General features: G+C 41.6%; 2 protein-coding genes, 1 non-coding gene and 1 pseudogene across 9 annotated transcripts; 2 read left to right on the top strand and 2 right to left on the bottom strand.

Moving 5' to 3' along the window:
• Positions 1-7,588: 7,588 nt before the first annotated feature.
• Positions 7,589-11,899, bottom strand: LOC121685888. 3 transcript variants are annotated; one of them, XM_042066744.1, is made up of 11 exons: positions 11,645-11,899; positions 10,716-10,810; positions 10,493-10,589; positions 10,273-10,407; positions 9,998-10,143; positions 9,746-9,882; positions 9,569-9,662; positions 9,142-9,477; positions 8,715-8,877; positions 8,496-8,623; positions 7,589-8,152 (listed from the first exon to the last, which is right to left on the bottom strand). In XM_042066744.1, the coding sequence occupies exons 1-11, from the start codon at positions 11,712-11,714 to the stop codon at positions 7,829-7,831; spliced, it is 1,725 nt and encodes a 574-aa protein (XP_041922678.1). In that variant the 5' UTR covers positions 11,715-11,899; the 3' UTR covers positions 7,589-7,828. The 3 variants fall into 3 exon arrangements, with proteins under 3 accessions (XP_041922678.1, XP_041922680.1, XP_041922685.1); XM_042066746.1 differs by having other exon boundaries at positions 9,998-10,137; XM_042066751.1 differs by having other exon boundaries at positions 10,493-10,601; positions 10,716-11,899.
• Positions 11,900-14,351: 2,452 nt separating this feature from the next.
• trnaf-gaa lies at positions 14,352-14,424 on the top strand. The gene has a single exon. It is a non-coding gene; the product is annotated as a tRNA-Phe (tRNA).
• A 7,879-nt stretch (positions 14,425-22,303) lies between these two features.
• LOC121685865 (immune-associated nucleotide-binding protein 12-like) lies at positions 22,304-47,943 on the top strand. Of its 5 annotated transcripts, none has more exons than XM_042066709.1 (7): positions 22,304-22,410; positions 26,696-26,844; positions 28,206-28,298; positions 30,126-30,321; positions 30,457-30,502; positions 30,675-30,938; positions 45,848-47,943. In XM_042066709.1, exons 2-7 carry the CDS (start codon positions 26,753-26,755, stop codon positions 46,945-46,947), a joined length of 1,791 nt encoding a protein of 596 aa, XP_041922643.1. In that variant the 5' UTR covers positions 22,304-22,410; positions 26,696-26,752; the 3' UTR covers positions 46,948-47,943. The 5 variants fall into 5 exon arrangements, with proteins under 5 accessions (XP_041922643.1, XP_041922652.1, XP_041922634.1 ...); XM_042066718.1 differs by lacking the exon at positions 22,304-22,410 and adding an exon at positions 23,212-23,337; XM_042066700.1 differs by lacking the exon at positions 22,304-22,410 and adding an exon at positions 24,069-24,653.
• A 3,327-nt stretch (positions 47,944-51,270) lies between these two features.
• Positions 51,271-59,035, bottom strand: LOC121697661 (annotated as a pseudogene).
• Between the last annotated feature and the right edge of the window lie 13,054 nt (positions 59,036-72,089).

The raw sequence follows: 72,089 nt of genomic DNA, 5'->3' as shown, positions 1-72,089 counted from the left end.
TTAAAAACCTGTATGGTGTAAAGACGGGAGCTGCCAAAAAATCTGTGTTCAAATACAAAATAGGAGAGCTTGTTAGAGTATCTAAGGTCAGAGGTGCATTCACAAAGGGGTATGAGGAAAACTACACACGTGAGTTTTTCACCATAGCAGAGTGTGTACATCGAAACCCTCCTGTTTACAGGTTGAAAGACTATGATGGAGACATGTTAGAAGGTACCTTTTATGAAGAGGAGTTGCAGAAAATCCTCATAAACAGGGATAAGGCCTTCAAAGTGGAAAAGATTTTGGAAAGCAAAAGAGTAGGTAGGACGCGTATGGTATTGGTAAAATGGTTAGGTTGGCCATCAAAATTTAACTCGTGGGTCCCCGCAAAAGATGTGGTTGATGCTTAAAAAATGTCTTAAATCACAACACAACATACATATCCTTATTCACACCGGCGACATCATGGAGGACGAAGGGTTTTATGTGACTTTACCAAGCAATGCGTGCCGCGATATTTATCCTGACAATAGAATATCCAGCTACAGAACTAAACTGGCAAAAACACTAACACTAAGGGGGACTTGGGAGGTCGCTTTAATTGAGTTCATGTACCCCAAAACATGGGTTCCATTTCACAAAAAACATTCAAAATTCACAATTACCGATACAGCTACTAACATCCTTATTGTTGGTGAACTTCGTGAAGCTTTCTACAATAGCTTTCTACAATCCCATTATCGGCCCATTAATATGGGCCATTAATATCGGCCCATATTAATGGGCCGATAATGGGATATCGGCCCATTGCTGATATCATAGCAGAAATCAATAGTGTCGGGTCTCATATACAGTTTACCTATGATGAACTACTTCACAAAGTCCGTGTGACATCATCCGAAAGTGATGTTTCGCTAACATTCCGAGGGAAGCTAGCCAGGATTCTAGGTTTTGAAGATATGATTCCATTCGCGGTACCCCCCGGGAGCGTCGGTAGATACGCCCCCCACATTGCTGATTTGTATGGCGGGGAATATACATTGTTTGTCTATACAGACATTATAGACCACCAAGTTGTAGGTGACTATTATGTACCACTCCTGCGATGTGTAGAAATAACGGGGGAGACCAAAAATATAGTCACAATCGGCTACGACAAACCACACTACGCACGTGTGTCTAAATCACACATTGACGACATTACCATAGAGGTGAAAAGTGATCAAAACCACAACGTGTCATTCAAGTACGGCAAAGTGATTACAAAACTCCATTTCAGACCGGTAAAACAACTTCCAAGAATTTAAAAATGAAAGAATTTAATCCCTACGCGGACCCACATCGTTATGTTACATATTATCAAAACCAGGCGGGTGGCCATATTGACGGGTTCGCTGGGGGCCCTGTCATGTATGGTGGATTCGGCTTGGGATCGCTCCTAAAAGGTCTGTACAGAATGGCTATGCCTCTATTGCGTAGGGGTATTGGAATCGCTAAACCGCATTTAAAAGCGGCAGCTAAAAATATCGTCAGTGATGTGGTGAGCAACGTCATGCAAGCCCACAACAGTCAAGAGGGGTCGGGGGTGTTAGTAATGCAACGTAGACACATGAAACGACCGCCAGGTGTGAGAAGAGGAAGATACACAAAGAAAAACAATGTAAAGGCTAAGAAAAGATCAGTGTCGAAAAGGAAGGCTCAGAGTAAACACCGGGGGAGTAGACCTGCTAAAAAGAGGCGTAAATCCATATTCTAACCATGGCTCTGATACACGGCATGTCGGCGGAGTGTGTCAAATCTGAGTTGGATCTTTTTACAGTGCCTATGACTCAAACGGCTATAGAGAAAAACACCTATGTTGAGATACCTCCCATATCAGCTCTGTCAGACACAGGACCCCTGGAGTTTTTTGTCGCGGGAAATGGTCAAGACTATATTGATTTGAATAATTCGCTATTGTATACAAGGTTAAAAATCACCTTACCCAACGGGGCGGACCTACCAGCGGGGGCGCCTGTGGGTTTGATAAACTACCCTGGCGGCTCAATCTTCTCTCAGGTCGACATAACACTGGGGGATCGGCTCATATCGCAGAGCTCAAACACCTATCCATACCGCTGTATTATAGATTGTCTATTGAATTATGACCGTGAGGCCCTGGAGACCATTTTCTCTGCGGGGCTGTTTTACAAAGATACAGCAGGCCATATGGATGTCGGGGATCCTGGAGGGGCCAACGAAGGTCTCACAAAGAGAGCTGCATTTTCTGAATCGAGTAATGTTGTAGAATTGTTAGCTCCAATCCACAGCGACATATTTTTTCAAGAAAAATTGATGTTAAACGGGATTGATATCAAAATAAGACTAACTAGAGCGAAGGATGAATTCTGTTTAATGCGCAGTGATGCTGTAGCATACAAAATCAACATTCTTTCAGCAAGTCTTTTTGTGAAGAAAGTTTCTGTATCTCCGGCTGTGAGACTGGGTCATGCGCAAGCATTGCAGTCCACCACTGCTAAATACCCTATTGATAGAGTATGTCTAAAAAATTTCTCAATACCCGCTGGTACGCGGGTGGCTAATCAGGAAAACCTATTTCTGGGGGCGTTACCAAAATCCATCATATTAGCAATGGTCGATAATGATGCCCATACTGGTTCATACACAAAAAATCCTTATGCGTTTAAACATTATGATCTGGAATTCCTAGCCGTTTATGTAGATGGACAACAATACCCGTCTAAGCCGCTACAGCCGAAATTTAATGAAGCGTCTGCCGTACGGGAGTTTTACCAATTGGTGTTATCCACAGGAAGACATCTGAAAAACAAAGCACTGGTCATAAATCGTCAGGATTACTTGTCCGGTTACAGTATTTTTGCTTTTAATTTAACGCCTGACGAGGAGTGTGGCCAGCATCTGTCATTAATAAAGTCAGGCAATATCCGTTTGGAAGTTCGGTTCAGACAACCGTTGCCGAATACAATAAATTTGATTGTGTATGCGGTATTTGACAGTATAATTGAGGTGTCTAATCGAAGACAGATTTTGATGGACTACTACTGAAAGATCATGAATACTGTTGAATTATCGACTATTATGGATAATATATCCAAAAATACACATTTTCTAGGGGTATTGGCTTGTGATCAACTACCTAAAACACCCGTGTATCATTTACCAGCCTCTGTGATAATTAATACACATAATTCAGACCAACCTGGTGAACACTGGTTAGCTACGTACATAACTGAAGAAGGTGATGTGTGTTTCTTCGACAGCTTCGGGAACCGTCCAGACAGTGATATATTTCCTCCAAGCATATACGCATTTCTGAAAAACATGGGTAAACGTCTGCTATATTCAAACCAGCAGGTGCAAGACTTTACGTCTATCACATGTGGTCAACATTGTGTTTTCTTTCTGTATCATATGTTGAGAGGGTTAGGCTATGAAGATGTGATGCTTAAATATTCTGAAAATTTAAATAGAAATGATAATATGGTGTCATTAATTGTGAAAAAATTACAAGGTTGTAAATGCATGTGTAATATATTCACATGTGTGCAGCATGCACAGATCAATGATAAGTATCTAAAAAAGTGTTGAAAAGGCTTCATAATAAATAAACATGTCAAATGACATTTCAGAGTTGGGTGTTTTTATTGAAAAACAAAAGGATAGAAATACACACATTATAAGTCATACATGTATCAAAAGTCATACAACCTTATAAAACATTATAAACATAAGAAAAACAAAGCAGAAAAATTACAATTTACAAAATATTACAACATCTGTGAACATTAGACATAAGCAATGCATAGTAATCATTACAAGATTTTCTAAAATTCAAGCCATGCTGTTGCATCTAATTGAGGTGTTGAAAAACCAGGGGATTCTGATACCGCTCTAACTGGTGTATGAGTAGGTGTACTATTTCTTTTCAGTGCTGTGATTGAATCTTTAACTAGTCTATTTGGTATTGTAGAAAGAGGGATGTTTAGCATAGCAATAGCCCTCAGAAATTCATGCCATCCTTGAGGTCGCCTGCGATGGCTCACAGCTTGTGGCCCGGTGATACTTTTTACCAGATCAAACACATGCGTACCTGGAATGGTTGTGCCGTTAAAAACAAAAGACCCAGAATCGTCCCACGATGCTATGCCTTGAGAGTTGTACATCTTTGCTAATATATACTCGGCATTCCTTTTGCTTCTCAGGGGTACATTTTTTAAAACCTCAGAGGCTACCTGATTGTTCTCAAAAGTGGGGGGCGCAGCCTGTACTGCTAAACTCTGTGACACATCATCGGATGATGACTGCAGTGGTAAACTCAGTGTCAGTGTGTTCGTCTCAAGGTCCCCCTGTTTAACCAGGGCCAAATATCTCTGTAATAATGACGTATAATGCAGGGCCTTCTCATGAGGGGTCAGGTGTGTTTTACTCAAAACATTTTTCATAGCTACTTCCAACTCGTTTTCAACAGACTGGCGCAGTGGGGTAGTTACGACATCATTTTTTAAACGGTCCAATTGTCTTTGTGGTATCAGATACATTTTCTCAGCGTACTCCATTACTTCTAACTCTGTCTTGATGTAAACAGACTGGTTATGAACGGCAGAGCAACACTCAAGAGGGGCAGGAGAAATCCACCTTTCTGGTTAATAGTGCGTCTCTTTGTGCGTAGGCCAATTTTCTTGTCAGCCAGTAACTTTATCAAAATCTTATTTTTACGTAGTTTTTTATATTGTATAGCTGTTAAGGGTATAGTACCACGAAGAATATTCACACTACAAAATTTACAGTGTTAAAACAACTCTGTAAGAGTCAATTTTAACACTAGATCAGTGTTTATTTTGTCCCAATCTTGTCAGAGTTAATTTAACACTCTATCGAGTGTAAATAATCCAACTCAGATACAGTGTTGGAACACCTCTGTATAGAGTTAAAATGAACACTTAGAGGTGTTAACTTTCTGTTACACTAGAGTGTAGAGTTAAATTTCAAATCTGTTTCAGTGTTTATTTCACACTAATTTGTGTTGGAACACCTCTATATATAGTTAACAATTAACACCAGGAGGTGTTAACTTCCTGTTACACTAGAGTGCAGAGTTCAATTTCAAATCGGCTTATGGGTTAATTTTACACTAATTAGTGTTATTATTTGCTACTGAATAGTTTGGTACAATACTGATTAATACAACAACATTTTCTGAAAATAATTGTTATTTAGTTATATAAGTTATTTAGCTAAAAAACACCATACACTGAACTCTTGCAGAGATTTTATTGCAAAATCGAATACCAGTACAAAACATTACATTAGCACAGGTGGCAATGGGGGACCAAGTAAATGTTTTCATCAGAATTGTAAGACAATTGCTTGTCAAAAGCTTTGTGGTAAAATAAGTCATCAATGCTTACAATATGAAACGGTCCAGGTCTCTCTTCTATACAAAATGCACTGAAATGGTCATGAAACCCCAAAGTCACAACTTCACAAAGAACAAGATAAGCACAGTTATCTTTCAAAATGATATTGACAATTTTTTTGAACACAGGCATATCAGACTGAACGCCACAGCACACAAATAAACTCAAATGATACTCACTTCCAAAATATTTTACCCAGCTAGTTGTATGGGCATCAAATTGTGAGCTGATATTAAGACACTGACATATAACTTCATATCCCTCCAAATTAGAAACCACTTCAATATGTATTGAAATTAGAAACCACTTCAATATGTATTGGTTCATGCTCAAATCTTTCAAAATTAAATGTTTCCCAGTAAAAGGCCATCTGTGACTGATGTGCCTTCACCATAGTTTTGGTTACATTTTTGAAGTTCTTAACGGAGCGTTTGAAAAAATTATGCTTAGCCTCGAACCTCATACACCAAACATGAAGGAGGGGGCCTATTTTTCTAATACAACGGGGATAGTGAACTAAAAAATGGTGCTTGGGTATGAGTCGTTTGCTTGGGAATACAGTCTTGAAAAGGCTATGGTGCTCTGAAATTAAATGCTTTAGAAAACAAGCCATGCCTTCAGTTACACGAGGGGAGAACACAATATATACAATTTGTAACAGAAGTAAAAATAAGTGCCATACAGAACTTGTACTTTCAAAGAGATCTCCAAATATGAGAGGTGTGTTGCGCAATAAACACCATGCTTGACATGCATTTAGACCAAGATCTTTGCTATCATCCATTTTCAAAGCAGTTGGTCGATTTTTTCTTTCCAGGTATCCATAATTGAAAGCATGAATCCGTTCACACAAATCAGTTAGCGTAATTGTTTTGGTATCAACCAAATGCTGATAAACAAGTTTTAGTTCATACTGGGCCACACCCTCTAGGACATCATGCATGATGTCCACAGCAAAGTTCTCACAAGAATGGTAATAGGTAAGTCTATTAAACAAACAATCTCTCTTCAGACCAAAACTTGACAATAACTGTGGATTTTCCCTTAAACTGCTGCAGTGTTGAGAGTGAAGTTCTTTAGAACGAAACACAATGCCAGGTTGATCTTCAGAAAAGATCCTCTGAAAAGCTTCCTTCTCGGCTAAACAAAAACGACAGCAGTATGTGGCACTGAATGATTCAACGTAGCCCAGTATACTATGAAGTGCAAGGTTGTCTCCAGTGATCTGCACAACACTCCCTCTTAATGGGCTATCAGATACTGGGGTAGGTACACCATCTGTTTCCAGACGTTTCAAATCATCGACTAAAGGTTTCAGAATAGCATCAAAACCATACTTTTTAATGTCATCCGTGTGAAAAAGCAAAAGTAGTTGAATGTTCATTAATACAGAGTTAAATTTAGGAGGAAGATTTCTCAAAATAAAATACATGCAACCAAGTTTGTGGATCCCTTTTTTGGACCCCAAGGGATTAGCTGTTTCGAAATCGTCATAGTATAGCTGAAGCTGTAAAGCACTCTTCTCAAAAGCAAATAATCGGTTACTTTTCACATGTTCACCATCACAAATATCTTCATAAAAGCAATCTTTGTTTTCTTTGATCTGCTGAAAGGCCTTTAGTATTTCTTGGTTACTGAACATAGACTGAATCGTTTTTAGGACTGGGACATATATACACTTATCAGTAACAGGAACCTGACTGTACATCCCAGTTTTTTTGCCACGTCTAACATCAAATCTAACACCTAGGACATATTCTACTGGTTGCACAATTTTCCACTTGTCTGTATAGTATCTTTGTCTTTTAGCTTCTGTATTGAATTTTGTCAATGGATTTTCAATTGAACGGAAACATCTCTCAACTGTCTCACAAAGCTCTGATGGAATATTACTAAGAATGGTCTCCTTTGTTTTTGTTTGTATGTCTTCAACCAATTCCTCAACTGCCTCAACTACTGCCTGAACAGTGCTATGAGCTACCATTTTAGCTTGAAACTGTGCAACTAAAGACCCACACATATCATTCAAGTTAATCTCACCCCCAGAAGAGCCCTGCTTTATCAAACTTCCACTTTCATCCTCATTACATACAGCTAGATCATTGTCAAAGGTGTGCAGAACTCCATCATGACGATCACATCCACTGTCCGACTCAGTTTCACTCTCGTTTCTCCCACCATCTATTTGACAGGAACTGAAAGAAACTTTATTTCCATGAATCTGAACTAAATGCTTTTTAAAGCCAGAGTAAGTTCCGAACACTGATGTGCATCCACCCTCTGCACAATTAAGACGCAAATATTTTCCTGGATATAGGCCATGATGAAACTTTAAATGGCGGCAAATTGAATATGTATTTGAATGTACGTTTTTGCAAACAAAACAAGTAAACATAACTTATGTACTATTACTTCTTCAAATTTAGAAACCTGGCCCTAAGTTCCCTCACTCTTGGCTTTTCTCTGACCATACCAACATCGATGTTGTACACAGCTGTTTGTATGAAAGTGTAAAAACCATCAAGGGCCTCACTATATGACGTTCCAAAAACAAAGTGTGTTTTGAACAGCTCGTCAAATGCTGCTACTGATGTCTGTGCTCTGCATGGAATTGCCTTGCTATCCACGATGATGTAGAACTTCTGTATCTTGTTCTTCTGTTCGCCAATGCAGAGCAGAAAGGGCTGAGACGGTTCGAGATTGGTCAAGAAGATTTGAATGCTTGCACCAACCTGCAAAACCAACACAAAAAAAGGAACTCACTATGCATTAAGATATTCCAACTCAATATTTGCAGTCAATTATCTGTAGTTTTTCTCAATTGTGTTTTTTTTCCTCTCAATCCTTTTCTCCACACTATATTTACTTATTACAGACAAATGTCTCCCTACGCTAGGGTTTGTGTTCAAATTAACAAATTAGGTTCAAATACAAGTTTTGTACAGATTGTGACACAAAAAGATTCAAGAGTTTATTTATGGCAATAAATTACCGTTTTACAAGTTCTGCAACCCTTAGTTGTTCTGAACAGGCAGCCTATTTGCTTAGGAAGAACTGTTAACATTAAGAACTTACCTGCAGATACCTCACCAAGTAGTCCTCTGCTTGGAGGGCACTGATTTTCGCAGACTTCTTGTGGCCCTTAGATGTTGGAGGAATGAGATGCAGCAGCAAGCACAGTGAAGCAATGTCACGGTCCCATCCTAAGCAGTTTAGTGTTGACAAAGTAAGCAGTGTTACAAGTATGAAACAGGAAGTAAAGACTGATAACATTTTCAAATGAGCTCAACCTACCACCATCATTTCCTTGTGCAGAGCTAAGGAGCTCCTCAACATGTAGAGTTGGTACTAGCCCCTTAGCATCTTCAGTGATGTGTGGTCTGAAAAACGTTGGCCATCTGGCTAAGAACTTCCCTGATGCCTCCTCTCCAAAAAGCATCAGAAAGTCCTGCTCAATCTAATATTAAAACAATAGAATGTTAATACATGGTACTCGGCCCTTCTACCCATAGAGTATTTAATACCCACACTTTTACGGAACTAAGCATTAACGTGATGTACTTGATGACATTCTCCCATTTCTTAAGTAATGTACAATATTACCATGAAAGCACAAACATTTATAACATTACAGTGCAAATTGGGCATAGCTGAGCACATCTTAACATTAACCTTAATTTTTAATAGCATGATCATATTTCACAATTAAATGTAAACTCACAAGGCCAGGTATGTCAAGAAATCTTGGGAAGGTGTCCAGAACATCTACTGACTTGTCAGGATCACGGACAAGTTTCTGTCTGTGTTCAAAAGTGGCCTTCATTTTCTCCATAACCAGTGCTTCATCGGAAGAATGATTCATCATAGATATTGCCTCTTCGCAATCTCGATCAGTCAACTGTTGTATGGTAGAAACCGAGTCTCTTGCAGCCTTTGGACCACCATTGCATTGTTCCACTGCTACCCGAGACCTTGAGCCATCAGATAGGCTTCGTTGTACAGTCTTAAGACGCCATGCAATGTACCCAGAGCCTGATGCTGCATCATAAAAGTGTTCCTTTTGGGAATAAAAATATATAAATTAGTCACTTTCAGATTGCTAAATTGACATTTAACAACTGCAATTTAGTTCACAATACCAAACTTACATATCCATGCTTCGACAATGGGTCCTCAAGATATGGGAACAAGGCCACAATGCCTTGGGCATACTTCACTCGAACAGCTTGGGAAGGGATCCGTCTGAAATAATAGTATAAAGTGTTAAAAGTAGGTATTGGGACATCATAAAGGCATTTTGACCATCAAAAACTCTTGAAACATACCCATGCACCTCCACCATGTCAGCAACCAAGATATTCACAAGCTGTCTCCTGGTTCCATCTGACAGTGACTTTGTTTTAGTGTACTCTTGAAAAATCTTCTCCCCCCCTGGCTTTCTTTGAAGAACTTCATTGACCATCTGCACATATAACACATAAACACATACCACAATACACATACAACCAATTACACTCAAACATCAACAATGAACACTCAAGGAAAACAGTAATTTTACATTTATCAAAACTGCTTACATTTTTGACTGCTTCTCTATGACTCTGGTCATCCCTTCTAATTTTCTTGTTTGGAGTCTCACACGGACTGTCATCCAATATAACAGTGGAGGCATCTGAGGGGTATGATGCTTCAGAAGACACTGACATATCCTCTAAATCTAAATCTTGTAAAACAAGAGTTTTATTTAACTTGAATCACCACAATAAGCATATAATGTCAAGAACAATGCATATTTAAAACTTTCATGCAATAGAAAAATATGACATTCCTGCATTACATTACAATTACTTACCATCATTCACATACACCTTGAACAAATCCTCCCCCTTCTCCAACAGTTCAGAAAAGATGTCCGGGTCCACTTCTGTTCCAGAAGAATCTTTGTAAATGACCTCAGCGTCAGGAGGCAGTCCAAATTTTTCTACGACTGCACAGAGCGGCATGTTATCATTAGTACTTCTCAAAGGGTTGCAAAATCAACATGTATTGGTCAGTAATAAAGCATGTTTAACCTGCTTGGTGGAACTGCTGGTAGTCACAGGTCCCATCACTGTTAGTAACCTTGACATATTTCTGCTTTTCTCTGTACTTTACTTTCACAAGCATTCTCTAGAAAAGAAGCTAATTTTAAATGTAACAACAAAGGTATAGTCAAGTTTAGGCTACTAAGATTATAATTAATAATACTACTACTACTACTAATAAGAATAATAATAAATACTTTGTCAATCTTACCCAAGCTAGGAATGACACAAGAAAATCCACAACACTGACAGAGTTGTTATTAGGGTAATTATGACCAAGATAACTGTCAAGATAATTATCCAGTACTGCAAACATAAGAAAATACAGGAGAAATTGACCAGAGCATTCCAAGGAACAATTTAGATCTCAAATTTAGATCACTGCACATTTTATTAAAAAAAACAGAGCTGATGCTGTCTTGCAAAATAGAACATAACTCATGGTTTGTCAATAGCCATATAAAGTTATAGTTCTATCTATACGGCAAACTTGACGATGACGATAAAATCAGAAGGTTCGCTTTGCACCCTTTCACTCGCGTGCACACACATAATCTCTCTCCCTTTCCCTCCCCTTTCCACTGCCACTGCAGTCGACTTACTTCTTCTATCGTAACTGAATGCCAATCTGTTGGCATTTTAGTGCAGGCATGAACTAAAAAAAACCTAATTCGAAAATGTTGCCTTCTATTGGATCATTAATTTGTCTTGGAATGACTGCCCATGTCTACAAGAATTTCGTTAGTCAATCAGATTTAACGTTAGCAACTTCAGACTCCTGAATCTGCCACAGACACTAGCAGCTACAGAATAAAAAACGAAGTTGAGAAAGGCACATATGACTACAAATACACGAGAGGGCTGGATTATTAGTGATCCAATACCTTTTTATCCGACAAAGACCATCGACTACTCACAAATTCGCTAAAATGCAGCCTTATATTACTCCGTTTAACCAAAACTAGCCTGTTGTTAGCTAGCTAGCGATAGCTAACATTTTATCAGTTAGTTCAGTTAGCTGCATCATCGCTAACATACTCCTAGTTAACTAACAATATTCAATCTTCAGTTGTAGGTTAAAAGAAAGAGAAACAATTATTTGGACATATTTGTACAACTATAAAGCAGAGCGTGACTTACCATATACTAGGATTCCATCGAAAAGAAAGATGGCGTCTCTACACCTTGCTGAAATGTGGCTGAAATCCATGAGGTCACGTTAGGAGAGGCGTGGTTTCATAACACTGTAGGAGTTGAGTCCCAAACACTGGCCAATGACACTAACTCTCTTACAAAGTTGACTCCTTAACAGTTAATCTAACTGTTTTCAGTGTAGTTTTAACTCTGTATTTTAACACTTTTGCTTTACACTGGGAAAATAACTCTGAGAATTTTGCTGTGCAGTGTCACCTCGCAGAGAGCTAAGATTAACTCATCTGACGCAGAATGTAAAATGACACGTCTCTGGGGCGGTTTAGCTTTAAGTAAACGCCTCAAAAGAGGCAAATTTCTACCGATTCTCTCAGACATATCGGTGTCTCAGTTTGTTTTCTTCGGCACATAGACAGCCTGATGCTCCAAAAGCAAATCTGTTCTGAGGCGGTACAAATCTGGGGTTTTTGGTTTATAGTCAATCAACAAATATCCGTAGGGTTTCTCAGTGGCATTTTTAAAAGATTCAAGAAAGAATTTTGTGTTACCGGGGTACATCTGTCTCGCTAATACACTGATTTGGTTGTTATCTCTAGGGTTTTTGAAAACAATTAGATAATTAGTGTTCAAACTGATTGTTCTGCTAGATTTCCCCTGAAAGAACAGATTCTGAACCATGTAAATGGCACTAAGATTACGATGATGTACATACTGTGTGAACACCTTCTCTATTTCTGTATTATTGCTGGCATCTTTCATCACATCATCAATAATTAGCAGGTTAGTTTTTGATATGGGTAATAACTCATCATCATCTAGAGCGTTAGGTATTCCTTGAATAAATTTGACATCTCTCAGCTTTAACAATTCGTCATAAAGTGGTTGCCAACAATCATAAATATACACTATATTTTCAATTGCATCACTAATAAGGGTGTCGATATTGGCTATCAACTGTTTTACAAAAAATGTCTTGCCAGAATTAGAAGGCCCGCTTATCACACAAGAAAATGGATGCTGTAGTCTGAAATCGTATACAGGGGCCTCTTTTAAGCCAGTGTTATATTTATCCATGATAGACATATACCCCTTAGTATCCGTATGGCCTAGTTGTGTAGTCGGGTAGTAGCACCCTCTTGTTGTAAACAACCCTGAACCTCTTCTCACCAGTTTTGTTTTTTAGAATGAGATGTTTCTTGTTACGCACAATATTATCAGTTCGAGCCCGTATGTGTCGTGTACTATCTCTGTCAGTCACATAATGATCAACAAGGCCAATGAGGGTGTCCAATCTGATCAGTTTTGAATTCTCTGCATTAAGCGTGACGCCTTTCGCCTTCATACAGGTTTTACCCCGGGCTGTGCGATAGCCATAAGTCTTCGGTCCGGCTGAACAGAATTCTGTGATGTAGTCACCATCATCCAGCTCATTTGTGAGACCCCCTAAATAGGGCCCCAGCGGCGGCTCCCAATCGCCATCCTTTGAGACATAAACCGCACTGTCAGTATCTGTGTACAAAAGGCGCTCACCCAATTTGTCCATAAGCTCGTACAATTTAAGGCGAGCATGAGCGGTGGTGAATGCACCCACAAACACATTTATGTCTGAGGTCTGTACACATGATCTTCACAACAGCTCTGAGAGTAAAGGAACCCTTCGTATGAAAACCTCTTTTTAAGCTTCATGAACGAGGGGGCGCTGATTCCGGAGCGGCTTCTTCACAATGGTTGGCCAGTTCCAGATCATCTTGGCACGTCTGGAAGAGACATGCCTTGACGCCCTGGTATCTTTCCAAACCAGCACTCCATTTGAACAATCTATCAACCTTTTTGAAAACATCACTTAGAACATGCCGGTCTTTCCAAAGATACTCCACTTTAGGTGTATATGCGAATTCATTCAAATCTTTTTCATTATAATATGTAGGTCTTCTGTATGCACTGCTAGACAGGCGAATGAAATCCTGTGGACAGTTAGCATACATGTGGTAAGACTTGACATAGGCTGGACTATTCCATGATGCTGTGTAGCGACTGTCCATAGCAGGCTGTACAATATCCTTCCAAGAGTCCCTAAACATCACCCAATCTGCATCACAAAATGAAATGTGCGCCATGTCGTCTGAAAACGCCAAATCCGGAGATGTCAATGCGTATAGCTTCACACTGCGATCTTCCTTGTCAAAAACATAGCCTCCGATGCGCCCATCGTTCAACAACCATTGGTATTCCACGCCATCATTAGGTTTACTCAGAAAATTAACAAAAGTTTCAGGTCTCCTCCTTTGCGGTGCATAAGTCATTTCAGGATTCGATAGCTTAGCGCTAACAGGGGTGAGTGTAATCCGTCTCTTTGATTTTGCCGATTCAATCATGTCAGCCATGGTAAGTTCTGTTCAAAATCACTGCTAACAATGATAGCTATACATCACCCACAGCTTTTATAATCTCAATCCTAGAGACACGCCGGGGCAAAACACACCCACTACAAAAGGGTTTATAGATAACCAGGCGTCTGCATACAGACGTCACTACTCATAAACAGGTCTTTTACAATGTTATCAGCACTAGTGTACGTAGGTAGTAGGCAGACCCCCGACATGAAAGGGGTCTCAAACAACACACTCAGAGACATGCCCGGACAAAACACCACCCCTACAAAGTAGGATGCATTGCATACCATTGAAGCCCTGCAGCCGAAATAGCTCAGTTGGGAGAGCGTTAGATTGAAAATCTAAAGATCCCTGGTTCGAATCCGGGTTCCGGCAACTCCATTTTCTTTTTTTTTGTATTTAGCCCCATTTACCACTAAACATATACAACTCTTACAAAGTTTATCTGATCCCCCATTATCCACAAAACACACATGGGGGTTTGGGGGCCAATATGGCCGCCCAGGGGTTTGACATCAGGCACATGACTGTCACATGACACTACATCCAATATGGATGCCAAGGGGGCGTGGCATTGTTTGACACCAGACACATGACTGTCACATGACTTTACATCCAATATGGCCGCCCAGGGGTTTGACACCAGTCACATGACTGTCACATGACTCACAAAACAATAACAATAACAAACAACACGTGGCGACAACCACGTGGCTAATTTGCATAAAAAGGAGGCGTGGTTATGACGTGTTAATGTTTTGAAATTACATATTTGAGTGTAAAAATGTCTCACACACTTAATGTGTAAAAAGCATTGATATCAAACATTTGTGTGTGAAATTTACCTGACACAATTTCTGTGTTGAAATGGCTCACACATCGATTGTGTAAAATAACACATTTTCTGTGTAAAATTACCTGACACAATTTCCTGCAACACACCAAACAGGATGTTAAACAGTCTGCAGACTGGACACTGCTGCTGTAGACAGGCTTCACACACACAGGCTGTTTCTCCTGCAAACTGGACACTGCTGCTGTAGACAGGCTTTACACACACAGGCTGTTTCTCCTGCAGACTGGACACTGCTGCTGTAGGCTTCACACACACTGTGACTCCATGACAGGAGAACAGGATCCCTGAGTGTTTCAGCGTAAACAGGAGAACTCCTCTTCAGGCCATTTTCTCTCCTAGTAGCATTTTCTAGCCTGACGAGCCAGACCCACATCAGGTGCGTCTAGATTTCCTGGCTAAGCATTTCCTTGTGTGAAATGGCTGAGGTGAGGTTTCACTTTCCGCGGTGCTGTCGTGCTCGAGGTTCTGAGCCTCTCAATGTCTTTTCTCTCAGTCCTGATATCAACTGCAGATCCAACAGTTATCCATGTGTGTGATATTGTGCAGATCTCTCAACTTGTTAGCTTGCTAATTATGTCCCATAAATATGTAGCCATAAAAGACGCTTCGTGAAGGAGGGATGGCGTGCAAGCAGAGCTGTTGAGCTCTCCGAGTAACATCTGACTGTACACACACACACAGGGGCAGGACTATGTTGCCAGAGTAGCCTAACCTGCCTAACCTGATAATGTACAGTGTTCATATTAGGACAGCTTGTGTCCTATCAGTCAGGGGCAGAGGAATGTATTCAGAGCACAGGAATTTAGTCATCAGATGTGTTGATTTAAAAAGCCTCCTTAGAATTATAGGGTTCTATCTACGTTCTAAGTAGTTCTGAGATATTGAGCTTCAAAGTCTAAGAATTCCATAGAGTTATACTGATAAGTGGAGCAGACCTCTTTAGATATAATGTCCAAAAATGCATACAACTACAAGAATCAAGAATCATAACTGTCACATAATAAGAATATGTCAATAACTCAATTTTGACAAAATAGATTGATAGAACCTTATCATGCTAAGAGGACAAAGAACAATTTTTATAACCTTGCATATAAATGACGTGTTCATACCAGTATTGGTATGGTGTCCTGACAGTAGCATCCTCACTTGGTATGGGAACTGTACAGCCTGTGCCTTACAGAGAGTGGTGCGATCTGCCGAACGTACCATCAGAGCATTTCAGTTGTATTGCCTAAAGCTATTTGAGCAAGGAAGTTGGATACAGAGCCAAGACAAATATAATATTTGTTTTTTGGTATTGCACAGATTCATACACAATAAATTACTTAGTCGAGATGAACAAAAAACAATAAATAATCCTTTCAGGAAGGTTATGACACAAATTGAGTTTTTTTCAATAGGCAGACGTCTACACTCCATTAAGCTTTAGTTTCTGTCTGTCTGCATCAGGGCTCACAACCCCTGACATTTTGTAAAGAACAAAAAAATATTTTGGTAAAATCTTCTCTTAACCAACAAGACCACTAAAATCGTGTCAGTACTCTGTACACTGAAAGCGTGTCGGTACTCTGCGTTCGCGAGCAGGGTCTGCATCCTCTCTCTTCTTTTCACTTTTGAGTAAGAGTAGGCCTACAAGACACAACAATAGGTTTTGACCATACATATTGATGCATATAGTTACTTTACATCAAGATACCATTAGGAACATGACATCAGTATAAAACAATTGTTTCAAATGAAGTTGCACTGCTTTATTTGGTATTTCCATGTGTCACACTAGTTCACCTCCACATAGTCAGAAACAAGAGGACAATCTCACTTAATAAGGGAACCGAACATACAAAGCTCAGAGAGGTCAACCACTATACCATTGATCAATCAGCTGTTTCTCTGAGTCTGTGAAGATTATTATCAAAATGCCAACACTCAAATGAACATAAATAGCAAAAATGAGACCAGCAGGGCAGTCAGTCTTTTAATGAACGTTAAGCTTAGTTCAATCGAGTCACGACAAAAACAACAATTTTGTGATTTCTGGTTGGGTGCTTGTGATTTTTGGTTAGGTGCTCCTGAAACTGACGACATCACCAACTGGAACTACCGGAAATGACACAAGATGTATTGAATGGAAAAGGTATATTGCTAAACATTGTTACTAATTTAGCTGATTTATATTAATTTAGTATATTTTTGACTACTCTATTACTTGAGGAAGTTCTTAATGTCTTCTCTAGTCCCAATATACAATAGCCGATATAATGCACAATCTGCTATGCAAAGCCTTCTCCCATGGAATGCATCATAGTTCCCTGAAGGGTGTCGTCATCATTCGTCATTCTAACCCTTTTGATATCATTATCTTACAATGACCTAGCCTAAACTCAATGGGGTACTCAAGGGTTTATCCAATTGCTGTCAAACATGATGATGACCTTAAAGGTGGTGACTTTCATCCTTGTGGCTGTCGGAGACGACCTTCTTAGGACAGATAGGTCAGTGCAGAGTGACAAGAAGCTAGTGGGAGAGAGAGAGCGATGTGGTGGGATCGGGAAATGACCACAGGTCGGATTTGAACCGGTGTCCCCGTGGGAATTTGAACCCCAATGTGGTATGAATGCTGCAGCCACTTGCACCTTGGCTCCCCATTGATGAAGACTACTGATTCACTATAGTAATACTTAGGCCTACACCAATTACATAAAAGCTACAAGATGATTAGATGATCTCTACAGCGCCGCCATATACAGGAAAGCCCTATTAATCCTAGATGATAAAACTCATCCCCTCCACCCTGAGTTTGAGTTGCTTCCATTAGGACGGCGCTATAGAGTACCTATGGCAAAGCAAAAGATCTACAAGGGCTCTTTCATACCAAATGCAATTAGTATGGTCAATAAACTGGGGAGAAATGACCATGGGAGCATAGCCTGGTTAATATGTACATACTGAAGCTGCACATCTGCCCTGTTTGTATTTAAAGTGTTTATCCAGTGGATATGTTGAGTGTCAGTGAACACTGTTGTATTTAAAGTGTTTATGTGGATATGTTGTGTCTCAGTGAACACTGTTTTATGGATTTGTGTCTATACTGTGTATATTGTACTGTCTATTTTATTGGTGAGACCGAAGACAATTTTCATGCCTGACATGAAAATAAAGTCTATTCAATTCTATTTTAGTCTATTATATTCTATGTCAGCATAACATTTCATGTTATTTCTTGTTCTCTCCCTAAGCTACTTATCTGACACCAGTCTTCGTAAATGCTTTCCTGTTCATCTTCATTATAAACCACCAATAACATCTGACTCAGGATCAGAGTTCAAAGGTTGCAATAGGAACTACTGTGCAGCACTGCAGACTTTGGCTCCCTCCACAGGCTAACAGAAGTCACTGCATATTCTGTCCTAAGGAAACTGAGCTCACAGGTGAGTTGAGATGACAAGTGCAACATCCCAGCATGTCATTACTCTTCCACAGATCTATTGTCCTTAGAGGTGCGGTGTGGTGCTGTGTAATGTTTGAAACATCCAAAAATGACCTAGAAATAGCATCATAGTGTGAAGAAACAACCATTTAAGAACTGAACAAAGTATAATGGAGTGTTATGCACTTTGGATACCTTAAGTGATTGTAGCCGTGTCAAAACAACAGAAAAGCTCATCAAAACGTGTCCAAGATACAAAGGCATGTAGGGCAGGACCTTGGACCACAACAAAAGGTGCGATATATCGAGAAATTACGGTTTATTGACGATGCAGATCCATATGAGTTGGATGAGAGAGACGCAATACCAAGTCCAACCACAGGTGCCTCCTTTCCTCTGATAACTTTTGGAAGTCGATAATACTCCAAATGTTGTTCTCAGTCTGACCTATTGGTACAACCTAAAACACGGCAATGTAAAACACAGTGCAAACCCCTTATACTTGGCAGACTAAATGATTGATGTCTGTGGACGCATGAGACTAGAGTGATAAGGAGAGAACCTCCAATAAGCCATGAACTTGTCTCGTCCGCTAAGAAAGACCAAGCGGACAACCCGAACAATGGCAACAATGTGTCCTACAGTACCTTAGCCTACTCTCCAATGTTACGAGAGCTACAACGAAAGCAATCAAAACAACCCATGAGACTGGGGTGATGCGTCAGCTGAGATATCAACGCAGTTTTAATGGCGAACATAAAGTAAGCTGCATTACATCTGGGACTCCTGTCACCTTGAGGTGAAGATTAAACTTGACTTTGGCCTGAACTCCTGTTGTTAGTTTCAGACTAGTTCTTGCATTCTGTTTTTGCAGACAGACATCATTTTTACATCCTGTTTTTTTGGCAAACTAGTCTGTCAGCACACAACTTGAAACAGTATCATGCACAGTTGCATTCATTGTTTCAGCAAGCATTTTCAAGCAGTCTATTCTTGAGCATTATAAAAAACATCAGAAAGATTTTCAATTCATCATGGTCCATTTTGTTGCTTCTTTCTACACTTGAAAATATGAAACTGTAATATGTTTTCATTTATTTTTCAAATGGATATTGCTACAATATGCTGATTGTTCTCACATCTTCTTACTCACCAGTGCCTAGGAGTTGCTGTAGTGTGAAATCGCCAATATCATTCGTACTTGATTTTGTACCGTTATGTTTTGTAAGGATTGTTATTGATGTGTGTACAAGCCAATGAGGGACTAGCTGATTTAAATATTTGTAATAATTTGTAATGTATATTTTTGTTTTGGGCTTCTGACTACAGATACTACGTCACCGTTTACTAATGATTGTGATTCGGCATGGTTTAATTGAGATTTAGATACAGTTACAGTTTTTTTGATCATGCCTTTGACATTTTCATTTTAACAAGTGGTATATTGCAGAAGAAGGATTACACAAAGTGGCATTAAAATGCCTCACACCTTTTACCAAAATGCAGTATAGCAGTAATAATATAGTAATAGAGTAATTGTCATTAACTGCAGTTTGAAGATGTGCAGGTATATTTGAGGATGTGGACTACAGTATGTATTTAATAGTCTTAACTGGGTATCTATGGGAATATTGGCATTTAAAAAATATGACCTCACCTAACCGGGCGGTGCATGGACCCTGTGTCGATTTGGAATAAAATATATAACATATTGTGACGCCAGAGGGAGCTCTACAGTAGCCAAAAATACCTGAACCTTTACCTTTAAATATTGTCCTCTCTTTTTGAGAAGTCAGATACTATCTGCAACTTTGTGTCACGTGATGTTGCAGGAAACAAACAAATGCCAATTTTATTAAACCTTTTTAGATGTTTCAGTGAGCTGAGTGACTATCAGTTGCTTTATATTCTGCACTATACCAAAATACAGTAGCGTGGAGCACTAGGCTCAATAGCAGATGCATGCTGCACTTAGTGTTCCTGTTGTTTTCTCTCTTTGTCTCGTTCCTTCCTAATATATGGTGCTTCTTTTTAAAGCACTTTTAAAGCAATCGTTTCATATCATCAAAGAGATGACTTCACCACCAGCATAATCTATTTGATTTAGTTCACATATTATTGTCAGATCAGATTGAGTTAACATAAACAATTCCACACATGTAGGAGAATGACTTTGGGATGTATTGTGTATGATACATGGTTTGATATGTTAAAGGAGTGCTATGTCTTTTTTGAGTTATATTAATGTAAATCAGTGTTTAGCAATATACCTGTTGCATTCAGTACATGTTGGCACATGGTGTCAGCAACGACATCTTCATTCCTGTCATCTTCATGATGAGGTACGAGGAAGAAGGAACTAAGTGAGGTCAGGTGGCATACCTGAGGAACAGGTTTAGGGTTGGGACGGTAAACACAACGGAATGTTCCAATGAAATTAAATGTTCTGATCTGAACAAGGAAACACTAGGCACCATGAATGTAGTTATTCCAGATTTCACTGGTCTTGTTGGTTAAGAGATGATTTTACCAAGAGAAAAATCTTTTCTTTTTTCTTTTCAAAATGTCAGGGGTTGTTAGACAAGATGCAGAGACAGACAGAATTACAAAAATATGAAAACCCCCATGATATCCAAGTAACTAATCGTATCCATTACTACAATCTATGTATAAAATAAACATAGACATCCCCCATGAGATCCTCATGTGCTGTAACGCTTGATCAATGTTCCAAACAAAGTAGCAAAACAACCAGGTGAGTTAGTCAAACAAACAAATTAGCTTGCTAGGACATCTGGGGAAAATAGCACTCTCAATGGGATGTTACAGCAGAGATGAGATGTGCTCTCTCTCACAACATGTTGTGAATGATTGGGGTCGTCAACGTTTTGTGACATCAAAATAGGGTCACTTGCCAAGAAAGGTTTGGAACCCCTGAACATGAACTAAAGCTTCATGGAGTGTAGATATCTACCTATTAAAAAAAAAACTCAATTTGTGTTATAACCTTACTGAAAGGATTATTAATTGTTGTTTTGTTCATCTCATCAAGTAATTTATTGTGTATGAATCTGTGCAACACCAAAAATCAAATGCCCTGTCTTGACAGAGACTTATGTTTGTCTTGGCTCTGTATCCAACTTCCTTGTTCAAATAGCTTTAGGCAATCCAACTGAAATCTCAGATGAAACTTCACACACACAGTACTCCAATAATTAAAAACAGCCCCAACAAGATACTTAGGTTTACACATGCCAGAGTTTCATGTGGCTGAAGAATCTATTTGAAACTATGTGTGTGTTGCCTGTGTATTCCAGTGGCGGACTCCTGACTCACCTTTCCCCAAGACAGCAGTGGTTTAGGAAAGGACCTGGAAAGGCCAGAGATCTAATCTAATTATATATTAATGTTAATGAATTGTAAAATAAAGGCTTTTGTATTTTCTACATCCTTCTCTGAGTCTGTGTGTGGATGTAGGGGGTTGCTTCACTACACCCAAGAGTGATTTGATTATAGAAAGAAGTCAGGTAAGGTGGCATAACCATGACTACAAAACCTACAAGTGCACACATAGTAAATGACCAAAGATAATATTTAGTAATATAAAGTTAGGATGTGCCCAGCCTCCTTCTAGTTTGTTATGCTGTATGGTTCATTTTATGCCTCCTATTCTAACTGTATTTGGTGAGCAGAGAACCAACCTTGGACCAATAACCATTCAGCAGAGACAGTGGCAGCATAAGGAAATTAAATTATGAATTCCCCCTCAACCTTCCAAAAAACGTGTAGGCTAGTTCAACTTAGTTATGGGTGTGACATGTCTGAATTAGCACCCCTAAATATGTGACTTCTTTGGTAGCCTACAATGGAAGCTAATTTACTTTTATTTACTAAAATCAAACCTTAATTGTAGGCCCTAGTAGTGAACTTGCGAATCAGTGTCTGGCCGCAGCACTGGCTACTCCAACCGTAAACCACCATGGAAAGGTGTGACGTTATCAGTAAAACCATCACGTGATTTTGGAAAGCGCTCAACTACTCGTTACCATCGTCATACTGAGAAGAACGTTGCAAGGTGAGTGTGGCAATCAAGCTTCCTCCTGCATTAACATTTCAAACATATTGTTGTTTTTCATCTAAGTACATTGTTACGGCACATAAAAACAAAGACAGATATTTGAGATTTCAGAACTTCAGCTAAACGTCTGTCACTGCTGCACACAATATTTTTAGCGTAATCATGCAAGAAACAGTCGAACCTCTTTGACGCACGTAATAATCGCCTCATTAAAAATACTTTTGTTTAGGATACTTAGCTACGGTACTATAAAAAAAACTAAATTCAGCAAAATGCATAGCATGCGCCATGCTTTCATTAATTTCACGCACAAATCATGCCAATAACAATAACGCATGCAGGATCCACGAACTTCCCAAATGCATTCAGGCAGTTCCTATTTGGAGGGGTGTCATTTCATTGCCATAGTTTACGATTAAAACGTAGTCAGTAGAAGAAAAATATTATTTATTTTTTTTAGAAAAAGGAATACATTGGGCAGCAAGACCAGTGTTTTGGTTTTTTAATGCGAAGTAGGCCTACATTCCTGTCTTTGAAAAAAAAGTTTTTGTTTGAATTGAACTTCCTGAGACTGACAGTAGCTGCACTAATCTAAGTTGTCCCTTGTTTCATGCTCTGGTTCACAGTTGATTCAGTGCGCCTTAAAAATCACGTTGTCTGTCCCTTAGGCTACTGTACCGGCTTCGCCTACTGTAACGTCAGTCATTTCGATTACAGTTTTTATTTTATACATTTGATTTTTAAACACAATGAGCACAAGAGCTCCCTCCACAAAAACCACTACTATTACTCATATACTTTGTTTTTATGTAGACCGACTGTGTCATTTTGACCTCGGGATTATTTGCTTTCTCTGAAACACAATCAAAGGAATAGCAACGTGGGTTATGTGGATCCGTATGACTGTGAAACTCGTCTGCACTGGTAGGCTACTGCACGTTACATAATAATAATTGTATAAATGCCTTAGATTAAAAGAGTAACCAATAAACAAATACATATGTTCAATAACTTGGGGACGGACGGTGTTCCCCCGCGTCCAACGGCCTCTTTTGAGTCTCCGGCATTTTAAACAGGTTCATTCTGTTGGAGGAAAATAGTTCTCGCCGGCGCCTTCACTGTGTCTTCTAGGCTCAGTTAAGTGTCTTCACTCATGCAACAGATAAAATACCACTCGCAATGAAGTAGCCCTGTGTGGAAGATTCATAAGGCAAGGTAAAAGTAATGTGATAATTTTATAAGGCAAATGTGATTTTATAAAGCAAACAAATGTTCCATTGAGTGGGGCCCACCTCTCGATCCGGCCATGAGTTCCTCTCAATCTCAGTTACTGAATTTCTTTCAAATGCAGATTTCACCTCTCAAAACATGATCTAGATGCCTCTGCATTTCTATAATTAAAATAGTATTCAATGATGACATCAAATTAGAAGATATGAGAAATGAAAAAAGCTTTACATTTGCATGTTTATAATAATATTATTGTAAGCTATTTTCAATGGCACTACTCGGTGGGAACATAGTTGTCAGCATGAGCATGTATTGGGTGTGTACTTTTAGAACATTTCCATTAAAGCTAATCTCATACGCTCAATGGGGCTCAAATTAAGTATAATAAAAGTTAATTTAACTAAAACAAACTGCTAATATTTCACCTATAAAACACATACAATATGAAATGGAAAAAGACCTTTGTGGTAGACATGACACCTTACTAAAAACACCAGCTTATTTTGGGGATAGTATTAACATACCTATAGCTGATCATAGAAACCCACTTATGGCTGATTAGCCACATAAAAGAGTAATTTTAAGTAAGAAAACAAATTGTAATAGCCCTCAATATTAGGGTTAAATGTAATGTGCATTACAGTAAAATAAAATAGATGTACAGTAACAAGGCTTTAATCACTCTTTTGGCACAGTGGGCCCTGTCTTATGCCCGGCACATCAAGGCACCAGGCATGACACAACTGACTTTGCTAGTAGCCTTGCATGTACATCAGGTCCTTCTTCTTGTAAACATGTAAGCTCCTCTGGTGGCCATGTCAGCATATTACTTCAATAGAGAGGTGTGCAGCATGAATGAATGCACTAGACTAGAAGCTAAAAACTGTTCTCTGTCACCATCTAGTGGTCATGAATAAATGTACCTGAGTCACTGCTAAACAGGGCCAGCCTTAATTGCTAGTCAGCTTATCGTCATTGCGAGCCATTTTGAGGAAGAACAACACTGTAAGGTGAGTTAGGTAGCCGTTCTTTTGGAATATGTGGCCACTTTTGTATAGCTTGTAAATGCTGCTAACACTAAACCATAGAAGGCTTTGCATTGATCACTGATGGTCTCTTAGATCTGTACATTTGCTCTGAAGATTTACTCTGTGAGCATGAGAAAGATGATTTTGTGTTTTCATCTATTAAAGTTGCAGTATTCCCTCATGTTGCTGTATCATGCCAGACTGGAAGTCTGATAGTAGCCTATAATACCTGTCTGGGTTCTGGAGTGTGTTGTGACGTTCTGCGTTTTGTGAGCGTTATTCCAAAAGAGAGGTGAGAGCTAGCCTACCCCATGGTGAGCAGAACTTTGTTTGTGTTGGCGCAGCAATGAGAGAAGGAAGAAGAGTATTTAAAAGGGCCAGGGAATGTGGCATAAAAAACTAAAATAGGGGGTTTTTTAGTAGAAAAGTGCATAGATTAAGATATTTTAAAGAGAAAATCTTACTGAATTTACCCCTTTAATTTTAGTCCTTAAAAATAAGGCTGGTTTAAGTCCCTTTAGATAGATAGATAGATAGATAGATACTTTATTGATCCTCAGGGGAAATTCTTTGGCTCCGTTAAAACTAGAATATGATTGGCGGCACACGTGTGATTTCACTAGGTAGATCATCCTTACATGTAGGTTATATCTTTTTCACCATTTATGCAAGGGAAAGTAGTAGACTATGTTGAGCTGGTTCTAGCGCTATGTTACCTGTTAAGCAGGCAACTTATATTAACCAATATTAACCCTTGTTTTGTGTCGCCAGTCAAGCATTTGTGACGTTCATCAGACAATTAAAGGTGCTATATGTAAGATATGTATTATAATAAATCATAACATTACCATAATATGCCATCAGATATCAAGGAAACATGTTATTTTGAAATACTGGCTTCACTGACAACAATGCTATACAACTTGAGCAAGGCACCCCAAGTTGCTCTGGGGACAATGTAATCCCTTGTAATATAGTTGACATGTTTTTGTCTTTTTGGACAACAGTGACTGATAGGTGAATAAATGAATGTACATTTACAGCCAGTATATTCACAATTTAAGATTTAATTTGTGACTAGCAAATACTGTTTATGTTTTGAGTTGCCTGCTTTGGCCATTCACCGCCAGTTTACCAATCACGCAGACAGTAGCGTTTCGACATTTGGACTACACAGCTGCAGCAGTAGAGGCAAGCAAAGAATTCCTAACTAGTGACTCTATCAGGATTATCATTAGAGCAGTGGGGTCATTCCATGTCAATTCAACCAGGGCCCACGCACTTAGGTCTCAAAAAATTCTGAAAACATTACCAGGTGTAGGCCTACCTATGTTACCCAGGAGACACTGTAAAATACTTTTTTGTAAGATTAATACTTTTCAAGATACAGCCAGTTTTACAGGGGGAGGGGGGTAGGAGGCTCAAACCATATAGGATTTGTAGGAAGTAGGAGGTAGGAGGCTCAAATTTTGCATGCTGGTACATAAATAGGAATAGTATGTAGCAAAATTGTCATCTTTGGTCTGGATGATTCTGCATGGTCATAGCTGTCCCTCAAAAATTTATCAAAATTTTATTGGAGTTTTGGCTGGGCTCTGTTTAGGCCTTCAGACATAATTTGTTCTCAACATAGGCTCTTGATTTATTTTCCTTACTGAGATAAGTAGAAACACTCTCACAAAAAGCAATGAACAGAAAATAAATTCCTTCAGGGTCTGAACAGCAGACCTCACAAGCTTCTAGCTTTTCAATAAACTTCAATAGCCAGTGACTAAATAGCAATGCTGTCCGTTTCATTATTTGATGTACTTTATGTTTCATTACTTTATGTAATAAATGGGCTACTAACGTGTGTTAAGTCATCTCAGAGCTCTTACCATGTGTGAAAGCAAACAGAACAAAAGCCCTATGAGCTGTGTAGTTGTAGGAGCCTCTCCAGTTAGTAGAACTGTGTTCTTAGAACTGTTAGAATAAACAGTGTTCTGAATGGGTTCCATTTTGGCCTGTTGGCCACCCCACTCTAGGAGCCCATATATGAGATGTGCTGAGAGGAAGAGGGAGTGGTGAAAGGCCCCTTCAAGATGAGTCTCCCTGAGAAGCCACTAGGGGGAGCTACCAAGAAAAAACGGAATAAAAAAAAAGGCCTTAAGGAGCAGCCAGGGGATGCTGACAGGTAGGCTGACCTCAAACACTCACATCTGACCTTTTCACTGGATCTATTACATTTATAGTCACAGACCTTCCAACCTGTACACATTTTGTGTAGAAGGCATACATTTTCACATTAAAGTATGCCGGTACGATTTGTTAATTAATATGCATCTCTTTATTTCATTGCCCGTATTGATAATGTTAACCAGATCTTTGATCTCCTAGATTATGCAGATGCAGTACATTCTCAGGCTCTTATCCTTTTTCTTGATTTCTGATTTCTAAGGCCTTAGACACAATCTAACATACATTTCTCATACAAACCTTTAAGGTATGTGAATTTGTTGACTTTTTTATAATTGAGATACTAAATACTGATACTGCTGGTCACAAAACTGCAGCATTAGGTATGTAGTTCATGATCTTAACTTGAAAGGTCTAAATTTATTTTGACAGAGAAATACAAATTGCACAACTGGCAGATGACTCCATTTTTGGTTTAGACAAATATTATTTATCCTATGCTTTGAGGCTTGCTGAGAACGCTATGTTTCCAATGCCTCTGGTCTTAAGTTGAATATTCCCACGTGTGAAATGTGTATCTCTTCATGAATGTCCTCCTATTCTAATTGCCCTAGTGTTCCTGCATCCTGCTTTCTCCAAGTTACACTTAGCTTTCACACACCTCCCACAATACCCTAAAACACCCCAACATGCCCCCATCAGAACACCCCCCAACATGCCCCCATCAGAACACACCCCAACATGCCCCCATCAGAACACCCCCCAACATGTCCCCATCAAACACACCCCAACATGCCCCCATCATGCCCCCATCAAAACACACCCCAACATGCCCCCATCATGCCCCCAACATGCCCCCATCAAAACACACCCCATCATGCCCCCATCAAAACACACCCCAACATGCCCCCATCATGCCCCCATCATGCCCCCAACATGCCCCCATCAAAACACACCCCAACATGCCCCCATCAAAACACACCCCAACATGCCCCCATCAAAACACACCCCAACATGCCCCCATCAAAACACACCCAACATGGCTGAGTTCCATGGGGCAAAGCTCCCCTTCCTAACCATATGTCACGCCCCCCTCACTGATAGAATGTTGTAAATTAATTGACAGGGCGTCATTAATCACTCTATGTTGACAGAAAGTCAATTACAACTACTAGTCATATCTTTAAGGATGGTCTTACGTTCAATGTGTTAAGCTATTCAGTTCAGAGATACATGCTCTGGTTTTTAAAGTGAGGACCTACAAACCATTCCAAAAGAAAATCGAAAAACAGTGCATCTCAAAAATGCTCTAGTGGTTTTATGTAGAAAATAAACCCTCTCATGTGTCTGGGTTCATAGGCCACCTTCTCCTGTGCCCAGTCTGATGTCCATGAAGAGTGACTGGTCAATAGAGATTCCATGGAGATTCGAAGGACAAGAGAAGCCCAAAGAGTAAGTCGCTTCTTCTAGACTTAAGCTAAAATAATTTAAACAGTTAATCATTATTATAGTAAACTTTTTGTTTGGTCAGTGTAATCTGTTTTAAGTATAAGTATATATACTCTTTTGATCCCGTGAGGGAAATTTGGTCTCTGCATTAATCCCAATCGGTGAATTAGTGAAACACACTCAGCACACAGTGAACAGTGAGGTGAAGCACACACTAATCCCGGCGCAGTGAGCTGCCTGCAACAACAGCGGTGCTCGGGGAGCAGTGAGGGGTTAGGTGCCTTGCTCAAGGGCACTTCAGCTGTACCTACTGGTCGGGGTTCGCACCGGCAACCCTCCGGTTACAAGTCCGAAGCACTAACCAGTAGGCCACAGCATTTTTTTGAATGTACCCCAGGATTGTGTTTTGTGAACCATGAAGTTTGTGCACATAATAACACTTGATATAATACCGCTGATGAGCCTTCTGGAGGTGGACAGGGCCTGGCTCGATAAATTACCAAATAAGGAAGGTGCCTCTTTAAAAACCCCTCTGAAATGCTGAGACAGCTGCCTTGTTGGTGCTGCTAAGCTCTTCATAAAAGAAAGGACGAGACAGAAAAGACTGCACAAAGAAACGAAAGTATGATGAGGCATATAGCCCTAGGCCTTACATGGATCGGGAGACATACTGCCCAAAGCCACAGTGCGTGGTCTGCAGTGAGATGCTACCTAACCAGTCCAATGTTGTTCTCCACACTGTTTTTTTTAGCGTGAGCGCTCATAGACCAGTTGCACATTTTGATTTTGTTATTTGTTATCATGTAGGGCGGCTAATTAAACATGATGCCTGGAATGCGTCAATAGAATGTGTTACTTTTTGGATGGTGGGGGTACGCGAGCCGAGTCAGGATGTAAAAGGTGGTCCACGGGAAAAAAGTTTGGGAACCGCTGATCTACACATAATATTATTAAAAGAGAAATATATGATAAGAAGGGGCAGGGTTGAAAAACAATACATAAACAGCAAATCTGGTAGCCTGGCGAGCCAGACCCACATTAAAATGTAGGGTCTGGACACTCACCGTTCGCAGTGCTCAGTCCGAGGGGCGGGATAATCAGTTGTCTTTCAAATTCCCTCTGCACGCAATAGGACAGCGGCAGCGCTATGAGTCTCATGCGTTTCCCACCAGCGGAGCTAGTTGGCTAGTTCAAACGTTTGCCAACTTAATAAAAAGCTTAACTCGTGTCACACTGTTCGCCAGCAGCAACATCCATCTTATTTGTTTTCAAGTAGCAGGGAATTCAAGCCAAACCGTTGCAACTCTGCCATCAATCATTATGTTAAGCCCGCCTAACGACTCTATACACGATTTCATTGGCCTGAATAAGTTTCGATTTCTGGAGCTCACAAGCCAACGGAGAGTTGCTAGACTAGCCCTGGCAGCAAATGTAATTTGCTGCCGCTAGGGGCGCGTCTAGATTTCTAGGCTACAAATCTGGCACAATCAATTCTGAATGATGTACACAGACATTGAGCTACATACACTACCATCCAGACGATGGTAGTGTATGTCTGTCAATGTCTGTGAAGCAGAACTTCATTCTGCACATTACAAAGGTATGGCTAGAAGAGTCCAGGTGCTAAAATCACCTGTCTGCAGACCACACCAGTTACACTTAGTTACACACATAGTTATGAAGAGCCTAGATTGTTGAGCAATTGAAATCCTATATCAGGCAAAAATGGGACAGCATAATTCTCAAACCTCTAGCAACTAGTCTCTTCAGTTCTCAACTTTTTAAAGAGGTGGAGCTTAAATACAACATTGTCTCACTCTGTCCATGCAGTGTGTCAGCTGAGCAGGAGCTGTGTGACGTTTGCTTAAGTCCAGCTGTGAAGACCTGTCTGACCTGCAATGACTCCTACTGTGAGACCTGCATCAGACCGCACTTATCTGATCCAGACCTGGAGAGACACCAGTTGCAGGACCTCCAGCTACACGGACATGATGCCACTGGGCAGGTGGACATGGATAGAGATCAGGTGCAGATCAGTAGTCTGGGCACGGGAGAACCTTGTAGTGAAAAGTGTTCATCATACTTCTTATTAACACAGGGGAACCGTGTAGTGAATATTATCCAGTATTCTAATCAACACGGTGATTGTGATGTGTTAATGCAGGATCCCCAAGGAACACACCCCAAGTCATCTATCAACAAAAAGTGTATGCTGAATATAATTTATTTATCTCACATTTTCAATTATAAAAGGAAATAGCTAAAACAATACCAACTAGATTGTTTTGATTTTGAGATAAGAGTAATAACACTTGGTTAGATTTTATTAGATAAGCAGATTTTGCAGTGCTAATAGATCATGGTCTCCTGTGTCTCCAGGTGTTCCTCCACCTGGGCAGATCCAGTTCCCCTCAGTGAAACCAGACTCAGTTACTGTCAGCTGGTCACCACCAGAGGGCGCTGCTGGACCCCACAGGTACAGGGTGACCTGGAGAGGAGCCCAAAAGCAGCACAGTGCCATAGTGGAAGGTTTGAAGAAGGAGGTGACGGGGCTTCTTCCAGAACAGAAGTACCACTTTACTGTGGCCACCCTCCGGCAAGATGGACACCAGAGCTCATGTGTGGAGAGATCTGTCCAAACAGGTGAAACTTGTATTAATCATTTCATGTATCATTTGTTTGTTTTGACTGACATTAGATTACAGTTTTTCTCGATCGTTTTGATGCTTGTGTTAACTCTGACATCATGTTCTCAAAACAGTTAACACCCATGTCTGAACACAGTGTTTCCCACAGAATTGAATTCTATTTGTGGTGGTAGGTTTGCAGAATTAACTTGAATGCAACAGTTTTTAGCAAATTATTTTTACAAGAAAATTATTGTGTGGTGGTCAATGTTGATATTGTGGTGGGCCGCCACAAATAAGTCAATGTATGGGAAACACTGGAACAAATTATAGTCCAGGCAAACTAACTCATTTTGGAGCCAAAAATAGAAGTAATTGTAAAATATTTTTTTCAGCATAGATCATTTCTATGAGGTGTCCAGAACAACATACTAAAAGTCTTAAGAAATCCTAGTTGAGTAAATATGTTAAATTCTCATCAATCCAAGATGTGTGCCAATAAGGCCAGACAACAATGCACCCCCAATGGGGTTATTTTATTCCTTTACTCCTATCAAAATGAAACTTTACACAATGAACATATCCATGAAAAGTAAAATTTGTTGTATTACAAGTTTCTTTGAAAATGAATTTGAATATGCAAATGAGCTCTACACTAATCCAATATAGGCTACCCAAAATGTACCCGCACAGGCTTATTTTTTTCCTTTACTCCTACCACAATAAAACTTTACACAATGAAAGTCTACATGAAAAGTAAAACATTTTGTATAAGAAGTTTCTTTGAAAATTAATTTGAATATGTAAATGAGCAATATACTAATCGAATATGCCCAAAATACACCCTAATGGGTTTAATTTTTCCTTTACTCCTATCACAATCAAACCTCACACAGTGAAAGTATACAGTGGGCAGTGCTTCGACTTGGCCAGCTTCACTCACGGTCCGCGCGTGGGATCACGCGGAATCACGCGACTTTAATTTGTATTTTTCCAGTGAGACGCTGCAACAACCCAAACAACCGGTAGATGGCTCAAGTGAGCAGGGTGTCTCGTAAAAAGAAATGGAGCCTGGAAAACCCTACACAGACTTCACTACAGACTTTAGCAGACTGGTTTAGAAATAATGTAATAGCCAGAAATATGCCTGCCCTGCCCTAATAAAGAAATATTTGGTTAACTGCGAGTGAATCCCGTTTGCAGCCGTAGAGACGCAGGACAAATTAAACATTCTGGTTTTCTCCAAGTGCAACGATGATAGACAGACATCATTTGGACAAAATATAGAGTATTAACCTCCGTTGCTCAGCCAAATGCCTTCCTGTTACCGTCCTGTTATCACGGAGTTACAGGCGATAAATGATTTTTGATGGTCACAAGTTTACTTCATTAGGGACTGTTCGTTATTTATTTAAGGGGCTACCAGAGGAGTTTTGGGTGCATTAGTCCAAAAAGACGTGACCCTCCCTCGCCAGCAATAAATTTTTCTATGACCCTCCAAAGTGATTATGAAAAAATCACTGTCAACTTTTTCCGGGTTTATCGCCTACTGTATTTTAACGTTTTCACATATTTGGCCATAAGCCGTTTATCATAGGCTATCACGAAACCAAACTACAAAGGCGAACACTTTAACAGGGGGAATTAATTGGGCATGAATCATGCTGAACGCTATTTCGCTACCTTAGAATAATAAGGTTCTATCTGCGTTTTGAGTAGGTACAACCGGGACGATTGAAACAGGGACGAATGAAACATTCCGGTTTTCTCCGAGTGCAACGATGATAGACAGTCATCATTTGGACAAAACTTGGAGCATATTAACCTCCGTTGCTCAGCCAAATGCCTTCCTGTTACGTCCTGGTATCACGGAGTTACAAGCGATAAACGCTTTTTGATGGTCACAAGTTTACTTCATTAGCGGTTTATTTTTTTGGATTATTAAAGAGTGTTTTTCATTTAAAGGTTTGACTTCGTGCTTATTCAGTAGAGCATTTAGTGCTCTCCCCAATCCCAGACGTTCATATTGCATGTTTGTTTGTAATGGATGCAACCACGAGATAGGCTATGCGTTTGACAATGAGTTGTTAACAGAACCAAGACATATAGCCCAGCAGCAATCTAGGGACTGATCGTTATTTATTGAAGGGGCCACCGGAGGAATTTTGAGTGCTTCAGTTGGAAGTTGCATGACCCTCTCCTGCTAGAAATTGTTCAATGACCCTCCGACAGAATTGTTACAAAAGACATGACCCTCCCCTGCCAATTGTCTTCCGCCCGCGCCACAGCCACACACTTTGTGATAACGTTCTTAAATCAATATTTCCCGTGAGCTTGCATGCTACCAGTCCTTCCTTTTCAAATGTGTTGCGCCTGTTTGCACAATTTCACAAATAATCATATGTGATTAATAGTATGACAAATAATCCCTGTGCACGGGGACCGAAACAATGCATGCCAACTTTTTCCGTGTTTATCACGTATTTTAACTTTCCCCGCTGTCTTGCCGTTTTAATGTTTTCCCGTAGAATATCCCATATTTTAATACTCTCATAACAGCCCTGCCATCGGGCCTGTCTCTGTGTTGCCCTGTTGCTACCCCTTGCCCTTCCAGCGAAACAGATGTCTTCAAATCATCGTTTTCCTTGCTTGAAGGCGAACTTAGAGTGATGTTAACCTATTTAAGTTTAACGGCACGATTGTCGTGAGAGCACGATTCATTGGCGCTTGCATGTTCGGCCTTATGTCTACGTGCGCACCTGAGGCTACTCAGCTGCAAGAGAAATAATTTCCCCTCTTTGTATGTTCACTGCAAGTTGGCCTACCATAACTTACCAACTCTGCACTGTAGACCCTAATTGGCTATTTATATTTTTCTGTGAAATAAGCAAATGTATTTGTTCAACTTTATGACGCAGAATTACGCATAGGGTACTTGGAACATAATACATTTGACAAAGGACAGATGTATGTTGCTAGTGACAAAATATTAACTTTCAGTGTTTTACGATGTCTTTGTCATGGGGAAGTGTTTTTCCCCATGCATTTATTCTAGGTTACTGTCAGTGACTGCCGTGAGAGAAGCGGGTTCTGTGTTTCGTTCATGTCAGTGACTGACGCGAGAGAAGCGGGGTTTGTGTTGTGTTGTGTTGCGTTGCGTTAATTTATTTTCATTGGGCATGCCCTGCCGTGCCGTCCACAGCTCTTCAGTTCTGACAAAGCCAAAATTACTTCTTTTGAAACAATGAGTGCAGGAAGCGCGTTTGTATGGTTATATTGCTTGACGGGGGGGTCCCAAGCAGCTTTCAGCCATAAGGCTACTTTGAGAACATTTCAATTCACCCGACACTAATATTCAAAATGTTGAAAACTATTTCGGCATAGCCTATAAAGCAGTTTAATTAAATGGAATGTTAGTTGTAAACAAACGAGCTACTTGGTGAGGCTTGGCCTCACAGATGCGCTCGTGCCTTAGATGGCAGGAAAAATCTTCACGATAGGCCTATTAACTAACCACCCGATTCACGTTGGCTGGGGGGAAGGGGGGCCATCAGACAATTGTGCCCAGTTAATCCGGCCCTGCCCCAAAAAAATCACACCTTCCCACCTCTGACAGCTTAAAAGAAGTCAAGAGGACTCCTTACTCACAGACCTATATCACAAACCTGCGGTTTTGAAATCCTATGCAGCTACAGGAGCTTCCAATCGCGAGGAAGCAATTTTGCATTGTAGGCATAACTAACATGCAATAACGCCACCAACAACAACCAAAACTAGGCTAATCATTGTCAACATGTAAAGTAAATGTAACATTATTGTGAATCAAATTAAAATGTTCTCTTTTGCAAACGTAGGCATAGTAACAGAATAATTTAATAATGTTACAAAGATACTACATCAATCCGTATGTTTCATTAGGCTACTAGGCTATTTGTTTTGCCTTGATTCATTTAGGCTAGGCCTTTTTATTCAGGGGCCGTATTCACAAAGAATTTTAAAGCTAAAAGTAGCTCCTAACTGGCGAATTTAGGAGCAACTCCTAAAAATAATGGGCGTGTCACTCCTAACTTTAGGACTCCTAATTTTTTCACAAAAAGTAATTCACGAAGCATTTTAGACCTAAAAGATCAGTCACCTAAGGGGGCGCTAGCGAGTCCCTGGGCCACGCCCGGGGTCAAGCTCTTGTACCTAACTGCGATGCGTGATACCTGACGTGTGTGCCAAATTTCAAGAGTTTTCGACCATGTTAACCACCTCAAAAAAAGGAAAGCAAAAAAGTAGAATAACAATAATAATACTCGATAATAATAATAATAATAATCCTTACAAAAACAATAGGGCCTTGCGCCCTTCGGTGCTCGGGCCCTAACTACTCATTGTTAACATGTAAATGAAATATAACGTTTCATTGTGAATCAAATTAAAATGTTCTCCTCTTTGCAAACGTAGCCTAGGGATATGGTGACAGATTAATTTAATAATGTTGCAAAGGTAGGCTACTGCATCAATCCATAGGCCTATGTTTCATTAGGCTACTAAGCTATTTGTTTTGCCTTACTCTTTATTCATTTAGGCTAGGCCTTTTTATTCAGTTATTAATCATCTTCCGTCCTTCGCACTACTTGTGTAGCGCACACATTCTCCGACCTGTCACCTGTCAGTCATCATCGGAAGAGAGGTGATTGGAATTCCCGCGTTACAATCGTCAGCCAATCAAGGTGGTCACTTCAGTCAAGCTTGTGCATGAGTAATGACGTCATCCATACCCACGAAGACTCACTCCTAGTTTAGGAGTTGTCTGAAAGGCTTTGTGAATAACTTTTAAGAGAAAACTCCAATCTAAAATCTTTAAGTGCGATTTAGGAGTAGCCTACTCCTAGTAGTAAGATAAAAAAAAAAAAATAGCCTACGGCTCCAGTTATTCATCATCTTCCGTCCTTGTGTAGCGCACGCATTCTGAGACCTGTCACCTGTCACTCATCATCGTAAGGGAGGTGTTTGGAATCATGCCCGCGTTACAATGATCAGCCAATCAGCCAATCAAGGTGGTCACGCTTGCCCATTTACCCAAATTAATGGTCGAATATTACTGATGATCAGTGTTATTTAAGAACATGCAGTGTGCGTAGGGTACCAAAAACGCACATTCTGGCGGGTCTGTTATTTACTGTAGGCTGCGCAAACCACATGCCTTTATTTTGGGCAAGCCTGCATTCATTCATTCATTCAACCTTTATTTATTCTCGGAGGGTCATTGAGGGAAGCCCTCATTTTCAATGAAGCCGAAATTACAGAAGCGAAGCAAAGCGCTCCACAAACAAGACAACATTCGAGGCCTTCTGTTGAAGAATTTTATATAAAGCCTGCGCTGACAGTAATCCTCCTGCCCCTGATAGGCCTACCACAGCTGTGGATAGTGTGGAATGTTCAAGTAATAACACAATCCAATGTGTGTCTCAATTGTCCCCCGCTGACCACCTCACACATTTCTCTAGATTTTGCAACAAACTTACATGACACAATGCCATAAAATATGCCAGTTTTAGGACACAGAATAATGTTTGTAATGATACCAGGTAGGCCAGGTATTGTCGAAGGTGCATGGTGAAGTGAAATTCTTACTTTGGAAAACAAACATTTGCCGATATCATCGCCGATCATCAGAATATTGCAACAGATTCTGTGTTCTGGACTGTAGGTAACTTGTTAAGCCAGTGGTTCTCAAACTTTTATTTCATTCCCCACTTTGATCAAGGGGCATGACTGATGATAGTGGAGATAACGTGTTATCCCGAGGCTTTTGCAAGTCAGCATCTTCGACGGTAGTCTATTAAAAATACGTTTTCGATGTCCCAAACGGAGAGCCATACTTTATTGTTTTTAACGATCTCTATGCTACTCACAAAAATGTAGGCATGGGGACATGATGAAGTAGGTTATCCAACTGTCGTGTGTTAAATTATTGTGATTACGAGCCAGTGGTTTTCAAACATTATGCGTGACTCGGACATCTAACTAAATGCAACAGGCTCATATCGTCCTCGCATTCGCAAAATGAGGACCAGTGTTTTGTCAAATTGCAAATAGCTATTCGTTTTAACTATTTTTTTTATGATAGTAGCCTATACAAAAAGCACTTCATACTATCTTAATCTTGGAATATGGGGAGGGAAGTGGCGCGTCTGCAGTCAGCCAAATATTAATGTAATTCTGCGGCATAAAGCAGATGTAATTGTTCATTGTACAGAAAAATAAAAATGACATGTCAAGCAGTCAATTGACTACATTGCAGTCAAGAAGTAGGGCAAATTAATTTACGAAACCAAAACGTGGGTCATTGTCTAAGCCTCTATTGCGTAGCCTGTTAAAAACGTTGCCAGATAGTATTAAATCGGCAACAACATTGTTTTCTGCAGAAGCCTACCCAAGGCTACAGATTAATTCTGAACAGTTATTTCTCTACTGGCTCAATTATCACACCACTGTTTTGATTTGCGTAGTTGCGTTAACCCCAACACTGACAATAATGTAGACCGCAAATTTCGATTTCGATTTTCGTTACCACCGTGTAGTCAAGCCTTAAGCCATACCCAAGTAGCCTAAATCGAGGTAATGTTTAATTATGCCTGATTTATTTTGTTATTGAATTCGTAGGCTGGGATTACTCTCGGCAACAATTATGTAAGGGACAGCAAGCAGAGCGATGTACAGTGGCAGAGCGACGCACAGTGGCTGAAAGTGGTACTAAAGCTTCACGCAGCTTCACGCCGCGTAATGCACGAATGAAGTGGTCATTTGAAAGCGATGCCCACTGTACATGAAAAGTAACATTTTTGTTGTACAAGTTTCTTGGAAAAATCATTTTTAAATATGCAAATGAGCTCAACACTATGCCTAATTGACTTATGTCAAGTAGAAAAAACACAAGTAGAAAAAAAGTTACAAAGATTAAAAATACATAGCAGCTTTGTCCTAGAAGACCTAAGTTACAACATTTGAATAAAGTTTCTATGTGAAACGGTTCAAGCTGAATAGCAAAAACCAAAAGTGATCAGCGAAAGAAGAAGAAGAAGCCTAGGAAGAACAGAACAGTGCATTTTTATGATATTTAACTGTAGACATCTGTAATATTAACTTGATATTGGCTATATTAGCCTGCTCATCTGGTGTAGCCAATGCAAGCATATCTCTGCAAAAGTTCTGTGGCTATTCCGTGTCCGTACGGTTCGTGCATGATTGTTCAAGGACTGAAAAACAATTCCTTTAGGTCACGGGCCCTTTCTCCTCCGTAGCCTACTGGTGTAGCAATAGCGCTGAAAATCTTGTGGCATGCATGCCAATAGGAATATCAGATCATGGAGAGATTTCAGATGTGCAATAAGGCGTCTTCATAAGTTAGTCTGGTGTTGGAGATTGCTATTGAAATGTTACAACCGAATTGTCCACTGAAATCAGAACTTAAACAACCTCTGAATTATTAATGGTGGGCATGCTATTTGTAATCTACATTATTAATTGCATTAAAGATGCCTTTTTTCTTTCAAAAAATTAGATCAGATTCCTCATGGAAATTTTGAATTGAACTAACTGAACAAAAACGGTCAAAGTGTTGCATATTGATATTGATGTATTGAAGAATCAGATGAAAATACAGTTGCTTAATATATAAAGCCTCATAGGCCTACAGTACATAATATTGATAACTTAAATGTAAAAATCACATAGGTTTATTATTTAGGAGGATCACCCTCGCAAAAAAGGAGTGAGGGTCTGTTTGTTTCAAATGAGTAGCCCTATGATTTTGGATCCTTCAGGTAGCCCTCATTCCCAAAAAGGTTGGAGACCCTGGTATAACTAGTAGAATGTACTGTATGCTTCAGGAAGGGTTGACAACACAATGTAACTTGCTGAATAAATGCAGCAATTATTGTATGGGATTTTGTAGATTGCTTAACCAAAATGTAATGGTTGGTAACTTGTTCCAGCTATCATCTCCCTCTACCATTCTCCCTCTCTCTCTCTCTCCCTCCTTTGGTAGTTGTGTTTCAATTTGATTCCTTCAAATGCGCCACTGACTATCAAAATACAGATGCGCTGTTTGAAGTTGCAGTGCTTGCTTCTAAAGGGAATGACAGGTGTCATTCTGATTGGTTTAAAGGATGTTAAGCCCAAAACACACCCATGACTGATTAAGAAACATAAGAGCCGCCTTTTTGCACCAAGCACCTGACGTTTGATAACAAAACCACCCCGAGTGTGGACTGGACAAACCTCTAAATGTGTTTAAGCTATTCGCAAGTGACCATGTGTTTTAGATCGCCAAAATAGGGCCTGTTATGTCTTTTTCACTGATCCAAGCACATCAATACAAAGATGAAAAGTAACTTGTAATTTGAGTAGTTTCATAACGAAGTACTTTTTTACTTTTACTCGAGTAGGTTTGTCCAATTGGAATATTTACTTTTACTCAAGTAGATTTTGAAAAAAGTAAATGTACTTGTACTTGAGTAGATTTTCTCTACCCACCACTGATATTCGAATCGATCATTTGCATATTAAAATGAATTTTCAAAGAAACAAAAAAATGTATTTTTCATGGATATGTTCATTGCGTAAAGTTTCATTTTGATAGGAGTAAAGGAAAAAAATAGCCCCATTGGGGGTGCATTGTTGTCTGGCCTTATTGGCACACATCTTGGATTGATGAGAATTTAACATATTTACTCAACTAGGATTTCTTAGGACTTTTACTATGTTGTTCTGGACAACTCATAGAAATGATCTATGCTGAAAAAAAATCTTTTACAATTAGTCTGTCGTAAAACACTACTTTGCCTGGACTAAAAAGTACTCTGGCCAAAATGACACATTTTGCTTGCAAAAGGCTGTTACTCTCTGAAACGCTTAAAACATACAGCAAAAGCAAATCTTGCCTTCAAACAACATATCCTGTCATCAAATCACTGTGTGATTTCAATCAATCATTACACACTGGACAACAAAATGCAAAATATATTTCTCAAAATGAACATTTTTGCTATGTCTGTTCCATTTCTTTCTCATTTTTTTTTTTGGTATCAGAAAAAACTGAAAAGACTAAATGTACTGAGTAAAAAAATTTTTTTTATTCATTCCTCCCAAGATGTAACTGTCATTGACATGTAAGACCTACAGTAAGCACCTAGACAAGACACATTTCATTGAACTACAACTTGTCATTTTTCATCAAAATAGACCTACAGTAAACACCTTTTGTATTGTTTTCTTCACCAAATAGGCTATACAATAATTTCTAAATGTGCCTTACTGTAGATCCATAGCCTACTTGCAAAAGCAACATGGAACAGACATGGCATCTCTTATGGATAATGAATGATTGCTGATTGAAGAATTGTGCAAAGGAGTTTCACACAGGTGTATCAGAGATTCAGACTTGTGCAAGGAATCTCTATCACCTGTGAAAAGATGTTTTCCTTTTGTTTAGCATGGGGAAACCAATAGAGTTTAGGGACTTTGAATGACATCTGTGTTAACTGTTTTGCAAAAGGGTGATAGAACTGTGTGAACCCAATGAAAACGTGTGAACACATTCGCAAGAGATGACTTCTGCTGTGCAAAGAAAGTGTTCTTGAAGACCAAGTGGATCCCAGTTTCCTTAAGCAGGTCAAAGCATTCGAGAAAAACTACCATTTAAAAATATGACAAGACCTCAAACCCTGTAAATATGAGATTGTTAAATGTTCAGCAAGCAACAGAAATAGTTCACATATTAATAACATTAAAGTTTGTGATAAAGAAACAGTAAGGAGCTGCTCATGATTTGCACGATCCAAAAGCAGATATGGGGCTAACCCTAACCCCTATATAAAACTGTAGGACACCTTAGTGAATTTCCGTAAGCGAACCATCTCCCTTTGCTTTGGAGACTCCAGCTCTGCAGCTCCAGCAAACTGTGTTTTCAATGTAACTGCCGTTTATTTTTTGAGGGGCAGTGGATGATATTAGCCTATAGTTAATGTGAACAATCATTTGTGTAATTAATATATTGCAACAACCATATTTACAAACCCAATTCCATTGCAAATGTTGAAAATGAGTGAGACTGCATTTGATTATAGAATCGACTGGCGTCTTAAAAGCTGCCTTCTATACTATTCACACCCATGAAATTGAGGGAATGTGCTGCTGCAATGGATTAATGCATTTTTCAGGCGAGCCTGCAGCCCATTATAACGCCCCAACAATCAGCAACGTTTGGTAATGCATTACGCGGCGTGAAGCTGCGTGAAACTTTAGTACCACTTTCAGCCACTGTGCGTCGCTCTGCCACTGTACATCGCTCTGTCAGTAGCCTGCCTGCCGCCCCTTCTGAAAAAGCAGGAGGCTACCGTTAAACATAATTGTTGCCGAGAGGAATCCCAGCCTACAAATTCAATAACAAAACTAGATGTACCGCAGAGCGGTACAAAATATGACCGCCGCCCAGTCCAGCACATGTTTTCCACAAAAATAAGTCACGCTGAAAGGCATATATGATTCTAACTGTCTCACTGAATTGCATTATGCACACTCAATTCTCACTGGTATCTGCTAGACAACAAGTACCAAAACATGATTAGTTCATAGATTTCACATGTAAAATACATTTTATACAACCCCACCCCCATTTTGCCTGTTCATAATTCTGAGAAATTCTTGAATTGTGTGCATGTGTGCTTGTAAATGTTTGTTTATGTGTGTGTGGGTGGGTGGGTGTGTGTGCGTGCATGTGCATGCGCTTGTGTGTTTGCCTGTTTATGTGCCTATGTGTGTGCATGTGCATGCATGCGTATATATGTCTACTGTGTGAGTATGTCATACGTAGGATTACTGTGAATGTATGTGTGTGCGTGTGTATCTGTTTATGCACATGTGTGCATATGGAATGGGTTTACATGACCCCTGGAGGCAAACATACGCAAAAAATTGGTCATCCTAGGCCCTAGGTGGTGCTATACATGAAATGAGTGGTTATGGAATGGGTTGACATGGCCCTTTGAGATCAACATACAAAAACAATGGTCCTCCTAAACCCTACGGTTCTCGAGATATTCACAGAAAACTGTGTCTGCCCTATCCTCCTTTCGGGGGGTCCAGTCCAGCGGGGGGGCTACAGATCAAAACGAAAAACGATGGTTCCATGCTATCCATGTGGGGTTACATGCCCACCAAGTTTCGTGTACCCCGGTCTTACAGTGTCCCGGGAATCCTTGACGGAAATTTGGACATGCGAAAAAGAAAAAAATCTGACTAAACCTATATGACCGCCGCTTCGCTGCACGGCGGTCATAATAAATCATGCCTAATTAAACATGACCTCGATTTAGGCTACTTGGGTATAGCCCTAGTCCACTGTAGGCTACGCCAATCGTCACCTTCCACCTTACCCCGGTGAGTGGGGGTCGCTATAATGCGTGTGAAATAGCACCATTGAGTAGCCTATGTGAAATAGCCTTAAAATCGTTCCGGTGTTGTGTGCCTTCTGGTTTCTCCACCTACTGGTTTCCTTGCGCGTGCATGCGCTGCAGCAGTTGTCAGACATTCACAAACAAGTTGTTTTAGGCGGTTTGAAGTCGCTTTTCATACGCCATGAGCGCTCGGCTACATTACAGCCACTCGGACAAAAGACATGTATAAAATGTATGTTTTGAAAACTAGCAACTGGATTCGATCCCGCAAAAGCAACACACGCGTGACTCTCTCCATCCTGATTCCCTACTCTTTGAGCCAACTAATATGTTACGCGAATCAATTAACTATTGTAGGCTACCATTAATTAATAACGTAGGCAACACCCAGGTAACATGTTGTCCAGGCTATCTGGAACAAGGGTGCCTCTCATCTACAACAACCGGTTACCTTTGGCTGCTACAGTCTTCAGTGCACTGTGCACAGTAGGCCTATGCTACTCTTTGTGGTTGATCAACTAAAAATAAAAGATGTATTTGGTGATGACGTTATTGTAGGACTAGTAGACCTAAATTCTGAGAAATTAAATGGTACGAGAAACGATCTACATAGCGCACCAGACCGCGATGTCTTTAAGGGTTGAATGAAGGGAGTTTGCAAAAATTTGTGTATTTTTCAAGTCAATAAACATTCATAATTTTCGAACGTCTTTGTCAGGGAACATCTGACTTTTAAAAACCATAGGTCTGGTAGTCGCTCAGACAAGGAGTTATAAGATAAAGGCAATACCATTTGTGTCACCTAATGCAGTTCAGTGAATTAGCAAGATACCATCAGAAGCCAACAATCATAAAGCACCTGTGCGCGCGCGCGTGCTCTCTCCCCTGCGCATAAAGCTGTCTGCGTGTTGTAGGCTAGATTTGCGTGAATTCTTTCTATCTGCTTTACTTTTGTGAGTTGCGACCACCTAGGCTATGTTATAGACGTTCTATGAGGTACCAGTGTTTAGCTGTGTCACAAAACAATAAGCTTTGTCAGACTACTTTTAAAATGATATTCAGGGCTATATACATTTTAAACATTCGGGGCTGAAGACCCGACAAAGCCTTGCGTTAATTCTTCAGGTGGGAAGTGTCAGGAATTTTCATACGAGAGAATCTCTCATTGGTGGTTAGTATATGAAGTAGGGAATTGACAGCAACATATCCAATCACATTATGAGAGATGCTGAATTTAACATAAACTGCGATGTTTGATTTTAAATGAATGTAAATTTAGCCGGGACTGTAAGCTGGCACACGTGGGTGCTCGATGTTTTCAGTGGGTGCCCGAGAGACGGAGCACCCACGGTATCGGCGCCTATGACAAGCGTATCTCGCGGTTGCATCCATTACAAACAAACATGCAATGTGAATGCCTGGGATTGGGGAGAGCACAAAAATCGTTTATCGCCTGTAACTCCGTGATAACAGGACGAAACAGGAAGGCATTTGGCTGAGCAACGGAGGTTAATATGCTCTATATTTTGTCCAAATGATGTATTTCTATCATCGTTGCACTCGGAGAAAACTGGAATGTTTCATTTGTCCTGCGTTTCTTCTACGGCTGCAAACGGAATTCACTCGCAGTTAACCAAATATTTCTTTATTAGGGCAGGGCAGGCATATTTCTGGCTATTAAATTATTTCTAAACCAGTCTGCTAAAGTCTATAGTGAAGTCTGTGTAGGGTTTTCCAGGCTCCATTTCTTTTTATGTGACACCCTGCTCACAAGAGACATCTGCCGTCACTGGAAAAATACAAATTAAAGTCGCGTGATCCCGCGCGCGGCCCGCGAGGGAAGCTGGCCAAATCGAAGCACTGCCCACTGTATGCTGAGCGCCGGAGTTCAGGCTCTTACGCCTCCCACTTCTGCACTCAGTAGTAGCCGCTGGCTAGTTTGTAGGCTACCTGACCGCCAGGGCAGTCTCTTGGTAGTGGATATATCTCTTGCGCCAGCCACAGACCGAGAGTTGTATACCAAAAGTGTCACGTCACCGAGATTATATCAGCTCTTGTCACACGCCAATTTGCCTCTGGTCTCTTCTCGCCGCTTATCAGACGATTGTTGTTCTACGCAGCCCGGTGACTTCGTCGGAGCTACGGAGCTGACTTCGTCCTCCACGGGCTGTTCAGACTACACTCTCGGATAAGTTGGATTGTACTGACGACCTACGTGTTATTTAACCTGGAGCTTGCTCGGTTAAACTAACAGTTGTTTGGCATAAAACAAAGCCTCACCTTGAGCACAGCTTGAGTCTGTCGAACACAAACACGGAGCGGTTTACCTTGAGCACAGCTCGGTAACCGGCTAGCTCATGTCAAGACACCAACCGTCTTGCCTTGAGCCCCGCTCGGTAGGCTAGCTAGTAGCTAACATTCCATTCGTTAAGTAGGCCTAACATTGGCACATTGATTTTGTAAAGGTAATTTGAGAGTAGGGGGGAGAATAAAGAGCAGCAAACTTCTATTTGAAAACATGTACTGATGCATGTAGTACACTTGTGCGTTTAGGTTTAGTTATCACCATCTGATAAATCAAACTTGTCCCAAAGCCAGTTGGAAGGAGAGCTACGACATCCTTGCCATTTATAAAATTGACAAGACAAGCCTCTTGTTCCTGCTTTAATTGCGTGATGCTCTCGAGAGTTGAGGCAACTTCGCGGATAGCTTCTAGCGTCTCTTCCTCCGTCGCCATTGTTGCTATGCTGTTGAACTACAAGCTTCGCTTGACTACAAGCAAATCGGCAGGCAAGTTCCACGTCATCACTCAACTGTTCGCTGAATAGCTCGGCTACAGGCGAGCTGTATAATGTGGGTTGGGCCAGACTACGTGCGAGACCTAAATCAAATTTAGGGCGGAAATACGTAATACGTAGGATGGTAACGACCAGACTAGTATGCCTGGCCTTGACTATTATCAATGTCTGGGTTTAGACTATCAAGCATAGCCAGTACAGTGTCAGCCAGACTTTCCTCCATTGTGACTCTCAATAGACTCAAAGCCAATGAAGCATTCTACTGTTTTACCTTCTTTACTAACAAACCTAGAAATGCACGTCAGCTGGTCAGTATGTGAGAGATCAGGACAATCAGAGAGAAATACTTTGCCTGCTGTCTTGCTGCAGCTATAGATTTGCCTGCTGTCTTGCTGCAGCTATAGATTTGCCTGCTGTCTTGCTGCAGCTATAGATTTGCCTGCTGTCTGCAGCTATAGATTTGCCTGCTGTCTGCAGCTATAGATTTGCCTGCTGTGTTGCTGCAGCTATGGCAGCTTTCACTTTGTCACCCATTTGCTAAATCAAATCCTTGCACATAGTGAAGGAGAGGTACGATATGTAATGCCCCCACCCTTCCATGCCACCCCTCCAGGCACACAATTAGCAGACATACAGTATGGCATGAGTCTGATGCAATCTCTCTTCCTATTGTGTTTCAGGTCTAAGAGGGCGTCCAGATGATCTCCGGATAGTGCTGCTGGGGAAGACTGGAGTTGGGAAGAGCTCTACAGGAAACACCATATTAGGGAGAGAAGCGTTTCAGGCAGAAGCATCTGCTGACTCAGTTACTAGCACGTGTCAGAGAGAGACAGCTGCAGTCAGTGGGAGGCAGATTACAGTGATTGACACACCAGGGTTGTTTGATACTGAGAATGATAATGAGGAGCAAAATGACAGAGAAATCAATAAGTGCATCTCACTGGCACTACCAGGTCCACACGTGTTCCTCTTGGTGATACCAGTGGGACGGTTCACTAAGGAGGAGCAACAGGCAGTAAAGTTCATTCAAAGCACTTTTGGTGAAAACTCCATAAAGCATGCTATAGTACTCTTCACTAGAGGAGATGACCTGAAGAACAAGCCCATTGAACAGTTTGTAAGTGAAGCTGGATCTAATATCATGAACGTCATTGAACAGTGTGGTAAGAGATACCATGTGTTTAACAACAAGACCAGAGACCGCACTCAGGTTTCTACTCTCCTGGATAAAATCGACCACATCAAAATGCATGGAGGAGGTTACTACACTAGTAGAATGTTCCAGCAGGCTCTCCAGGAAGAAATAGAGAGGAGGATGAAGGAGAGAGAGGAGGAGTTGATTAGAGGAATGGAGGACATGAGAAAGGAAAAGGAAGATCTTCAGGCCCAATATAAAGCAAAGATGGAGAGAATGAAGCAGACAATGGAACAAGAGAGAAAGAGTGCAGATGAAGAGAGGAGAAGAAGAGAAGAAGAGTTCAGCGAAAGAGAGCAGCGATTGAAAACAGACATGAAAGAAAAAGAAGAGCAGATGAAAAAGATGCAGATAGAGATGGAAAGAAAACGAGAGGAATGGGAGAAACAGAGACAAGAAGAAAGGAAGAAAAGAGATGAAGAGGAAGAGAAGAGGAGGGAGAAAGAGGAACGTATTTGGAATGATCATTATGAGAGACTTAAAAAAGACTTTGAGAGAGTACAGCTGGAGAGAGAACGACTTGAGAGAGAGAAAAAAGACCTGGAGGTGAATTATAAAGCAGTGATGGACTTGAGAAGGCAATGAAACAAGAAAGACAAACTCAAGAGATGGTGCATAAAACAGAGATGGAGGGAACTGAACAAGGAGGACAATCTCAAGAGAGAGAGGCGATACAGAGAGAAGGCGAGAGAGAACAACAGCTCCAAAAAGAAACTGAAGAAAAGGAGGAGCAGGAGAGAAAGATGAGTGAAGAGATGAAAGACAAACAAGAAGAATCACAGAGGGAAATGGAGGAAGAGGAATAAGATATACAGCACTGTTTGACACCAGCAGTTACGTAGATGATTTCCTAGATGACATGATCATGGCTTTCAGCACATGGAAACACTTCTAGTTTGCCCTTTTAAAACAGCTGCTCAAGAAGAGCAACATTGACAAATTCCAAGATCACACATGTGACTACACAACATTCCCCTCCATATCCTTAACTGATGAGTACAGCCTGACAGGGCGAATGCTTAACAGACTGAACCATGAATCCAACGCACCCCATCTATTGCAGATGAAATGGAATTCAGACTCCGCAGACCACACTTGGAGAAACACTGGACTCAAAGTATGGCCCGCGGAGTGTTGAAGTGTTATGTAATATGCTATTGTATGCTATTGATTTTTCCCTCTGGATATTTAGGGAGTTAGGTGGTCAGTAAGGTTTCTTTTCATTGGTCAAGTGGTAAAGAAATTAGAAGACGGGCCACACCATGGAGACGTAAAATCACTTTGAATCTGAATTCAGAAAAATGTTACTGTTCATACCAAATCTGAAAATCATTATTCTTTATCGACTCATTGTTGTTACATTAATCACTACATTCATGGTGTGCAGATATGTAAATAACATTAATCACTACATTCATGGTGTGCAGGTATGTAAATATAATTGCTGTTAAATGAATCACTGCATTGTGCACACAATGGTACAGTAGTCCATTGGCTCAGACCACATGATCTTTTAGGACGGTTATGATTTTGTTTGATTCTGTGCTGTGGTGATGAAGATATAAACTCATATTTTATTTAGCTCTCGTGTGTGATAATATATTGGTTTGCTTATTGATTAAGGTGAGAAATTAAATATGTGATGTGGGCTTCCTCAGTCTACTGCTCAGTCGAGCAGTTCATTCTTAAAGTATACACTCTTTACATAAATTCATACATACATTCCTAAAATATACATTCCGTCTTCTATCTACACTCTCCAACATTGCTCTAACACAGTGGTCCCCAAACTACGGCCCGCCACCTCATTTTGGGTGGCCCCCCAAAACATGTCTGTGGTATATAGGATCTGGCCCGCATGGGAGTACGACATCGTCAAACTATAACCTCCGTAATTTCCCCCATTAGTCTTAACAGTACACATGTAATACTTTTTTTGTCCACTGGTGGTTGTTTTGGCGCTGTTTTGCAGTTTCCATCGAAAACGGAATGAAATGTAGGCCTACCTGCAAACAATGCAAGAGGTCTATGCTGACTGCATCAGTGCTCACAGTATTCTAGATGTTTATCAATTAATTGTTAATAACTAACTAACTTCTATTCAAGTCATATTTCTGGGTCTTTCTGGGATAATTATTTCTATTTTTTATTCACTCGTTCAAATGTTCTACAAATTCACAAGTTCTCATCAGGTGAGTGAAAGTGGTCATTTCAGATGTTTTTGCCAGCACTTCATAAAACTCTAGTTTGAGAACTTAAATTTATTTGTAGGATATTGCTTGTTCACAACTTGAGCTGTGTATGAGTTCACACATTTTGGATAAAATACACTTTTGGGACTCCCTGCTAATGGTTACTAGTATACTCCGAATCTCTGGCCCATAGGGCCTGTCCACACGGAGACGATTTCTAGGTTAAACGCAGAGGTTTTGCTTCGTCTTGGCCGAGCGTCCAAACGAATCCTGTAAACGCACCGCCCGAAACCGCACTTTTCTGAAACCTGGTCCCAGAGTGGAGAAATCTGAAACCGTAGCCCGTTTGAGTTCGTTTAGACAGCGAAACCGCACATCCTGCTTGCATATCGATGATGTCATCGCCACACCTCAGCTGCCCTGGACTTGCACTTATAGTATTGCCTAACAATACTAGTTTTCATACATGACATTACCTACGATTACACTCCGTTAAGATAAATATCACAACTGATGCTGCGCAGCGCCGATAGCTTATGACTTGATGGACTGAACACTGTTTTTTTATGCATTCTAGCTACTGTCAGTGACGCGAGAGAACTTAAGTTATTAGGAAAGTGCGGTGTAAGTTTAGGCTACATTAATTTGTGCGTAGTGCCAGTGTCATTCATTTATTTTACATGTCTTACAACATATATACATGCATTCACAGTCGAGTGAAATCAGATATAAGCATACAAAGACGCTTAGAACTCACGTTAAGCCGATGGTAGCACACTGAATGCGAATGCACAATTTGATGCAGGCAAAAGTATTGACTGTTACTAACGAAGGTTTTATAGCAATATTATAAATGTGGCAACAGAATAGCCTAGAACTTGGATAAGCCTTGCGTTTAGTAGCCTAATTGCGGTGATAGCCAAAACTAATGTGAATCACAGACTATCCTACAACCAAAGAAAGTAAAGGTGATTAGTAGGCCTACCTGCGTTAGCCAAATAAAGGGCGGGACTGCACCCTTCACAAACCGTAAAATAAAGTTTATTAGTTTTACAGTTGGCTACAGTTGACAGTTCACCATCAGTCCACACAAACAATTCTGGTTTCCTTGCACTAGCCATTTCGCCGTAGCCTATTCTGTCTGTTTTTTAAGCGCAAGTTTTGGTGAATTTCTGTAAAGACACAGTGCCACCTATAGGCCTGGGGTATGAAGTAACGTGTTGAGATGGATCCGTTTGGACGCAAATATTCTTGATACGGTTCCAGGGAAGATGGAGGAAAAAAAGATCGGTTTGGTACGTGTGGACTAGGCCTTAGAGCCAGGCATAGTTAGCTGGCCCTCGGTAGAAAAAGTTTGGGGACCACTGCTCTAACAGATCTCATACATGACTGTAACACACACATACACTTGTTACACAACTTCATTCTCATTGATAATTTCAGTATTTAACTCAAGTTTGCTTGATGTTTGATGTTATCAATGATTTTATCCTGGATGTAACCCTTATCTTTTTAGTGCAAAGATCAATAAAAAGGTGTAGATTTGTAGAAAACAGATTTCATGAACATTTTCAGTAAAGTACATCACATACTTAATGTTATTTCAGTAAGGCTCCAGAGATCCAACTTAAACACGTTTCTATGATTATTTTAAATTCAAGTTAACTTCACAGTAGGGTTCTTAAATCTGTAGTATGTTGTGTTGTATGAATCTGTCTCATTGTCACAACTTCACTGAGAACATCAGACATTAAGCAAATGCCTTTAATGTATATATGCTGTATAATCTGTTTATAATTCCAAGTTAACTAGTTGTTGCATGTTGTGTTGTGAGGACTTTCTCTGTGTCTGTTTATTGTAACCAGTGTTGTGTTTGTGTTGTTGTTGATTAGTTGGGTTCAGGATTCCTCGTCTGTTATTGTGTGTGTTTATTGTAACCAGTGATGTGTTGATCGTGTTTGTTATTCCTAGCCCTTGATCCTACACCCCCTCCTGTGTCACCTGTCTCCACTTACCTGACAAAATGGAGATGTTGTATCCTGTATGTGAGACTTTGTAATCAGTTTGCAGCAACACCTTGTCTTGAAATGAGTCAACTACTGTTGCTGTTGCTTACTGACCTGTACTTGATTTTGGTGAGTAATAAAATACAAATACATAATATTAAAGTCTGATGTGTGTTTATCAGTTTACACATACACATACACACACACACACACAGCCCTTGAGCACCTTTGTTCTTAGTGGACAATGTCTTCCTTCCTGTGTGTTAATTATTAAAGTCCACAGCGATGCACAGATACACACAGTGAGCATGTATGCAGGTGGCCCTGGTGAAGTGATGGCTCTCTGCTGTGATCAGTTATGTTCCCATGCAGTGGTAGCAGCAGTGCAGTTACAGGTTTGGGTCTGCAGGAGGAGCAGCAGTGCAGTTACAGGTTTGGGTCTGCAGGGGGAGCATGGGGACATAACTGATCACAGCAGAGAGCCATCACTTCACCAGGGTCACCTGTATGCATACATGCTTACTGTACCTACTGTATATGTGTGTTGCTGTATGTCTGTTGAGCTGTTTATTAATAAATAGCCAACATTCTGAGTTTGGGAATGAGAAAGACTCCCAGGGTAAAAGTGCTCTTGATTGAATAAGACAGATGTGTGTTGTGTTAGAGCCATCTGGGTGTATTTGAAAGGAAACTTACAAAGACGGCTATAATAACCTTGCATGATTTATTTAATTCTCACATTAATCAACAGTATGTAGATACAACAGTATGTTGAAAAATATTAAATTGAGTAAGATAATGAAATTGTAATATTGAGTAAAGTAATTATATAATCGAGTAAACACTGTTTGATTCTGCATGTTTATCTCTTACAGTCATTTTTGAGAGGCGAGGAGATACACATGGAGTTTGTTGCTGTTTGTTATAGCCATCCATCTGCCAGATCAGATTATGGTCTGAGATACTCTTCTTCAGCTGTATGGAGTAAAATAGCCAATACCAAATTACAAGTTCACTCTTGATGCCATTTCATCTAGTGTGAGCTCTTGGACTTGTGTATCAGTCATTAAAGCTTTTACATTCATTCATCTAACTTTTTAATCCAGCGTGATTTACATACAGTATGCCAGTTATATTACAATGAATTCCATTGTCCCCGGAGCAACTTGGGCCTTGCTCAAGGACACAACTTGGGGTTAAGTGCCTTGCTCAAGGACACAACTTGGGGTTAAGTGCCTTAAATGTTGAATCACTGACCACAGCAGTTGGGCAGATGTCGGTTACCAACTTGGAGTTATTGTAAGTGTGACCATTAAGTCCACTAGGTCGGTGCATGCAGGAGAAGTGTATTCTGTGTTCCTGACCTCCTGCATCACAGGGTGTCCCACAGAAGGGGCACTGTTCCCCACATCCACACAGCCTGGTGAAGAGCAGCAGGGGTTTGAAAGGCAGCTGTCTGATAGCTTCTCGAAGATCATACTGAGAGATTGGGCGGTTGTACTCTTCAGTTAAGGACTGCTGCATGTCTGAGAGGTAGTATATGAGATTACTTGCAAACCGCTGTGGGTCAGTCTTCTTTAGAATTATCATGAAAGCATCTTCTTGGAAGGACAGTTGGTCATTAAGATGAGCACGTATTTTCTGTATGACCATTGTCATGTCTGTGTTCTCCTCAGTCTCCATTTTCATGTCTGTGTTCTCCTCAGTCTCCGTTTTCATGTCTGTGTTCTCCTCAGTCTCCATTGTCATGTCTGTGTTCTCCTCAGTCTCCATTGTCATGTCTGTGTTCTCCTCAGTCTCCATTGTCATGTCTGTGTTCTCCTCAGTCTCCTCTTTGGCTTGATCACCTTCTATTCTCTTCACCACTTCAGAGAGATGTTTCATATTTATATTTTGCCACTTATCATCCTGTGAAAAGGTTTCAATTATCCTGTCCAAGATCCAGCCATTAACAAATGTTTTGTAGTTACGTGTGTATTCTTTGAATTTTTCAAAACCCTCCTCAAGCAGCTGTTTTAAAAGGGCAAACTGGAAATGAGTGCGTGTGCTGAAATCCACTCCTCCATCTCCCATCATCATTTCATCTGCAATATCGGGGCCGAGCCTTTTGGTGATGTAGTCCTCAACTGCTGGGGTCAAACAGCCATTTGTGAATTCTTCAGCTTTCTTCAGGCACTGACTCTGTTATGGAACAAATCCTTGAACTCCTCCAGGAACTTTTCTTTGGACTGTTCTAGGCATATTTTAGGGTCATTGATCCTGATGAATTTCTCATGCATTTGCTGAAACTTCATTGCTGCTTTCCAACAAATGTGGACTTCAGCTCACATTCACCTTCCTCATGTAGAGAGAGCGCTTTCTGTTTCATTTGGTCATCGATCATGTGGAGGACTTCTCTGATATATGTTTTATGGTAGTTTTTGCTGCTCTTCACTTTATCTGAGACAAAGCTGTCACAATCTTTGATTATGCTGTTACACAGCTCTTGTGCTTTTTTAATAGAGTGGTTCCTATCCCTAGGAGAAAATGCATCCCAAATCTGTTTACCCAGACTCAGTGAAATCCAACTACTTTCTACCACACATTCTTGGTCACCAGCTGCTTTGAAATCAGTGAAATTCAGCCTCATATTGACACTTCCTAATTTTGACCCAATGTGTTGCTGTAACTCATGGAGAGCCTCCTTGAAAACATCTTGCTTTAAAAGCTTGACTGCAGACAGTTCTGCCAACAGTTTCTTCCACATGGTCTCAAATTCCTTATTGAGATCTTTATCAGTTAAGTGCTTTCTTTTCTCTCGGCAGGATTGCACCAGACCTAGAACCTTTTCCTCTATTTTCTCAGTCTGTGAGTTTTTGATCGCGTTGACTTGCTCCAGCCCTTCTTTGATTTCAACTGCCTTATGCAGGGAGACTCTCAGGGAGCTCTCTGTCTCTCGTCGCAAGCACTTGGCACTGTTCTTGAAGTCTTCTTTATATTTCTCCACTAAAGCAACACTGCTGTCCTTAGACTTGAAGTACTCTGCTATGTTTTGATGAATTTTCTTCTCTTCTTCATTCAGTTTCCCTGATGCCTCAGCAATGATATCGTTTAGGTATTCTCTTACAGAAGCACCGTGGTCATCTGAACCAGGCATTCCAAAGTTGGATAGCATTGTGTCCTTTGTCAAATGCCAAGAGTTCATCTCTTTCTGAAAAGACCACTCCCATTTGTTGTACTCGTACCCCACTTGTTGTGCATAAATTTGTATACGCATCAGCCACCAAGCTGTTTCTGAAACTGAAGATGAACTTTTCATATTTCACTGCATCCCACAAAGCCAAAGTCCACTTCAGAAAATCCTTTGCATTATTCCTCTCGACATTCACTGATTTCTGTATGGAGTGAATCAAATTCCTCTCGAGTTCATACACAGCCTCACTGTAGCCAGCATTCACTGGGGCCATTGGGGGAGTTCCATGCCAAAGTCTAGGGATGTAGTAGCTGTCTTTATCAGGGTCATATACCATCACATCAGAGAATTTTGTGTTGGCTCCCCTTTTCTCCATTTTAGCTGCTGCCCGGGTCATCTCATCCAGCTGCTCCAACAGCTTCTTCCTGTCTCTCATGTTGCTGTCATGAGCAGACATGTCCGACACATTCTGATGCACAAACAGACATCTGGGCTTCTTCCCAACCTTCTGCATCCTGAGGAAGGCATGGACCACAATCTGCAGAATGTCCTTCATCTCTATATTATTCTCCATGGCAACATTGACAATTGTGATGTCACTGAGCCCTATGACCAGTGTTGCGAGTTCATTATCGTGTTCATAGCTTGTGTCTAGTGCTGCCAGCTCAGGTGATTTTAAGCCCTCTGTGTCAATGACCATGATGAAGTCACAATTGAGCTCAAATCTGAATTCCTCTGACACTTTCATCAGCAGCATGAAGGCTCCTCTGGTGCATCTTCCACTGCGGACTGCAAACTGCACTCCAAACATGGTGTTGAGGAGGGTGGACTTCCCAGTGCTCTGCACTCCCAGCACAGTCAACACCAGGATCCTACTCTGGGAATCCACCTTCTTATGGAGCTGAGTCAGGATCCCTGATATCCACTTCATTGGGATGTTTGATACGTCTCCATCCACCAGCTCAACTGGAAGCCCATCCAGCAGCATCTGAGCACACAGAGTAGGTAGGTGCTGGACTTGTTTCCTCGTTGGGTGGTCTTCTGGAAGGGAGCAAGCACACTCATACTGACCCAGCTCACGGAAGAAGTGCTCAGGACCCAAAGAGCAGTTGGAGATTTGCTCATCTAAGCGTGAGATCTCCTCCTTGTTCTGTGGTGTGTTTCTGCAGCACTCTTTGTACTTCTCTCTCAGTGAGGACAGCTCATTTCAGGAAGAAGAAACGCTGTGACTCTGATTGTGAGATTCCAGTAATGAATTTTGCAATTGTTTCTGACACAGCCTTCTGCTGTTGCTCATTGGGCAGCCGTGGCCCACTGGTTAGCACTCTGGACTTGTAACCGGAGGGTTGCCGGTTTGAGCCCCGACCAGTGGGCCGCGGCTGAAGTGCCCTTGAGCAAGGCACCTAACCCCTCACTGCTCCCCGAGCGCCGCCGTTGAAGCAGGCAGCTCACTGCGCGGGATTAGTGTGTGCTTCACCTCACTGTGTGTTCACTGTGTGCTGTTTGTGTTTCACTAATTCACCGATTGGGTTAAATGCAGAGACCATATTTCCCTCACGGGATCAAAAGTATATATACTTATACTTATACTCATTTCTGAGTTTGTTTTCCTTGGTCTTGAGGTAACTCTTGTAACTCTCTATGTCTTTGCCTGCCTTTCGCATTCTGCAGTTCTCTTTTTCTAACTGGCTGATTTCCTTCCAGATTTCACCATGTAAGGGTAACTGATCATTTTTGAATTTCACAACATCTTTGATGCTTTTAGTGATGTGTTCAGCATGTAGCCTACCATTTGTACACTCAATGCAATTCTCTGAAGATGAACACTGCAGCTGATGTCTGACACAGGAAAGACATCTGGGTCTTAAACAACCTGCCGTCTCCTCTCAGATTGGCCATGGCTACTGGCTGTGTGAACATGTCAATGTTTGGGTTCCCACAGGGCAGATACCAGCTGACCTCAACCAGACCATCTGAGATTCTCCTGGGCACATCACCACACTCCATGTCACTGTGAACAAATGCTTCATTGTGTTGATGAGGATTACTGATTAATTTATTCAGAATCTGAGATTTGGGCAAACTGCTCTCTCCTAGTCTAACAAAAGACACCATGGGAATGTCCATTTCTACAATCCTGCCCTCTACAAATGTCCTTTCTCCTGCTAGAGCATAGGGTCTGTACTTCTTAACTATGTCTCTCATGGCCCACAGCATCAGAGCGCACTGCTGTGTGTCACAGTTTGGCAGCAGCAGTGGAACAGCAAACTGGCACATGGACATTTTGGAGACCATTTCCTGCTGGAGGAACGGATCTGAGCAGTGGAACAGAGCAGTGATCAGATCTACATGATGTATGGCATCAGATTCATCATTAGCATCAGAGAAACTGAAATCATATTTTGATTGGTCTTGTACACACTTGATATTTCTAGCATTTAAACTAGACATCATTAGTTTTCTTAAGAAGGTCCATGGTAGTTGTTTTAGACTCTGTGCTGGTTCATCAGATACTGTGTTCCTGTTGATCTCCAGGACTGAGCTGAGCGTGAGCTTCCCTCCATGAAGATCCTTCAGGCCCAGAGCAGACAGCAGCTCAGGAAGGAGGTGTTCTGAGGACAGAGATGAAAAGGACAATAAAGTTTGTAGCGTTTGTTGTGTTTGGTTTTTGATGTTTAAATGTGTCCCATTCAAAAGGCTAATCAAATTTAGTACATTTCTGAAGATAAAATAAGTGCCTTAGAAATAAATATATATACATGTATATACAGTATGGGTGTAACGGTACACAGAAGTCACGGTTCGGTTCATACCTCGGTTCAGACATCACGGTTCGGTACAAATTCCGTACAATGGAGGGAAAAGCAAATCAAAAATGCAGAAGGCAATTTATTTTATTGTGAATGTCTCAGGCTGTAGGGCCTACTACCTAGTGATAAAATCTCTCCCCTGAGCTAGCTGCAACAGCCTGAAGTGTGCAAAGTAGGCCTAAGATGTAAACAGTAAACAAGTACCCCACATCATCTACAGACTCAATCTGTAACTTGTAAACAAAATAAGACAATCAGCTATAAAACTGAAAAAAGGCCTACAGCATCTCTTATTTATAAAAGTGCAAATTACATAGAATAATGATTTTTTAAAAATCCACTTAGGCGAGACTTTCAACATCCGTGTTTGGTTTTATATGGAAGGGTCGACAGTTTGCCTCAATATTTTTCAGTGTGTACAGTGGGTCCCAGTTAAAAATTGACACTTCATTCACGATCATGGTGATTCACGCAGCTGGGTGACATGTAAGTACAACTGCAGCCGCTTGGGGGCAGCATAGTCCGCTGTGGCGTTCCACGGTCGAACCGGACGGCGCATTCGACAGCAAGGGCTGTGATTGGCCGAGTTTTCAGTGCGTTTCTCTGTGTTTTTAGCAGCCCCTGCAACATGCTAATCCACTGTAGCCTAAGCTTTGTACATAATGTTACATAGTTTTGGATTCAGTGGCAAGATTACTTGATTGTATAGTGCCTGTCTCTCAGTAATGTTTTAAAATGAGAGCTTCGTCAGCTGGCAGTAGGCTACTTTGTCAGTAGTCATGAGAAGTTCGCTTGCTAACAGAACATAAAAATGCTGCCCAGAAACCTTGTGAATAATTCTAACACTAACGAGGTTGAAATATAGCCTTTGCCTACAGCATCTCCTTAACAGTAATGTTAACAAAATGACAGCATTCATATGACAAAGGAAAACGAATCCGGTCACTCAAGACTGTGCCGCAGCCGTGGGGCAGAAGACGCTTGGTGGCCGTCCACAACGTTATAAACTTAACCTAAATAGTCGGCTGCTGTAAGCTACAATCGGATTTTATTGTATACCCCTGTTGTCTCAATGATAATAACATCTCATTTCCGACTATATTTCAAAGTGTGCCGTTCATTTGCATTATTAACATAACATCGTATTTTGTCATTTTTGGCGAAGACATGCATTCCGTTAGGGATATTGAACATATTTAACATTCTCTAACCATCGTGATTTCGAATTGGTGTAGTTGTCAGCACAAAAACTCATTTTATTCTTTTGCTCTTTTGCATTGCTCTATGCTGTTCTATGGTGCTTTCTGCCTCTTGGTTGCGCACATCATGTTTTCGTGACGTTTCATAGAAATCCATGTATAATGAGCTCATAAAACGACTTGTTGACGTTTTGGGACATTAATCTAGGCTACGTTAAGCTTTAAGGATTGTATGTCCTTAATTTATTTATATAGGCCTATTTAGGCTACTTGCGCAAACCCTGGATAGGCTACTTTTATTGCCACACAACAATATTGGTGGTATTTGTTACATTAGCTTCAAAAGGCACCGCTTCAGAAAGCTGCACTGCTTGTGAAAGAAGGGGGTGGGGGAGGGGAGCTTGCAGCCAAGTGTCGGAAAAATGCATAGCCTACAACACAGAACCCGCTTCTCGCATTAGTCACTGACAGTAGACACGCTTCCAGCCTAATGACTTTCACACATTTTGAATGATTTACAGTAGGCCTAGACACATTAGCGCTCCACGTGTAGAAACTGTGCAAAATACAATGTGTGAATGATGCTCAATGATTTCAGTGTCATTCAGACTCAACCCTCTTGACGTTTGGTGATTAATTGATAGCTGTTTTGGGACACGTTAAACTTTCTTTATAGTAGGCCTACAATATCCCAATATTGTATTGTGTTTGGCTCAACTGTCTCTGAAAAGGCATTTTTGGCATTCTGAAATGAAAAGGCATTTTTTTGGCGAAAAGGTTTTTTTTTGGATTTCGATTCAAATCAACGAGTTGGCTGATTGCAAATGACATGCCAAGTCCATTTCAAGTCAATGTAAAATGGAAGCAGGAGCAGTAGGGGATCCCATAGCCCTGGGAAGATCACATTCCAGTTGGTCCTCCATTTAAGGCTATGACCTGCTCAATGACTTTATCCAGGTGATCTATGTAGTTATTGCAGACCTTTGTGGTGAGTTTGTACCTCCAAAATGACTATTGCTGAGATCAGTTCGTCTCTGCTCGTAGGTTTGGCCTCGCAGCGAATATATTGTTTCATCGAAGCCCAGACTAACTCTATGGGGTTCAGATCCGGCGACTCTGCCGGTGTTGGCACCCAGTTGATCCCCTCACTCTGAATGCAGGCTCTGACACTGGTAGCGGTGTGTTTTGGATCATTGTCTTGGAAGAATGTGTAGACAGACATGAGGAAACGCTCTCTCAAGTATGGACCGGCAACTTTTTTGATGATCTCTTCCGCGTAAAACTGTTGATCCATAATACCATCAAAAATGAGGAGTGGGCCCGGGCCACAACGCGAAATTCCACCCCAGACGTGCAGTTTGACTGGGTGCTTAACTCTAGGTTTTGCCATGCCCCTAAAGTTTGTCTTTCTCCAGGACTGCAATGCAAAACGTTCCAATGCCACTGTTGACTCATCGGTGAAGAGAACATCATCAAAAAATAGGTTGCTGTGCAGTAGCCTACTGTACCTCTACATAAGGTCAGCACCCTTGCTTAACTAACCCATGACTTGTGACTTATCTCTAATACAGGCAGCTGTTACAAAGCTGGTTCTGGACCATCATGAAGACAGGGTGACACATCTGGAAAGCCGTCTGGCCGACAGAACAGCGCAGCTTGCAGCAGAGAAAGCTCGAGTAGCCGAGAGAGACGCCGAGAATGATCGGTTGAAAGCGGAGGTCAACAACCTCAAACGAGAGCTTCAACAACTCCGAGAGACCAGCCACTTGGAGAGCCACAGAGACATTTTACAGGAGATGAGAGCTGGAATCGGAGAACTTCAGGGGACGCTACGTGAGCAGAGAAGTTATTTGACGCCTGAGAGACCAATCCCCAGGTGCACCTCGACACCAGCTCCAGAAACGTCCTCCTTGCAGATGTCTCCATTGGCCCTCTCCGTCACACTCAACGACAGCATCCAAGTTCCTAGTCAACACGCAGACGTGACCTTGCGTGATGTTGGTCCCGAAGACCACGCTAAGATTCACCAACAGAGCTACGGCCAAGTGGGCAGATACGGATGCCTGCTCTTCAGGTCCATCGTCACAGAGGAACACTATAAAGCCTGGAGCAAAACCACCAACTGGGATGGAGCGAAGGGCAAGCGAGCACTGCCGCAGAATGTGAAAAACTTTGTGGTCTCAACACTACAACGAAAGTTCCCTGCTATGGGGAGGAGTGAACTGAAGGACTGCATCAATAAGATCAACGAATTCCTCCGCACAACACGCAGATCTTCCCAGGGATTCAACGTGCTTTAAATTTAGACTGTAGAATGTACGTTTTCTCTGAAGCACTTTCCCGACTTCGTCTTTCTATAGGCTAAGCATATCATGGAGATAGAGTAGAAAACTGGATTTAACTAAACAAATGTAACTAAGTAAACTGATTGTTTACTCTACAGTAGGCTATGTTGTCCCTCTCAGGCTGTACAGTAGGCTTATTGAAAGTAGGCTAATGAGTTCAATAGACACGTTAGCGCTTCCATTAGGAAACTTTCGTTGCAGACTTTCACAACTGATTGTTTAGCCTACTGTAGGCCTACTCTACAGTAGCCTAGGCTATAGGTTATGTTCCCCCTCTCAGGCTGTACAGTAGGCCTATTGAAAGTAGACTAATGAGCTTAGATACATTAGCGCTTCCAGCATAATGACTTTCACACATGAATGATTTACAGTAGACACATTAGCGCTCCACGCAGTGGCGTAACTATAGTAGGTGCAGCAAGTGCAGTCGCACCAGAGCCTGTGACCTCCCGGGGCCCGTCGCTACCCCCGCAATGCAATTGCTGGAAAATTCTATACCGGTCCTTTCTGACTACCTGCGTGCCTTTGACCAGGCCAAGGCTACAGCGCAGACACTCGCAAATAAATGGGGGTTCAGAGTACATTTGAAAATGTTAGAGCACGGAGAGTGAAGCGTCACTTTGACGAACTATCGGAAGATGAGAGCTTAACCGATGCATATAGATACTTCAAAGTGCAGGTATTTAATGCAACTCTGGACATCATAATCAGTCAGCTCTCCCAAAGATGTGCAAGCATGCGGGAAACTTGTTATGTGTTTGAGTCTTTATGTCCTATGATCCTTCAACTCGCAGGTGATGATGAACTGCTTGAAAAGGCAGTACGTTTGTCAGACCATTATAGCATGGACATTGCACCGACATTCCCAACACAACTCCTCTCATTTAGGTCTTGCTTTAAAGCAGAGATTTCACAGAAGTCATCTATTTTTCAACTTGCCAAAATGCTGGTGGTAGATTATGACAGTGTAACATCCACATTCGGGGAAGTGTGTACTGCTCTCATGTTGTTTCTGACATTGCCTGTGACTGTGGCAACAGCTGAGCGATCTTTTCCCAAATGTTCAACAATGGCTGGTGTACAGGCTATAATCAATTAGCTAAATCATTTGTCCAGCTGTTTAAACATTTTTTCGTGTTACATTCAAACGCAAAAGGTGCTTTGATATCTTTTTTGTTTAAACGTCGGCAAGCAGGCATGCTGTGGTTGCAATGAATGAGGATAATTGGTTTTATCTGCGGTGTTATTTTTTGCATTTTGAATATGACTCGCTCCAGTCTTAACAGCACGTCTACTTTTTTGCACGGTGCTTTCTTAAAGGAGCTGCACCATTTTACAACAATTGCATCTACATTTTCATATTAGAATGTTTTGTCAAGTGTAAGCTTAAACTACCGTGATCAATTGAAGTTTCAGTGCCCCCGCTGAAAGTCTCTTATGCTCTTATGCGCTTATCGTTACACTATCAAATCTATAAGTAACCGTGAGAAATAGGGTATAAGATATATAAACTCACGCTATTGTATTATCATATATGTTTGGTAATGGCTAGCCTAGAAATCTAGACGCACCCCTAGCTAGTCTAGCAACTTTCCGTTGGCTTGTGAGCTCCAGAAATCGAAACTTAATCAGGGCATTGAAATCGTGTATAGAGTCGTTTGGTGGGCTTAACATAATGATTGATGGCAGAGTTGCAACGGTTTGGCTTGAATTCCCTGCTACTTGAAAACAAATATCCTATTGCGTGCAGAGGGAATTTTAAAAAGCCAACTGATTATCCCATCCCTCGGACTGAGCACTGCGAACGGTGAGTGCCCAGACCCTACATTTTAATGTGGGTCTGGCTCGCCAGGCTAGGTAATGGCTCAACTTTCTCTGATTGTTCTACTGACTTGGAAACTGCATCATGGAAGCAGTAAGTCAAGTCGCATCAAAAATAGTAGTGGCAGAACTCCAAAGTGACACCTTGTGGTTGTTTGTGTCAACTGCAGTTTGTGCCATTTCTGCTGAGAAAATGGGGTGCGTGATTCCTGAAGGAACCCGACCAAACTTAACTGGGACCCACTGTATACAGTAATAATCTACTAACTGTGAAAATGTCATAATATTTGACTTTCTTTAAAAAATAAAACGAAATTGCTCCTTTCGTTTCATAAACGGACTAGCCTAACTAAAAGTCACATGACTTGCATTCGCATGGTTTGTTTATTAGCCTGGTTAGCGTTGACACTTACAGCCAGCTCTTCATGTGAGAGCACAACACAAGTTACCCTAACATAAAGGTGATCACCACATGGTTTACGCCGCTTTAAATCATTACAAAATTGTTTATAGCGTTAGGTTTTGGCCCTATTTGTATATGTATCTAAAGGCTGGTAAGAAATGCAGGGAGACGTTTTTTGTCTCGTTCCAGTGATTGGTACCTACATCTGGGTGATGGAGTTGTATGTCCGCTAGTTCAATGTATTTCCACTTACATACCCATCAACTGATGACACAGTCTTATCCACCACTCTCTCGCCTGTACTACTGTAACTGACTGGGAAACCAAAGTTTTCCCAAACTTGCGATCTTAAAGAGACCTCTCTTGTGGGTCGCCACCACTCGCCATACCCGTCCTTAGTGCTGCTGCTGTCTCTAACTGACTCACTCGACCGTCGACCTGACAAAAAACTGTAGGCTAACCTACGTAGGCGGACCTCGAACAGTATCGAACAGTAGTTCCGCATTGCATTAATTAATTCGCGCGCAAGTTTTATTTATTTTTATACCGTGTATTCTCTGTGTAAATTCATGCACCGAACCGTGACGCCTGTACCGGTTCAATACGAATACATGTACCGTTACACCCCTAATATATAGTCTGTACCAGCTTTTGCATATTGTTCAGCAGTGTTCCTTCTACAATTTATATAATTACTCTATTCTAATTACTAATTCTATAAATGGAGCACTTCTCCAATTACTCCACTACAATTTATAAAGAGCATCTAGGTTGATGGATGTACACTGTATCACTGGATTTTGATCAGGGCTTTGACAGAGCTATTCTAGAATATTCCTTTACAGTTTGTGATTTGATTATCATACTGGTGGTACTCCAGTGGTACTTGTGATACTCCATCTCTATTCATCGTCCCTTCAATTCTAAAAGGTTGCTATCACTGCTGAGAAACATCCCCACACAATGATTGCCACGGTCATATTCCCAATAGGGATGGTGTTTCTTCAGTGTTTGTCAGAGTTAGATTTACTTGTGCTTCGAGTATTGGCCAAAAAGCTCCAGTGGGAAGCGGCTTTAGTGCCCTTGAGCGTTTGAACCCCGACCAGTAGTGCTTGAGCAAGGCACCTAACCCCTCACTGCTCCCCGAGCGCCACTGTTGTTGCAGGCAGCTCACTGCGTCGGGATTAGTGTGTGTGTGACCGGTGGAATACACTCTGCGTTGTGATTTGCTGTTTTTGAGTGACTGACGTGACACGGGATGACCAGGACATCCACGGACTTGTTGTTCCTGTCCTCAGCTGACCAGAAATCGATACAGATAAGCTCCAGGGGGGCAGATGTTCTGATGCTCTGCAGGGGAGCTCTGGCAGCTGGCTCAGGGGTTTTGCTGAAAACACACCTCATGCAGGTCTTGACATGGTTCCTGACATCCTTCTCCATGTCATACCAGAAGAATCTCTGCCGGGCAAGGGAGAGGATGCGGGGCTGACCCTGGTGACCAGCCAGATCATGAACACCAGCCAACGCATCACTCTTCAGAGAGTCGGGCACGACGTACTGAAACCTCTTGATGTTGGTAAGCGGGTCTTTAAAAACTCGGTACAGAATTCCATCCTTCAGCTGGAATCTCTGCCACTGCCTCAGCAACTTCAAGGCCAGGTGGTTTTCGTGGGCACGTTCACGCCTTGATGGTCTCAGTTTCCGATCAACAAAGAAAATCACTCTTGCAATGGCAGCATCCTGAAGCTGGCGAGCCCTCAGCTCTTCCGTCGACCATGTGTGAAGTGTGTCTGGACCACCATTACCCAGGCCCTCCAGATGATCACCAAGGGAAATGGCCCTCTGCTGAGTTCCACGGTCCCAGGCATCCTGTGTGTCCAAAGCAGCTGACACGTCATCACCTGACATGGATAGGGGTTGCTCAGCACTGAGGGAGGAGTCAGTCATGGCCTGAGGATGACAAGTGAGGCGAAATACATCTTGAACACAACTGTTGTCCACGTCAGAGGCTTGCTGCAACAGATCTGTGTATGACTCAGACAGGAGCCGCTGGCTGACAGGCTTCACGAAAGGGTCATGACTCAGAGCATCAACCACCACGTTCTTGGTCCCGGGGACATGCCTAATATCAAAGGTATATGGAGCCAGCTTGGAAACCCACCGCTGCTCACATGCATCCAACTTTGGCTTTGTCAGAATGTACGTGAGCGTCCAGACGGTGAAAGTGTGGCCTTTGAGCCAGTGACTAAACTTATCGCACACGGCCCACTTCAAAGCCAAAAACTCAAGCCTATGTGCTGGATAGTTGGCCTGGCTCCGACTGAGGGATTTGCTGGTGAATGCGATAGGTCTGGCCCTCTCTTCACCATCTTGAACCTGAGATAAAACAGCTCCTAAGCCATCAAGTGAAGCGTCTGTGCACAGGACGAACGGTTTGTTGAAGTTCGGATGAGCCAAAACTGCACTGGACATCAGCGCTCTCTTGAGGTCTTCAAAAGCTGTCTCACAGGCTGGAGTCCAGTCCCCTGGAGTCAGCTCATGGTAGGTGCCAGGTCTCCTGAGCTTCCTGTCCTGCCTACCTCTACGCTTCTGGCCAGCAGTCAGCGCGAACAGTGGCTTGGCGATGGACGAACAGCCAGGGATAAAATGTTGATAATACATCACCATTCCCAAGAAGGAGCGAACTCTCTTCTGAGAAGGTGTGCAGCCGTCCCCCATCATAAGGTCCTGTGTGGTGAAGCTAGAGATGACATCAACTTTTTCCTGATCGACAGACACGCCACTCACGTTGACGATATGCCCGAGAAACTTCACAGACTTGCGCAAAAAGTGGCATTTCTTCTGAGAGAGTTTCAGGTTGTGTGTTCTCAGTCTGGTGAAGACAACCTCAAGACGCAACAGAGCCTCAGTCTCAGATGGAGCAAAGACAAGGAGGTCATCAAGGTAGCACAGGAGAGTGGAGAAATTAAGGTCGCCAAAAATGCTCAACATCATGCGCATGAATGACGCAGGGCTGTTACACAGGCCCTGAGGGAGCCTGTTGTACTCATAAAGCCCGAGTGGAGTTGTGAAGGCTGTGTATTTCTTGTCAGACTCATGGAGGGGGATGTTGTAAAACCCAGATGTCAAATCCATGGTGCTGAACAGTGCATTTCCACCAAGGGCAGCGAGGCAGTCAGACTGGTGTGGCAATGGATGTGCATCCTTCACAGTCTTAGCGTTAAGCCAGCGAAAGTCTGTACATATTCTGAGGTCCCCGTTCTTCTTCCAAACCATAACCAAAGGCGAGGCGTATTCACTGATGGACTTAGTGATTATCCCTTTTTCCTCCATCTCTCCCAGGACCTCCCTCAGCTTGAGATAGTGGGCAGGGGGAATCCGGCGGTAAGGAAGCCTGAACGGGCGATCGTCAGTGAGGTGGATTCGGTGGATGAAATCCTTGGCCTCTCCACAATCGAGCTTGTCCTTGGAAAAGACATCTTGGAACCTGGAAAGTAGCTCAGCCAGCCTGGACTTCCACTCATCTGAAACCTCACAGGCATCAATGTCGATATCTCCTAGACCACAGGCATCCAAACATCGCTTGGGTGGGCACAGTGATGCCTGGAAGTCTGTGGAGGACTGAACAGTGCTGTTACAGGCCAGGCCCTGGGTCAATGGCAGATCCTCGACAGCCAGACACGGTGACACATCGGCCAGCTTGGTGTTGCGACGCAACCTGACTGGGTGTTCGGTGGGGTTCAGAACTCTCATCGGGATCCAGTGGTCTCCCCACATAGGCGTAATGACTCCTATGACCCTACCAGAATGTTCTTAGGACCTGAACGTGCTGCTGTGGGCTCCACTACTACTGTGCTGCCAGGTGACACTGCAACATTGCTAGGCAGCTTGCCCCACACCAAGTGTTCTTGTTTCGGAAGCAGAGTGACTGCTCGCCTCAGCTTAACTGTACCAATAGGACCTACTGACTCTGGGCCTGTCCAGCGAGAAACACAAGTGAGGAGCTCTAGAACCTGCTCACACTCAGGGGCAGAGTCACGAGAAGAGACAAGGTCCCAGTATTTCTTCTCAGACTTCATCCTATTGAGGAAAGGCTTTAAGACGTTGGTGCCTATGATAAACTCATCACGCTGACCAGATATTACAAAAGTGGGCACAAGGAACCTTGATCCAGACACTTCAAACTCCAGCTCGTATATGCACTTAGGGCGCGTGGACAGCCCACCACAACCGATGAGAACGATATTGCTGGGAACTGGTTGTGGACAGGGGAGAACACCAGAAGTTTTTAACCGCGTTTCACCCTCCTCACTCAGCGTACATGACATGGATCCTGAATCCAACATGCCCTTCAATGTAACAAGGCCACTGACTACGACTGGAGTGTAAAAGAGATCACTTGCGCCCTCAAGCCGCTGTGAATTGAGGTAAATGGCTGTGATGTTGGCTGGCAAAAGAGTGCAACTATTTACATAAATAGATTCCAAATCCTTTTCACTGAGGGTCTGACTAGAGGAGCCCATGGTTCCCCTCTCACTACATGGGCTTTCTAGTTTAACTGTGTGGATGAGACGTGGGCAACAGTGCTCTGTGTCTGACGCACTCTTGGGCACCCACTCTTGATGTGCCCAGGCTGCAGACAGTGATGGCAGAGTCGGTCCAATTTGCAGTGATTGAATGTGGTGTGTTGTAGTGTGCCACACACTCTGCAAGGCTGGCGTGTCTGACTGTCTGGGGAACGGCTCTGCTGAGCTGGCACAGAGCGTGGAGACATGGAGGCAGTGCACACTGAAAGCACTTTGTCTAACATGCTGACCACATGAGACAAGTTCGGCTCAGCTGCAGAAACATCGTGACCACTTCCGTCCCACGATCCTCCAATGTTCTCTGCTGCCTAAGCAAACACTCTTCAGCCACATCAATAGCTTTATTAAGACGAATCCAGTATGCCATAGCGGACTCACCATGGTGTGGGACAGTGTCATAGAAATCCCTCATTGGCATGTTGGAGTATGTCAGTTCGCTAAAATTCCTCTTCAAGATGTCAAAGACAACAGAAACGTCACCACTAGAGGTCAGTCCTGAGCTGCAACGAAGGGAGACTTTCACTACATCCCTTGCTTTGCCTAAAATGACGAAGTCAAACTTCTCCTGCTCTGAACAATTCATGCGACGGAGGCTGCTCATCACTATATCTTCCCACTCATCCACCGAAAACTTATCTGTGTGGTCACCTCTGAAGAACGGTGGAAGTTTGGCATCTGACTGTACAGTCACATTCAACTTTGAGGCATCTACCGCCGCCAGGAATGGTGACGAGTGGCTGGAGTGTGGCTGACCACTGGTCTGATGCAGTGTGTGTATGCTGGCTGTGATGTTATCACTGATCTGTTTAGCTAAATCAGACATGACAATCCCTAATGTATCTGCACTTATCATCTGTGTGTAAGACATAGGGGCTGCACATGTGGCTGGTGTAGACATAGGGGCTGCACATGTGGCTGGTGTAGACATAGGGGCTGCACATGACACTGGTGTAGACATAGGGGCTGCACATGACACTAGTGTGGGTCTGTTTGTACGGGGCCTACAGGCAGGATCCCTCAGGGGAGTGGAAGTGGCCACAGGACCTCTAACCATATCCTCTAGTCCTACCGTATTAGCAAACCTCCCGCTACCATGACTGTGTGCGCCACGAGGGCGGGCCCTCCCAAACCCAAATGGGCGTGGCCTGTTATCCCTACGCACACCAGGTGCATCACTAGGCTCAGCTGCATCTGGTGAGTCTCTATCCTGGTTATCACCGCGTTATATATACAGTAATATCAATCAACTCAAAATTGAAGACTTGAGTACAAATTCAAAATGCAATTAAAAAAAAATCTAAATATTTACTCAGCTCAACACACTCTAACTTGTAAAACAATGTGGAGCTCTTAATACTAAAATTCTTAAATGTCACTCTAAAATGAAATACCCCAGACTATAAAGACAGTATTATAAGTGACAATAATGGCAATAGCAAACAGCTACAAAAATATATACATTAATATTTACACAGTGAGCCGAGTCAGATATACTGTACTACTCAGCATTCAACAATACTATGCACACAACTGTACAGAATACCATGCGAAGAAGCAGGAGAGGGAGGGGCTGCAGTCCCCGGCGATCAAGCAGGAGTTGATCTAGACATCACGAAGTCACGGCACCAAGTGTGACCGGTGGAATACACTCTGCGTTGTGATTTGCTGTTTTTGAGTGACTGACGTGACACGGGATGACGATGTATTCGCGGGCTTTTATTCTCTCTGCAAAACAATAGGGACAATACAGTGAAGCAGGCAGTAGGTTCTCCTTCCCCCAACTCCTCTTCCCCAAAGTGACAGAGACAGGGCCAAAAAGCACAGGTAACCCACACAAAACATACTAAATAATAAATACAAGATATAAAATAAAAGTAACATCAATCATTACATTTAAAAGGTTAACACAACTAGTCGCTAGGATTTAACCATTAAACTATGCTACCTAGCCTAGCTCCTGATAGAGACCTAATGGAAGTAGCTAGCTAGTATGGCTAACTTAGTTAGCAACTCCGCTAGCGGGAGCTAGCATGCTAATTAACTGTACAAGGTTACAAGCAAAATAACACCATGACAAAGTGATAAACAAACAGAAAACAATGACACACCTGCAAAACAATAGGGACAATACAGTGAAGCAGGCAGTAGGTTCTCCTTCCCCCAACTCCTGTGGTGAATTATAAATAGCATGCTAAGTACTAGCGATCGCTAACAACATACAGTAGCATTATACAGGGTACAGGCTACAGCCACAGGCTAGTCACAGGTTCATTTTACACCATGTGACACGAAAGTACAAAATATAAAGAAATAAACAAGAAAGCTCCATAATAGATAAAACAAAGTGTACAGAAAGTAAGTATAGGTAAAGTGATAGTTATGATAGTAGTGAAAGACAGTATAGGGTGAAGATATTTAATATAATATGAAAGGAGGGATAGACAGATAACATACCTCTTCCCCAAAGTGACAGAGACATGGAAGAGGTGAAGGGCACAGCGAAATATGAATATAAAAAATTGATACATTAGAGGGGGCGGGAGACTACGGAGGCCCACTAGGACTCTCACTGTACTGGCGATACAAGGCAGTGTGTCAAGGCAAAAACCATCTTTGTGTAATTATAAAACAATAGAAATGTGACCTGTTACATGTGCTTCACCTCACTGTGTGTTCACTGTGTGCTGAGTGTGTTTCATTAATTCATGGATTGGGATAAATGCAGAGACCAAATTCTCTGCACCTGCTTCGCCACAACTTTAACATGTGATGCAGTCACAGACCAGTAGCTTAGCCTACCTTACGTTCGCTTCAACTGAGTTGGACGCATCTCACTAAAGTCTCGGGGGTTTCCATTAATGTAGCATAGTAGCTTGTAAACGTCGGAGAGTAAGGTAGGCCAAATTGTTGCCACTGTTCGGGTTGCCCGCCCGGTCTTATCAACGGAAAGAGACAAGTTCCGCGGCTTGAAGGTTCTCTTTCACCCTAGTCTCGTTAGATCCTAGTTGCTTAATGAGGTTAACGTCGTATCGCTAACAACGCAAATATGGTTGCTAAACTTTTCTGACGAAAACCGTCAGACTTATCAGGCTACGCTGTTAACATACATGTACGGAACCTTTTAAAAAACTCAGTTACAGTAGGCTACTCCAGTTATCGACACTCGCGATGGTTTCCTTGCCAAAGTTGCCATGATAGCCTACAGCTTTGCTAGGTCCACATCTTAGGCAAATTGTCTCGCTGGTCAGGCTGTTGTGTATGGAAGGCCAACAGGGACAAAAGTACTCTTCCTTCTTGGCTGCAGTGTTAGTCGCAGAGATGCTGTTGGTATTGTCTGCAGGGCGGTAGGCTACTAATGTCATTAACCCATAATATTTCCGATGCACCTGAAGGACATATTAATCTTATTTTTTCATTATCTCATGTCTGGCTGATCATTATTGTCTGTCATTGTCTGTTACTGTCATTGGTTATGTGTCTATATAATATGTAGGCCCATACATTGTGTTCGTTGATTTAACTAATGGCAACGTAATGTATCATGGCTGTTTATTTGCCTGCGTGCTAGGTCCTTTTGAAAATGCTATGTCTCCTCTCTAACCACTCCATTCCTCCTTGCAGGTCTTCAGGCTGTAGGGACTAGAACAAGATCTTTCCTCAAACTCTTCTCTGCCAAAAGAGCAACACCTCTAGCAGGCACAAACTCTCCTTCAGGCCAATACTGCACTCACCCTTATACTTTTTTCCAAGCACAATGCACTTTGCTTGTCGTCATTCGTAATCTCCCATTACGTCACGGCAGCCGCAAGCACAGGGATGGCATTCCTTCCCAGTTCTTCATTACTTAACATCTTAATCTTTCAATTTCAGGAGCAGCTCCTCTTCGTTTAATGTAAATGCCTCTCTCTCTATAATTTAAGGGTATGCATCTGTCGGCAGTGGAGTACTGACCCTCACCGTAACTATCTACTTCATGCAGGGATGCGGGGCTGGTTCATGTAGGCCTAAACGTTCATTGAGGGACAGTGCTTTGGTTCATATTTAATCTTACTTCATCCAGGTCATGTGATGTCAACTTATTTACCTCCTCATCTAAGCTATACGCTAAACCTTCATGTCTTTATCCCACCACAGTAGGAGCAGCAGCATTAGTGAACTTGCACTGTTAAATCATTAGATTTTGCAATTCACTATCGAATATCCATATGTCCTCGGATCTCAATCACATAATTCTCAATCGTTATATAATCAAATCAATCAGCAATTATTAGGCTACATCACCAATTCACTCTAACTATTTAATTTACAAGGTCTGTGATGCTGTTTCACATATTCTAAACACCCACTTACTCTTGGCTCTGGAGCAGTGCTTTGTTTCACATTTAATCTTATTTCACCCAGTCAGCATGATGAGGATTACTCTTCCATCTCTTGTCTTTATTTAGTTATATGCTAAACCATCCTCAGCGGCCATCCATAAGTGCTAGTGTACTCCAGCTATGTATCTGTTGATTGTATTTTGTCTTGTCCTGTTGTGTCCTTAGGTCTGCTGCTGGTTAGTTAACCCTGGCTCTCTTTTCACTCTCTATCAATTCACTCCTTGAATGTGTTCCTCATGGCTTTCTATGGGTTCATTCGCTCTGGGGAATTTTGTTCTGACAGCCAGGTTTTTAACCCTTCTCAGGATCTGGCTTGCTCAGCCATCCTCTTCTCCTCCCACTTCTATAGTGTAATTCTGAAACATTCTAAAATGGACACCTCAGGTCTTTGTCATTATCAGAGATTCTAAAGTAAATAACTCTTCTGTCCCTATACTTCTATGATCAACTATCTTAAACTTCGCCCACACACTTCTCCTAATGCACCTCCTAACGCATTTCTTCTACCCACTGGGTTATCTATGTCTAAACAATGGTTCAGAATCCACTTGTCGACAGCGGTTGGTAGCTGCGGGCTCTCAACCTCCCAATATTCTGGCCATTCCTTTCGCATCGGCGCTGCAACGTCAGCAGCCGCTCTAGGATTACCTGCATCCTCAATCAAGTTGCTCGGAAGATGGTCTTCGTCGGCTTACGAGTCCTATATAAGACCTCAGGATCAAGCCCTTCTAGATGCGGAAATAGCTCTCGCAAGCGTCAAATAAGGTAAGCTACCTTTCAAAGGTCTGGTGGTGGTTATTCGGCTCAGCTAAAG

Source organism: Alosa sapidissima, chromosome 2, assembly GCF_018492685.1.
Source record: "Alosa sapidissima isolate fAloSap1 chromosome 2, fAloSap1.pri, whole genome shotgun sequence".
Lineage (NCBI taxonomy): Eukaryota > Metazoa > Chordata > Actinopteri > Clupeiformes > Clupeidae > Alosa > Alosa sapidissima.
The sequence above is the reverse complement of the archived record's forward strand: the minus strand, read 5'-3'. Positions and strand labels throughout refer to the sequence as shown.

Excerpts from the sequence above, each read along its gene's own strand:
- LOC121685888 (XM_042066744.1), bottom strand. The coding sequence starts at position 11,714 with ATGGATTTCAGCCACATTTCAGCAAGGTGTAGAGACGCCATCTTTCTT. Across the intron at positions 10,144-10,272 it reads CAAGGTGTATGTGAATGATG|ATTTAGATTTAGAGGATATG; the intron begins GTAAGTAATTGT and ends TTGTTTTACAAG. Across the intron at positions 8,153-8,495 it reads ACTTGGTGAGGTATCTGCAG|GTTGGTGCAAGCATTCAAAT; the intron begins GTAAGTTCTTAA and ends TTGGTTTTGCAG.
- LOC121685865 (XM_042066709.1), top strand. The coding sequence starts at position 26,753 with ATGAGTCTCCCTGAGAAGCCACTAGGGGGAGCTACCAAGAAAAAACGG. Across the intron at positions 26,845-28,205 it reads CAGCCAGGGGATGCTGACAG|GCCACCTTCTCCTGTGCCCA; the intron begins GTAGGCTGACCT and ends CTGGGTTCATAG. Across the intron at positions 28,299-30,125 it reads GGACAAGAGAAGCCCAAAGA|TGTGTCAGCTGAGCAGGAGC; the intron begins GTAAGTCGCTTC and ends CTGTCCATGCAG.